This window comes from Ochotona princeps, chromosome 21 (genome assembly GCF_030435755.1).
Source record: "Ochotona princeps isolate mOchPri1 chromosome 21, mOchPri1.hap1, whole genome shotgun sequence".
NCBI lineage: Eukaryota > Metazoa > Chordata > Mammalia > Lagomorpha > Ochotonidae > Ochotona > Ochotona princeps.
The window spans coordinates 31,916,120-31,976,570 of record NC_080852.1 but is presented as its reverse complement, the minus strand read 5'-3'; the positions used below and the strand labels follow the sequence as shown (position 1 = coordinate 31,976,570).

Below are 60,451 nucleotides of genomic sequence, written 5' to 3'. Positions count from 1 at the left end.
ACTCTGATATAGGCATCTTAATGGCTAGGCCAGATGCCTACCCCTAGACTTGACTTGTTGATAACTTCAAACATGGTCTCTACCTGCTGTAATAACTTCCAATTCAAGACAGAATAGAATGGGAGCTGATAGCAAAGGTGTTCGACACCCTCAGGCTCGGTTTACAGAGAGAATCTCTGCTCCTAGTGAACGTTTCCATGCGTCCATACTGCACCAGGAACATAGACCATGGACTTGGGGGAAGGCTGCTGGGCTGAGGGTTGGCATAGCTGTCCTCCAAATACAAGCTGGTTTTTTTTTTTTTAAATTTATTTGAAAGGCAGAGTTATGGAGAGAGAAGGAAACATACACAGAACACACATTCCCCTCTTCCCCAATCCCTTCTTCAAATGGCTGAAAGGCTGACATTGCTGGGGCTTGGGTCAGGCTGAAGCCACGAACCAGGCAGGCACTTCTTCTAGAAGATTTCCCATGATCGTAGCAGAGGGCCAAGCACTTAGCCACCTTCCACTGCTTTCTCCAGCTGCTTAGCAGGGAGACGGATCAGAAGTGGAGGAACCAGGACTTGAACAGGAACTCATAATGGGATGTTGATGTTGCAGACACCGGCTTAATCCACTGCACCACAGTGTCAGCCCAGGGCATTGTGTTCTGAAGAGGTATTTCATTTCTACGTGATCCAGAAGCATCTATGTTCCCTGACAGTTAAATTTACTGTTTGCTTGAAAGGTGGATGGAAATCTCCCATCTACCAATTCACTCCCCAGATGCTCAAATCAGCCAGGGCTAGGCCAGGGCCAAGTCTGGGACGTGGGTCTCACATGTGGGTGACAGAGACCCAACTATTTAGGGCATCATCTGCTGCCACCTATGGTGTCCATTAGCAGGAAGCTGGAACTGGAGGTGCCATCAGCACCCTGATGCCTGTATGCCAGGCGGGAAGTGATGAATAAGCTACTATGGCTGATGCCCACCCTGCTCCGTTGGTTTTAATTCTAACTTAACCAGATAATGTCAGCTGGTTTCCTGAAAACGCTGCCCTTTCTTCATTGCACACATTGCTGCCTGTCTCTCAGAAATCCATGATCCCTTCCTGTGGAGGCTGAACCTTGACCGTGCTACTTTGCTAGCTCTTGAGTCCATCGCAGGACAGGTTTTCCCACCTAGGAAATTTGGTTAGAGAAAAAAGCAAAATACAGATCTTTCACAGGGCTTGTGAAGGGATATTGCACAGGCAGTGATCAGAGTGAAGGTGCGTGGTGTCGGGGGACTTGCTTGTACAGAGCCTCGGAGGTCTTGCAGGGTCCAGTCATGAGGCTCAACAGCAGCTGGGAGACTAAGAGATTTAAAACAGAACTATGCAACACTCTCTGCCCTCCTTTAAAAAGTTAATGTATATTATTATTATCATTTTATGATATAATTCCATAGGCCCTGGGATTTCCCTTACCCCCTCTCCAACTTCCCTCCCCCCTCACTGAGTTCCCCTGCATTATTACTATGGTATAGTTCTTCATAAAGTCATATGCCCATCATTGCGCGCATGGACAGTGGCAGAGTCCAGCATCCTACTCTCAAGATATAGTGAACAGTTTCATTGGGAGTCCTTCTTTGATCTGGAAGTAGAGATGCATACTGCATTGTATCCTCACATCTGGATATGATAGTCTCCGTGACACAGTTACTATCCATCCCCTTAAATGAAAAGCCACAAAAACAAACAGCAAGGAAAAATTGAAACTTACAACGCCATGAAGTTAAATAACATGCTGATGAATGACTAATGTGCCACTGAAGAAATGAAAAGTCAAGAACCTTGATTGAAGGACCTGATGCCACTGTATGTGAATCGCTGAAGAATTTAATGAGAGTTTTGAAGAGATGAAACTAAATTAAAAAAAATCATCAAAATCCATGAGATACAGCTTCCGCCGATCTTTGTTGGTGAGATGTGTCTCCTGTAGGCAACAGATAGATGGGGTTTGTTTTTTAATCCAGTCTACTAATCTGTGATATTTGATTGATGAGTTTAAGCCACTTACATTCAGGGTTAATATGAATGGCTGGTAATTTGGTCCTGTCATTTTGGCAATGGGTTGTTCATTGATTTGGTGTGCTGTTATCTTACTGGGATGTTCTTCACATTTGCCTTTGGTTTTGGTGGGTGCTATTGCTCTGTCAAGAGAACATCTTAAAGTATTATTTGTAGGGCAGGTTTGGAAGAGGCATGTTCTTTTAACTTTTCTTGACTGTGGAAAAATTTATTTCATTTTCAAAAACAAAGGAAAGCTTTGCTGGGTACGTTTTTCTTGGCCGACAATTTTTTGCTTTTGGAATCTGGAATATGTCACTCCATTCTCTTCCTCTTCTTTTTTAAAGATTTGTTTATTTTTATTACAAAGTCAGATATACACAGAGGAGGAGAGACAGAGAGGAAGATCTTCCGTCTGATGATTCACTCCCCAAGTGAGCACAGTGGCTGGTGCTGAGTTGATTCGAAGCCAGGAGCCAGGAATTTCCTCCAGGTCTCCCACATGGGTGCAGGGTCCCAAGGCTTTGGGCTGTCCTTGACTGCTTTTCCAGGCCACAGGCAGGGAGCTGGATGGGAAGTGGGGCTGCTGGGATTAGAACCGGCGCCCATATGGGATCTCAGCATATTCAAGGTGAGGACTTTAGCTGCTAGGCCATGCTGCTGGGCCCTGCTTCCAGCTTTTTGTTTGCTTCCCCATGGTGACAGGAAATATCTTCCAATTCTGAGATTCATCTGCTTCATTCATTCTATTTTGGAGTCTCTCCACTGTACTTTGAATTTGCTCCAATGTATTCTTACTTTCTGACATATCAGCTTTTATTTGATTCATTTCCTGTGTGACATTCTTTCGATTCCTTGAACTCCTGTATTATGTGCTTCTCGTTGATAAGAAGCTTTATAACAAGTGTTTTGAATTCTGTATCCCCCATTGTCTCGATGTATTCCTCTGTTAACTCTGAGCTTGGCAAAGGTGTTTGCTCCTTAGCAGGGGAGTGTCGCTGTCCTCAGTGATGGACTTGGCGCACGGAGCCGATAGTAACACGCATGGACTACTGACTGATGACCAATAGCCAACATTTATTAGGGGCAACTCTACACTGAGGGTCATATAGGGTAAGGGTGGAGGTATTGAGCTCACTAACAAAACCCATCAACTGTTTCTGTGCTTTTGTTTGGAACTCCTTTTGTTTTCTATATTCCACCAAGTGTTCTCATACACAAGCTTTCCACTCTACTGTTCTTATACAAATGATATCCCATCAGGTATACACAAGGTAGCCATTCGATTGTTCTTATGCAAATATTACCTAATCAACTGTAATCCTGTGCTCGATAACCTTCTAGGGTCACAATGTCCTCCTACAAGGGAGTCTTCAGTAACATTCATTATTCCTTTGTCTCTTCCTTTGCCTAACATTATCCACACTGTCCTGACACTCACTGGCGGCTACAGTGGTCGATCCCTTCCAGGCAGGCCCCCCAGCCATGGCTTTCATATGCACTGGTAGGCAGTGGTTGGCACTACCCAGTGCAGTACAGGTCTCCCACATGGGCAGGTGTATTGGTTTGGCCTCAAAAGGTCCTCCGGTTTCCCTCCTCTAAACCACCTGGTCTCAGCCCCTTCATTTACCTGGTTGATGGAAGTCCGTTAGAAGCCTTCCCACACATCTCCAGACATACTTCTGTGAGCAGTCCACAGCCCCCCGTTCCCGCTAGTGTGTAGATCCCCAAGTCTGGGCCTCTGGTGGTGTGCTGTGCCAGCCTGGGGCTCTGCTGCCTACCCAGGGCCCATGCACCCTCATGTGTGAGTTCTCCAATCCTGTCTGATGGTGTGCAGGTATCTGCCCCTCCCCTCCAAATATATCTAAAAGAAATAGAATAGGTGACTGTGCTGGCATACTGGTTTATTCACTTGCCTAGGTACAAGGCAACCTAGGTAGTTGCCTACAGCCAGGGTGACACAACTTTCAGTCTTTTTTCTCCTTCTGTGCCCACATGGGAGGGGAGGGAGGGGGCCACTCTCCCACCATCAGCACCCCTGGATGGGGGACGGTCCTTTGATGACACCCTGGAGACCCTGTCATGAAGCAGAGTGTAGCCATGTTGGTTTCGTTGCTCAAGGGTTGAGAAGATATTTCCAAGGTGTCTGTTGGTTGACAGAATCCACCTTAGTGCATCCACAGACCCAGGAACATGCTGCAAAGGTGGGCCAGAATTGTCCAGACTGTTGAGCTTTCCATCCTCTGACATGTCCCTTGCCCTGTGTGCATCTGGACATGTTGTCCACAGGCGTCAGCAGCTGACGAGGCCCAGTCTCAATGCATTCACTTCAAGGTCGGACCGCACAGCTGTGGCTGGGGTCTGAGTCCAGCAGTCTAGTCGGGGAGTCCCGCCAAACCTCAGCTGGGAGACCTGGGTGCAAGCCTGTGGAGGCCAGTATAGTGCAGGTCTGTCATCTGTACCAGACAGCACACAGACAGGTGAGTGCAGCTTGGTCAGTTGTGCCTCAAGCCTGTATCTCACGTGAACCAAGGGTGCTGCAGCCCAGCCCAGCCTGTCACAGACCCAGTCCTCGTATCAACAGGTGTTGCAGTGTAGTCGGTGTGACTCCCAACAGTCCCTGCCAGGCCCACCACTAGCCCTGGTTTTTGTGTGTGCATGATTCTGCTGCGGCCTAGCATGACCCAGATCTCCCATCCAGCTCTCATGCACACCTAAGGGTGCTGCAGTTTAGTTCAGCCAAACTCTTCACTCAGACTTGGCCATTATGTAAAAGGTGCTGCCACTTTATCCAGCCTATGCTTACCCACCAGTTAGATTTTCCATTGCAAGGCAGCCAGGCTGTCTCCCAGTCCACAGCTAGCACATAGAGGGTAGTGAGAAGGCGGCCGGGCCAAGAGCCAGGTGACGTCAGATGTGCTTACTGGGGTACCTCGAGGGCGATGCTCTCGTGTGGGTGTAGGGAAGGCTTTGGGCTTGGGCTTGTCGTCAGCTGTGCAATCAGTGTTTGAGCAAATGCTGTGCATTCTGTAGGTTGGAAGATGTGTTGTATAAAGTCCCCACTGAGAACCCGCTGCCCTCTGCTGGCTCTGTGTCTGGTAGCCATGCCTACACGAAGTCCTTTCTCCTTCCCTCCCAGGCCATGGAGGCCAGAGTTGCCGGAGCCCTGGACTTGGGGGATTTCAGTTTGTTGTTTTTTTTTTTTTTATATAAGATTTATTCATTTTATTACAGCCAGATATACACAGAGGAGGAGAGACAGAGAGGAAGATCTTCCGTCCCATGATTCACTCCCCAAGTGAGCCGCAACGGCCGGTGCTGCTCCGATCCAAAGCCGGGAACCAGGAACCTCTTCCAGGTCTCCCACGTGGGTGCAGGGTCCCAAAGCATTGGGCCGTCCTCGGTTGCTTTCCCAGGCCACAAGCAGGGAGCTGGATGGGAAGTGGAGCTGCCGGGATTAGAACCGGCTCCCATATGGGATCCCGGGGCGTTCAAGGCGAGGACTTTAGCCGCTAGGCCACGCCGCTGGGCCCCAGTTTGGTGTTTTTAAAGCAGGCTGTGTTTCCCAACTGGACCCTCCACCCTGACCTTGGTGTACCGGCTGACAGTGGGTGTTCTGTGGTCCCAGGTGAGAGCTGGCACCCAGCGCTCCAGGTTGCTTCTGGAATGGGTCCTTGCTGGTGCCGCCCTGTGCCTGCTCCTGCAGTGGCGGCAGGGACCACCAGCTCCACCCACCGTTCATTTACACTTTTTGCAGATAGCTGTGGTTGGACTTTAAACCTGCTGGTCATTCTGGGGTGTGTGTGTGTGTGTGTGTGTGTGTGTGTGTTGGTCCTGGGACCAATACATAGTCTACAAACTTGATTCCCGAAGTGGGTGCATATGCAAGTGCCCAAGGTAAACCTCCCCTGGGAGGTGCCCATATGGGATCCCAGTGCATGCAAGGTGAGGACTTCAGCTGCTAGGCTACCATGTTGGGCCCCATTGTTTTTGTTTGTTTGTTTGTTTTTAAGATTTCTTTTTATTGGAAAGGCAGTTTTTTTAAACACAGAGAAGGAGAGTCAGACGTCTTCCATCTGCTGGTTCACTCCCCAGATGACTACAACCACCAGACTGGGCCGATTGAAGCCAGTAGTTTCTTCCTGGTCTCCCACTGGGCACAGGGTGACAAGGCTTTGGACCATTCTCCACTGCTTTCTCAGGCCACAAGCAGGGAGCTGGATAGGAAGTGGAGCAGCTGGGTCACAAACTGGTGCCCGTATGGGATGCTGGTGTTTGGAGGTGGAGGATTAGCCAGTTGAGCCAATATGATGGGTCCTACCTATTTTCTACTAGTCATTTTTGTCACATAATTGTAATTTGCAAGTAAGAAGTGTAGGACTCTTAACAGTGTATAAGAAGAGCACATTGTTGTCGGCCAGGTTCATGGAAGCAAAGCTGCTTTAGTTGTTTTGCAGAAAGCTTTCCTGTGGGACTGGCAGACTGACGGGTAAGATACCTGCATCCGCCATCAGAGGCCCACGGTCGGGTCTTAGCTCCCACCCCTAACTCCAGCTTCCTGATAATGTGGTCCCTGGGAGATGGCGGTCCACTCCGGGACCTGAGAGGAGCTCCTGGCTCCAGGCTGTGGCCTGGCCCAACTCTGGCCATTCTAGATGTTTGGGAGTGACCAGGGAATGAGGACTCTTTCTTTGCCTGCCTGTTTCTCAGCTAAATAAAAAAATAAAACAGAAAGTCTGTCCCTTAAGAGTGTTAAACCCATATTAAATGTCACATATACAGCATAGCTCCCTCGCCCCTCCCCCCCGCTTTGGCAGGTCAGTTTTCCACAACAGAGAGCTTGTTGCCTTACCTCCAGCACCTTCATGGAGGTGTCCTGAGCTTTAGCAGCTGTCAGAGGAACAGAAGTTGGCTAATGTCTCAGTCTCCAGTTCCATGGATGGCCAGGGCTGCAATCTAGTCAGAGCCGGTTCTCATGCCGCATTCCTGCCGCCTCCACACCGTCAGCTCTAACCCTCAATTGTTTCCACTGACTGTGGCCACAAGGGGGCAGTGTAGTGCCGTGATCGTCAGCAAACCGGGGCTCAGACACTGAAGTCCTGTTTCCATCTCTTGCTTTGTGACTAGGGGAAAGTTGCTGAAAACCTTTGTGTTTCAGTTTCATCATCTGTAAAACGGGATTAACAAAAACATCTACCCAATAGGGCTTTTGTGGGAGAATTAGTAAGAGAATATAGATAAAGCATATGAAAAAGACGAGTGCACTGGGTAGTTTGTGCTAAGTTGCCTAAAAACTTCCAAATGGAAAATTTGAAATTATTCTTGTGTGTGTATTTTGTGTGATGCAGTATAAAATCATGAACTTGGGGACCCAGCACGGAAGTCTAGCGGCTAAAGTCCTTGCCTTGAACGTGCTGGGATCCCATATGGGCGCCGGTTCCAATTTCGGCAGCTCCGCTTCCCATCCAGCTCCCTGCCTGTGGCCTGGGAAAGCAGTCAAGGACGGCCCAAAGCCTTGGGACCCTGCACCCTCGTGGGAGAGCTGGAGGAAGCTCCTGGCCCTTGGCTTCAGATTGGCTGAGCTCAAGCTGTTGTGGGCACTTGGGAGTGAATCATCGGATGGAAGATCTTCCTCTCTGTCTTTCCTCTCAGTATATCTGCCTTTCCAACAAAAATCTATTTTTTTAAAATCATGAACTGGAGGTGACATGGTGTAGGGTATAATACCATTTAATTACAGTACTTTTTTTTTGTATTTCTGTCTTTGCATGTGTTTTATCTTTTTTCTGTCCCTCTGCTCCATGTTGTATATTTTCTTACAACTAGTCTTTGGGTTCCTAATTCTGTCTTCTTCTGAGTGTAATTTTATACAGTTCTGTCACGTGCATGATTTTATTTTTAAGTTTTAAGATGTCTATATGTGTGCTTTTTCTATTTGCCTGGAAACTATATGATTCTCAGTTCAAAATCAGATTTTCTAATCTTGCCCTTTTCTCTCTTTGTTTGTAATAAGCATCACCATTTAAAACTGGGTCCTGTAATCCCAGAGTTTGGAATCGTTTCTAGCCTCTCGTGGACTCTGTTTCCTGTTGCTTCCCATTTCTGTTGTCCAGGTCATTTTGTTTGGGAAGGATGCCTATAAAAAAATGGAGTGATTTCAGCTCTTGGCAAGTGTTACCTCCTTCCAGAGAGGATAGTCCTCGCTCCTTCCTTGGGATTCCTTGGAGACTTTCTGGCACAACTAGATGCCACAAGAATGTTCAAAGGCTGTTTTAGATGTGCGTGGGTATCTCTTTGTGTGATGGTTCGGAAGTTTGCAAGGATGTATCAGATGAGCTCTGACCATTTGAGCCCTTGGCCCAGTGCCCAGGGAGGGTGTTAAGGTTGGTCCACCCATGTGCCCTCCTTAATATCAGAATCCTAAATGCCCTTCTGTTGCAAGAGGAACTTTGCAGAAACAATCAAGTTAGGGATCCTGAGAGCAAGAGCTCATTCTGGATTATTTGGGTGGGTCCATTGTGACCACAGGGGTGCTTGAAGAGGGAATCTGGGGTCAAAGAGAGAAGAAACTGGAAGCAGAGGATAAAAGGGGCTGGGGAAGGAGGCCCCAGGGTGCTGGGGTCCTGGCTTTGAGGACAGAGGAAGAAGCCACAAGCCAAGTGTTGCAGAAAAATAACTAAAAACAAAATCTTCTGCCAGCCCAGGGAACATCTCCATAGGGGAAAAGAGAGGGTAGGTGTTCAGTGCAGCAGCCAAGACTCAGCCAAGATGGCCGCATGCCTTCCCGGAGTCCCGAGGTTGGGTTCTTGCTGTGGCCTCTAACTCCTGCTTCCTCCGAGCGCATGTCCAGGAGGCAGCAGGTGATCACTCATGCAGCCAGAACTGGGCTGATCCGAAGCCAGGAGCCAGGGGCTTCTTCCAGGTCTCCCACATGGTCCAGGGCCCCAAGGCCTTGCGCCATCCTCCACTGCTTTCCCAGGCCATAAACGAGGAACTGGGGACTCAACCTAGTGCCCATATGGGGTGCCAGCACTGCAGACTGATACTTCATCTGCTGTATCATGGCACCAGCCCCCAAGGAGCACATTCTTTTCCATAGTGGATGGCTGGTTAACTCAGGCCAGGGTATTCACATGTTAGTGGATAGAGGCAGAACACTGTGCTTTTCTTAAAATCTGGACTCCCTGTGGTAGCTTGCTGTGTTGCATGCCGGCTTCTTGGTAGAATTTGGGAACCCTGAGTGTGACATATTGAATTGCTTTTGTCTCCTCAGCTTGTATCCACACCCTTCGTCTTTAATGGAGGTATTGTAACACCAGCAGTGTGGCTTCTGCAGAGAGAATTTTAGCACAGAGAGTTGTACAAAGCCCAGTCCCTGAGTTAGGGAACACAGTGTACGTACGTGATCACGCAGGTCACCACCAGCCAGAACACAATTGTGCCTGTCGCCCTAGCAGAGCAGAGGGAGACGGACAAAGATGCTGGGAGCACACAGGGGCTTTGTCTGGCCGGCTGGCAGTTCAGTGTCATGGTCCACTGTTTACCATTGAATGCTGCTGAGTGTGCCCATAATCTCCAAGATCAAGGTCGGAGGTCTCACTAGCCAGATTTACCCAGACGGTGGGGATGGAGGGTGGCGAGGAGCTTGGGCACTTCTTTGCTCCCCTTTGGCCAATGAGCTCATCCTTGCTGTCCATGAATTCCGCAATCTCCTCTGCTGTCAAACAAAAGACCCATTTTTGTATTTATAATGGAAACAATATTGCTATAAAGCTGAAGACCTCTGCTTTATCATTTTAATCTAAAAGCAACTGTTTACAATACTTTGATGCAGTAATCATCTAATTGTGACTGTGACATTTTGTGGAACATGGAAGAATCCGTTGGTGGTGATGGCACCACCGTCTTTGGACTGTTCAAAGCTGCTACCTATTTATAGTTGAAAATGGTGAACTTTATTTTTTTAAAGATTTTATTACAAAGTCAGATATACAGTACAGAGAGGAGGAGAGACAGAGAGGAAGTGGAGCTGCCGGGATTAGAACCGGGTCCCATATGGGATCCCGGCACGTTCAAGGCGAGGACCTTAGCCACCAAGCCACGCTGCCGGGCCCAAAAATGGTGAACTTTATAGTAGCTAATTTATGTATCTGTAAAAATAATCAGTGTGCTCTTAGGGTAAAAGTGTGGGCTGACCCTCCCCCCCCACTGACTCTCCAGAGGATTTGTCTCTTCCCCCCCGCAAGCCCATCCCTATTGAGAGGTTGCATGTTGTCCCCGCCCCTGGATTCCATGCCTGCTCGGCACCAGCCAGGCTCTGAGTACCCCACCACCTCTCTACAGCCGGGGTCATCCGCACCCGGAATCCATGCCTGCCCTGCCTCAGCCCGTAAACTCTCCAGTCACTCCACCAGGGTCCCCTCCCACTCCCCCCCTCCTCCTTTGGTTGCATTCACCTCCAAACCCTAAACTGGACCCTCCTCCTCCTCCCTCCGACACCCTCTCGTACTATTTGCAGAAAGAAAAAAACAACAAAACAAAACAAAACAAAAAGAAAACCTTCATAGCCTCTGTCATTGTTGACCCAATGCACTACTCCAGTCAGATTAACAGCAGCCTGCTACTTGCTGTGGGTGATGGGTGAGTGTAACCTCCACTCAGCAGGTTCCTCTCCATGCAATGGTTCTTGGACTGTACCCTCCATGAAAATCCAAGGTTACGCTAATCCCACCACCTTGGGCTCTGCGCGTTCCAGCCAGGCTGGGAAGTTCAAGCCCCCTACAGAGTCACCACTTGGTCACCTCCCAGAAATCTCGATTCTCAGACCTCTGTCCATGCCAACTAATTTTCCTCTATAACATGGCCAGGACTCGACGCAAACTAGCCACTGATTCAGTTTGCCATGGTCTAGATAATGTCTGTCAGTGCAGTGGCCGACAGTTGAAGATTTCCTATCTTTAAGTCTTTTTCTCCATTCTCATGCTCTGTCAGTCCTGCTCTCCCTCCCAAGTTCTGACACAGTGTAAACCCTCAAACTTCCTAACTCTCTCTTCCTCTAACCAGTCTAACTCCCAAACGTTTTCCCAAGGAAGTCCACCTCTCCTCCTGAGTCTCCTCCCACCCACAACCCCAGGGTTAAAGCCTGACTCTCCCCCCCACCAGTAGCAGTCAGCTCCTCCTGTGTCCCCTCTGTTAAGCTGCTCTCCCCACGGCTGCAGGGTTTTTTCATCTTTCTTGCTTAACCCCCATACCCCCTTAGACAAGAGGGGTAGGGTTGGAGATAAACAGGGCCCACAGAAAAATACTTGGCCTCCTGTGCTCTATAAACAATGTTTGTGCAAAATTAAATATAACTCCTAAGGTATTCTTTACAGTGTTCTGTAAGGAATGTAACAGTTACATCAAAAGTAAGTAAAATCGAATCCACTGTTAAATTGTTCCAGGGTGTGAGGTGCACATGTGTGCTTTTATCTTCTGGCTTTATATTAAGATTAAAAAATAATTACAAGCATGGAAATGTGTTCTTCATGCGAGAGGTTGTAAAGGAAAGAATTTTTAGATAAAAGAAAAAAAAGCATGGCTTGTAAAATATTCTATCCTACAGAGAGATGGTTACATTAGACTGCAAAGGGTCAGCGACATCACAGGTAAAGCTGTGTTTCCATCTAGAGACACTGCCTGTCCTGCCCTAGCCTTCTATTCGGGCCAGCTCTCCTCTCTGTCCAGCCAGGTAATGGGGGTCAACAGGATGTCTCCCCCTGAAGAATCTCATACCTCCTTGTGATGTGTCTTCCAGGAACCCATGTGAAGAGTAATGGTCCTGAACCTCACATTCACCTAGTCAGGCCTTGACACCCATCTAATTATCAACCCCCTCCTGTCAACTTCCATCTGCCTCTCGTCTAAATAATATATATATACATACACACACATATGTAATAACATGTAAATATATACAATAGAATTTAGTAGAAGCGCAGAGTTCTATGGTCCGTAAAACTGAACACCACAGATGGAGTTATGGGGACTTGATAGTGTGACCCTTACATTTTAGGAACATGACAGGAAAAAGTCTAAGATCAAAATCAGTATTTGTTGAAGCCATGTATCTCTCATACATGAAAATGTTTATAAAAAATATCATAAGTCTGAGCACATAGAGTATAGTCTTCCCATCTCAGTCTTAGTTGTAACCAGGCAAGGACACACATGTGTGTTAGTTTTGTTGTGTGTATGCATGTGGTTCTTTCAGGGAGGGGAGTTTGGGTGAGTAATATGCTTTGAATATGCAAACAGGACCCCAACAATAGGAATTTGTCAGTTTGACTCCAGCTATATTCCTGGCCTCTGATATGGCTTGGGAGGTGTGGGGTGCTGAGTGGCGATGGAGTGATGGTTGCTATGATGGCATGGCATTTTGTCAGCAGGACACGAGGCCTGGTGGTGTGGGCTGGTGTGTGGAATGGTTAGCCTCAGCATGTGGTTTGATGGGGATATAGTTGGTGTGTGAAATGAACATTTCTGGTAGTTGGTATTGTGAGCTGTGAGAGATGGGAGGCTGGAGTTCTTGAGTGTGTGTGAGGCTGCAGTGTGGATACGGTGTGCGGAGGGGGATGGTTAGCTTTTGTTTAGATTTTCTTTTGCCCTTTGTTTTGGCCTTTGTTTTTGCCTTTGTTTGGTCTTTGTTTTGTTTTTGTTTCACTCTTTGTTTAAACTTTCTTAGGCTTTTGTTTGGTCTTTCTTTAGCCTTTTGTTAAAACTTTGTGTGGCCTTTTTGTAGTCTTTGTGTAGCTTTTGTTTTAAAGTGGATCTTAGCTGAGGACCCATCAAAAACACCTTGTGTAATGAAAAACCCAGATATATAATCTCTCCCTATATATTCTGCATGCGTTGAAGTAGCCAGAACCCTCCAGGGACCTGGTACAGATGTGGGACCTGTTACAACAACCGCTGATTGAAGGTAAGGGGAGCCTATCAGTTTTTCTGTCACTTCATGTTGTGCGTCATCTTTAAATCTCAAGTGTATATTCTTATGTGGATTCTTTGGTGGTATCTCCCTGGGACAGACTTGCAGTTAAACAGTGGTCAATGTTGGGAGGACAAAAAATTATGGGGAAAACACGAACAAAGGAGGCAGAGAACTCTCTATGGAATGTTCCAGACAGTATTTGGGAATTGCCAGAGCTCCTAGAAAGTCTCTGAATCTTACCTCAGATTTCCTTGGGTTTTAAGCCTTTTGTCCCAGATGTTAGGTCCAAGGTATTAGATGGTTTATTTTTCCTTCTAGTTCTTATCTTGCCGCTTGTTCTGTAACTGGATTTGTATGTGGAGGATCCTAACAGAATAATAAAGCCTGTGCTTTCTTAGATTTCTGTTCCTGGTAGAATATTGGTTTTAAATGGAATGACATTAATGCCTTGGTCTTCTATAAAATCTCTTAGAAATCTGAGTGAGTTTTTGGATCTATGGTTGATAGAGAAGGGGATGAAAAGAGAAGCCAGAGGACTCAAGTAACTTGGCTAGAAGACTAAGGAAGGAGTGGAAGAGGAAAAGATTTTTCATGCTCTGTGAGTGAAGCAGGGAGGCAGAAGACAGACTGCTGCCAGACGTGCAGCTGTGCTTAGGCAGAATGATAGGGAAGTCGTCAGTGAAGAGAACTTTAAAAACTTGTTCAGATTTACAGAAAAGTTGAAAATGGTGCAAACATTTCAGATGCACCCAGATTATCCAAATGTTAGCCTCTCTTTCTGTACACTTACACATATGGCCTACATATTATTCTTTTGGGGGGCCTTTAGAGATTAAATTGCAGACATAATCCAAATCATGAAATTGACATTGGGAAAATAACATTATTTAATCTTGAGGTAATACAGTTGAATCAACCATCGTGGGACCAAGCCAAGGCCATGCATTATCTTTGGTCTTCTCTTTGATCTCCTGTTGTCTGGAGCTATACCTGAGACAACAATTCTCTTTTACAGTCTTGAGAGTTTGGAAGAGTGTAAGTCAGTTACTACCTTATTATCAGTTTCTAGGTCTCTTTAAAAATATTTTACTGCAACACAGTATATATACCAAGAAATGCACATGTGTGTGCAGATAAATGAGTTTGGACCTCTGATCATGCTCATTATCAACAACCCAAATTAAGAACAGAGCGTTAGTGCTGCCCCAAGATGCCCCTCATTTCCAAATTGATGTTTGAATCTGTTGATAGAAACGTCAAATTCAAGGTATTATTTAGGATTTTAAATGAGCCTCTAATGTATTTTTATACAAAATAACAAAAACTTAAAATCCACAACTTTTGTCAAAAAATTCTTCAACATCCAGTAAAAGTGGGGAAGCATGACCCTTTGTGAGTGGTGGTTACCATGCTGTAGGACTAGATACACGTAGATGACCCTTTGTGAGTGGTGGTTACGATGCTGTAGGACTAGATACACGTAGATGACCCTTTGTGAGTGGTGGTTACCATGCTGCAGGACTAGATACACGTAGGTGACCCTTTGTGAGTGGTGGTTACCATGCTGTAGGACTAGATACACGTAGGTGACCCTTTGTGAGTGGTGGTTACCATGCTATAGGGACTAGATACACGTAGATGACCCTTTGTGAGTGGTGGTTACCATGCTGCAGGACTAGATACACGTAGATGACCCTTTGTGAGTGGTGGTTACCATGCTGCAGGACTAGATACACGTAGATGACCCTTTGTGAGTGGTGGTTACCATGCTGTAGGACTAGATACACGTAGATGGAAGTATGTAATTGTGTCCATTGGATTCACATCTACTGCTCTGTGAGTATTTGTCTCATAAATGTGATCACTCTTCTCTAAGCACAACCGTCTGCTGGAAACAGATGCAGTGCAATCAAGCGTGGCCCTGGTAGGTTGCTGATAACCCTTGGTGGGCTGGTGGGCGGCATGCACGAATGGAGGGGACACAGCTGTCTGTGTGGTGATCCCAAGTGCTTCCTGTTTCACTGAACATTCTCCAGTGACATCCTCTTCTCTGAAATGTCAGGATTGCAGTCTTTTGTTTTGTGACTGGGTAGTATTTCACTGTGCATGCAGATCACAGCTTTGTTCGTTTGTTGATGGACACCCAGGCTGATTCCATTTCTTGCTGAGTAGTGCAGTCATGAGCGTGGAAGTCCACCTCTTTCTCTGATAGACGGAGTTCAATCTCCTTGAATATATATCCAGAAATAAAGTGGGTGGGCCAAATAGAGTTTAATTTCTTTTTTTTAAAGATTTATTTATATTTATTGGAAAGGCAGATTTACAGAGAGAAGGAGAGACAAAAAGATCCCCCATCTACTGGCTCATTCCCCAAGTGGCTGCAATGGCCAGAGCTGAGCCGACCCAAAACCAGGAGCCAGGAATTTCTTCTGGGTCTCCCACATGGGTGCATAGTGCCAGGACTTTAAGCCATCCTCGACTGCTTTCGCAGGCCACAGGCAAGGAGCTGGATGGGAAGTGGAGCTGCTAGGACACCAACTGGTGCTCTTATGGGATTCCAGTGCTTGCAAGGGGAGGATTATGCAATTGATCCATCATGCTGTCCTCTCTCCTCCTTTTTAAAATTAAGATATTGTACACATTACAGTTATAGCTAGTACTGCACATACAAGGATAGCCACTGTCCTGAACTTGGGTTTTGCCCAAGTGGTTTGGATAGTTCTGAAATGCTTCTGATCTCGCCGATCCAAGTATAAGGAACCCCTAAAATAAATAAATCTTTAAAAAGTTGGGGTTCTGCACATATGCTCTGTAGTGCTGGGTACTCAGCTCCTGGGAAAAGGCAGCACTGACTGCTATGACTGCCCTGTCTGGGTTGAGGAAGTTAGAGTGTGGTTTTAGAAAGTGTTTTCTCCACTTAAAGGATTAGTGTTCCCACAATGAACCATGCTGGCGTCAGCAAGGGGACCCTCCTCTCCTTCAGCCGAAAGATTAGAATTCAGGAAATGGGAAGCTTGGAAGGCCCCTCCTTGTCACTCTCCTGGTTTGTGGAGTTGATCAGCACATTTTCTTTTTTAAAAATGTATGTGAAAGGCAAAAATTCTAGAATTCCAGAGGGAAAGAGAGATCAGTCTTCCATTTGCTGGTTCACTGTCTGAATGGCCACGATGGCCAGAGCTGGGCCGATCTGGAGCCAGGAGCTTCTAGGTCTCCTGTGTGGGTGCAGGGTTAGGGCACTCAGGCCATTCAACTCTGCTTTTCTAGGCACATTAGCAGGGCTCTGGATCAGAAGTGAAGCAGCAGGGACTGGAACTGGCCAGCCCCCATTTGAGATGATGGTACTGTAGGCTGTGGCTTTACTTGCTAAAGGCCTTTCAGCATGTTAATTTATCTCTTTTGATCTCAGCAGGTCAAATGCCATAGATACCTAAGGTTAATTAATAGTTTTTCTTAAATAAAAAAATTTGAATTCCGCAGTTGATTGCTTAGCCAGAATGGCTGACTTTTATTGCAGTAATAAATATTCAGAAATTCCATTTGCATCCCTCAGCTTCATTCCATCATTTCCTGTCTTCCTTTGCTGCACCTCCACAAACATGCCAGTCTCCAAGCAAAGGGAACCGCTTCTAATCCCAATGGCCAAATCTTTCCTGCATGCAGGGTTTTGCATATTAATCCCCAAATTCCTGGAAGGAGAGACAGAAAAATCTTCTGTCTTCTCATTTATTCCCTAAGTGGCTGCAACAGCCGGAGCTGAACCAATCCAAAGCCAGGAGCCAGGAGATTCTTCCGGATCTCCCACTTGGGTGCAGGGTCCCAAGGCTTTGGGCCGGCTTCCACTCTTTTATTTACTTATTTATTTATTTTTTAATTCATTAATTACATTGTAGTATGTGATACAGTTTCATAGGTACTTGGGTTCTCCCCACCCCTCCCCAAACCCTCCCACCATGGTGGATTCCTCCACCTTGTTGCATAACCACAGTTCAAGTTCAGTTGAGATTCCCCCATTGCAAGCATATACCAAACATAGAGTCCAGCATCTTATTGTCCAGTCAAGTTCAACGGCTTGTTGGGTATACCCTCTCTGGTCTGAAGACAGAGCCAGCAGAGTATCATCCCGATCAATTAAAAGCTCCAATATACCATCAGCAAAAATTTACATCATTATGGAATTGACATAGTAATGAGTAACCAATATGTTAAAAGTAAATGCGAGTTCTTAACCACCTTCTGTGACCACCTCATTGACATTTCAATTTTAGTTTATACACAACATATAACATAACATGTTATACATAACATCATATCATCTTAAATTAAGGCAAGCATGTGGTATTTAACCTTTTGGGATTGGCTCATTTCCCTTAGCATTATGCCATCCTCCACTCTTTTTCCAGGGAGCTGGATGGGAAGTGATGCAGCCAGGACACAAAGTGGTCACGATATGGGTTCCCGGTGCTTGCAAGGGGGACTATTAGCCATCATTCCAGGCCTACTGTGTGTTGGTCTTTGCTGTTTATCAGCATTTATTCTACTACTCTCCTGTCATGGACCTGGCACCCAGGAGGCGCTTAAAACACATTTGTCAACAAAGCAAATTTCAATCAACTCATTTCCAGGAAAGGGGGAGAGAAGGAAAAAGTAAGGCAACGCTTTGGCTCCTTAGGGATCCCGAGAAAGTAAGTCGTGACTGGAAGATAACGTTCGTGTTCCTAGTCCGAGGTCGGCCATGCCCTTGCTAGCTCTCCCACCGGGAGTTCATGACTTAGAGGAATCAAATGCATCTCCATGCTGGGCTGAGGGAGCTTTAACGGAAAGTAACGAAGGACATAACCGCGTGTAAGGGAGGTGCACCTAACTCGCAACTTCCAGCCACTGGGGTGAGGGCGCCCTCGGTGACGTAATCAAGTCGCGCGGTGCCTTCACTTCTGGACGGAAGGCCCGACTCCTGCGAACGTTCCCTGGCGCCTCAGCACACCGGAGCTGCACTGATTTCGCAGAGCACACTGGCCTTGCACTTTATGTGTCTTTGAGATGGTTGGTTTCTTACTGAAGCCACCCTGTTCTCGGTGGTCAGTAGCGCTGTTAATGAGCAAATGTTGAGTGAAATGAGGACTGGAGGGCCCCACCGGCCGTATCTCATTGTTGTTCTGCCCTACACGTAAGTCTGCAGAGCTTATGTTTTTGGAACATTACAAAGAATATTCTTTTTTTTTTTAAGATTTATTACCAAGTCAGATATACAGAGAGGAGGAGAGACAGAGAGGAAGATCTTCCATCCGATGATTCACTCCCCAAGTGAGCCGCAACGGGCCGATGCGCGCCAATCCAAAGCCGGGAACCAGGAACATCCTCTGGGTCTCCCACGCGGGTGCAGGGTCCCAAAGCTTTGGGCCGTCCTCGACTGCTTTCCCAGGCCACAAGCAGGGAGCTGGATGGGAAGTGGAGCATCCGGGATTAGAACCGGCGCCCATATGGGATCCCGGGGCTTTCAAGGCGAGGACTTTAGCCGCTAGGCCATGCCGCCGGGCCCAAGAATATTCTTTTTTATCACTTTAAAGGATTTATCTATTTTATTGGAAAGTCAGATTTACAGAGAGAAGGAGAGAGAGATCTTCAGTCTGCTGGTTCACTCCTCAAGTGGCTGCAGTGGCTGGAGCTGAACTGATCCAAAGCCAGGAGCCAGGAACATCTTCCAGGTCTCCCACATGGGTGCAGAGTCCCAAGGCTTTGGGCTGTCCTCTGCTGCCCCTCCCAGGCCACAAGCAGGGAGCTGGGTAGGAAGTGGAGCAGCTGGGATACAAATCGCCACCCACAGGTGTGTGCAAGCTGAGGACTTTAGCCACTAGGCTAGTATGCCGGGCCCAAGAATATTATCTTAATCATGTATTACACAAGCAGAATCTTTACACTATAAAAAATAAACGTATCTCAAAATGTGAAACAGGGAAAATTAGCCCAAAAACAGATTTCAGTTGTTTTTGTATCTTGTTTGTAATATGAATAGAATTTTACTCCAAAAATTTTAAGAGATTCATTTGATTTGCAATGAAGAATTGCAGAGAGACAGAAGGAGAAATCTTCCATCCACGGGTATACTTCCCGCATGGCTGCAGTGGCTGGAGCTGAGCCAATCCAAAGCCAGGAGCCAGGACCCTCTTCTGGGTCTTCCCTGCGGTGGAGGGTCCCGAGGTCTGCTGCTTTCCCAAGCTTTGGGCAGCAAGCTGGTTGAAAGGTGGAGCCCCGGGACATGAACTGGTACGCATATGGGATGCTAGTGCTTGCAGACAGAGGATTAGCTGGTTGAACTATTGGGCTGGTCCCTCTCCAGATATTTTTAAACAAGGTAGTTTTGTTTGGAATTATGGTTCATCAAGATACATATTGTGTTGGAGAATACCTTCGTTTATAACTTAAAGTCTAGAATGTTGCTTTTGGTCTATTTTAGACTATTCAAAGAGTTATGGGCTTATTAATCAGTTGCACGTTTCCTAGTAGCTGTACATGGGATAGCTTTGGTGCTTTGTTGTTGAAATATAACCCCTTGGTGCTTTTCAGGTACTGGTGCACGGTGCCTGCTAGTGCCTGATGCCCGTTGGGGACTCCAGGAGCTTGGAGCCGCCTGGAAGCCCGCATCCAGTAGCTCTCCCCGGATGCTCCACAAGCATACGTCACGTTTCATTTCATTCATTTGTCCTGCAAGTGTTTGTTGAGAGTCTTTGTGGCAGACACTGAGTTAAAGTTGTGGACATTGAGATAAAATGATGGGCAAAGCATCTGCATTTTAGTAGTCATGAGAAGATGATCAGATATGAAATGCCAGAGTCACACATGGCAGCTTAACCCACTGTGTCAAAACAGCACACCCGGCCCTCTCACTCTCATCTCTGTTTCTTCATTCTGCTTGGGCTCCTTTCTCCTCCTATACAATGGTTTGAACAAAATAGCTTCAGAGGAAATCCAGGCTGAACTTGGACTTGAACCTTTTTGCCTTTTTTTCTCCCAGGGATCCTAACCCTGCCAGCCATTACCTGGGAACACTTCTTTTACATATTTTTATTTAACGTTATTGTTTTGATTAGGAATATCAGCTCAGTGCTTGCCATTGCATCATGTCTGATTGATTCTTTTAAAACTAAGAATGCTTACAGACTCAAGGGAGTCATTTACTGTGTCAAGCAGATGAGCTGAGGAACCTGCTTGTGATTCTTACCAGATTTAACTTGGTGTTCTTACAGAGATTTATAGTTCTGAATAGAAAACTCCCTGGTATAGTTATTACTATAATAACTCATTATCAACTAAGGCAGCCAATCAGAATGATAGCTTTCTCATGTGGTTATTGGTTTTTGTCTGGGATTTTCATAATCTTAAAAGGTATCTTTTTTTCAAGTAACACCAGTGAGTGTAGTGTGGGTGTATTGAGAAAGAATGGGTGAAGGGTTTAATAGTCACATAAATCTTTTTATTGCATGGGAAAATAACATATATATCCCTTGGAAGTTCTCAATTTTATGTCTTATCATGTTGGAGTCCTCCAATTGGTTTACATGTAGAGAAATGCATATCTTTCTGAAACTGTAGGGGAGAATGGCATTACTTTAGTTCATTTATTGGGGTGATTCAGTTAATTATAAAAGATTTTCATTTTTAGAACCAGACTCTGGAATTTTATTCATTATTTTTATAAGTAAACTTGCGGCTAGCACCATGGCATAGTAGGTTGAGCTGTTGCCTGCAATGCCAACTTCCTATATGGGCACCAGTTTGAGTCTTGGCTACTCTACTCTTTTTTTTTTTTTTAAGATTTATTTATTTTTATTGCAAATTCAGATATACAGAGAAGAGGAGAGACAGAGAGGAATATGTTCTGTCTGATGATTCACTCCCCAAGTGACTGCAGTGGCTGGAGCTGAGCCGATCTGAAGCCAGAAGCCAGGAGCTTCTTCCAGGTCTCCCACATAGGTGCAGGGTCCCAAGGCTTTGAGCCATCCTCAACTGATTTCTGAGGCCACAAACAGGGAACTGGATGGGAAATGGGGCTGTCAAAATTAGAATTGGCACTCTTATGGGATCCTGGCACGTTCAAGGCAAGGACTTTAGCTGCTAGACCACCGCACTGAGCCCAGCTACTCTACTTTTGATCCAGCTTCCTGCTAATATGCCTGGAAAGCAGCAGAAGACGACTAAAGTGTTTGTGCATGTACACTCATGTGGGAGACCCAGAAGAAGCTCCAGGCTTTTGGCTTTTTTTTTTTTTTAATTATTTATTATTTAACTTCAGTAATTACATTGTATTATGTGACACAGTTACATAGATACTTGGGTTCTCCCCACCCCTCCCCAAGCCCTCCCACCATGGTGGATTCCTCCACCTTGTTGTATAACTACAGCTCAAGTTCAGTTGAGATTTCCCTATTGCAAGCGTATACCAAACATAGAGTTGACTAACCTAGCTTCGTTTGGGAGGTGAACTGGTGGATGGAAGATCTATCTGTTTTTCCTTGTTTCCCTGTAAGTCTGCTTTTCAAATAAAAATAAGTCTTTTTTTGAAAAGTTCATTTAAAAAATTCAGGCTTGTAGAGCTTAATGAAAGAAATGGAAAGGAAACTAAAGCTTTTTTACTTAATGACAATGAAATAACTGGACATATAGAATTTTTTTCTTTTTAGTATTAAAGTAGCTTCTAAAAATTTGTATTTGTTAGCCCCAAATAATAAAACCTGTTCCTTGTAGGATTCTGAGAATGAAGCTTCATGTATAACACATTTGAATTTATCTGCAATCTAAGCAATACAAACAGTACGTTAACATGTTCTGTTTCACTTTTAGGGAAAAATAGAAGCAAATGATACCAAGACAAGCTCATATCAGAGACTTAATCGGCAAATGTGTGTGGAAGAAAATACAGGTACAAATGAGTCTTTTGGATCTGTATCTAAATAATTGTATAATAGTAACTGGTATTCAGAATGTCACCGCCGAATGTAGAACAGCAAAAAATACCAAGTAATCAGACTTGCAGTAAGAGTTAAATATTATTTCAGTGTGTTTTGGTGTTTCACAGTATGCCGAGTTTTGGGAGTAGGGATGTAAAGATTGTTTCCGTGCATCAGAGATTGTAAGCCAAGCTCCCATTTGTCCATCCTTGACAAACCCGTGTGGTTATGTACAGGGGGGCAGGTATTCTATGAGAAAGAGACTTCCTCCTTCTATATCTTCAAACTCAGGAGTCTTCCCATCTCTTGGTCTTAACTGAATCAAACCACTCCTCTGAGAGCAGAGTTTCTTCTGTTAACCTCCCAAGAGAATGTCCTTTTAAACTCCAAGTAGCTCCAAGTTTGAGAGTGGGGCCAGTGACCTTCCACTGCCACTTTGCACTCCACTGCACCTTCGCTCTCTGCTTAGGAAGTTTATAGGTGTGACATCTCAGTCACCGCTTCTCTTTCCTTGGTGGTTTCCAGGTACCTCCCTTCCTGTCTGCTCCAAGTCCATTCATCAATTTAGATAGACTTCAGTAGATATGTATACGAGCCATTTGCTGTTCCAGTGAATTATCCACTCTGCCTCATCTATCTGTTGTCATGTGCTGGACCTTGTCAGTACTTGGCACTGCTCCATCAAGCAGGCAGTGCAAACATCTAGCATCTCCTTCTCGACCTTCCAACTTGCTTTAAGAGCCCCACTAGGATCAGTCTTCCATTAGGTGCTTTAAGTTGACTTTTCCATTCTTGGACCCATTCATGTATGCATTTATCCATCACCCTTTTCTATCTCATATTGTCTTCTTATTCCTGGTAGATTCTAAAACACATCATCTCAGCTTTTCTGCAAATTCTCTGGCAAATCTAGATCTTGGATGAACCTATCTGTTTTCCTCATGTCTGCACCTGAGCTATAGAGAACTATTGGAGAAGAACTCAGTGGAGCAGATTGATGCCATTCTAGGTTAATAACCAATGGATTGGAGAGGAAGCCTGACATGCTTAGTAAATTAAACACTCTAAAGGTACTAAGCATGTGAAATAAAGAAATACTATACTAAGATGTGCATTTTTTTTGTAAGATCTAAGACTTTCAGGCTCCTTTCTGCCAGAATCTTTTTAAAAACCCACTCTATTCTCAAATCTCCAACTTTCTCATTCTTAGCTGCTAACCTTGCTTCTCATTTCACTGAAAAAAATGAAAGCCAATAAATGGAACTTCATGGGTTTCAATAAATGGAACTTTTTGTCTCCTAACAAAGCCCAGCGGCTAGCATGTGCCGTGAATTCTAATTTTTTTTTTAAGATTTTACTAAGAATGCTAGCTATAGCCTCTCTAATTTTATTTCAGTGTCTTCTTCCATACTGGATTCTTCCCAACAACAATTTTAAGTTCTATAATCTCTCATTGTAATAAACAAACAGCCAACCTCCTCCTACCTCCACATGCTGCCCTCCGGATTCTTCTGGAAACCATGCTTATCTAATTACCATTAATTGTCTTCTCACCCATTCTCCAGTTTCTGGTCTGAGTTTCCTATCATTTTTCTCTCTGAATCTTCAGCCCCTGTTCTGTCTAGGAGCCCTTGGATATGAGTCCTGTTTTAGTCACTTGGTAGGAATCAGTCTTGGTGAAGCATTAATTGCTGCCATAGCACATAGCCAAATGTACTTTTAGAGTCTTCACGTCACGTTACCTCTCAGAGTCATCATGCAAAGGTGCCTCTTTCCTCTTCTGGAACGCTTGTTCTCGTTAGTTGTCACAATAAAACATGTTTCTAGGTTCCCTCTGCTTCTCTGACTGGTCTTTATCTTTTGCCATTTTTTCCTCTTCTGTCTCACCTGTATCTCAAGGCTCAGTCAGAGCCTCTTCTAATCCTACATTCTACCACCAGGGCAACCCTGTCCCCCCGATGGCTTACTCCAACATCTGTACTTGCCAATTCTCTCTGCAGCCATACTCCTTTTAGGAACTTTCCATGTGATATCTCCATCCAGAGGACTTTAGATGCCTTAACTTGAATGCATTTAAAATTGAACTCAAATTCCCGAACTTTTCTTTTCCCTTGGTAAACATTTCCATGAACCCCTTGCTCAGGCTGTGTGCTTTGGATTTATCCTTGTTACCACTGCTCGTGTACAATGTCACCAACTGTTGCTTCTACTCAGGTAGAGGAAACAGCATGTTCAAGGACACATGGTTTGACACAGGTTGATGTATCTGGCCTCCAGCAGTGAGTTGAGGGGTTGGGGGAGCAGAAAAGGTAGACAAGGATCAAATCATGAGGGTCTTCCCATGCCAGAAAAAGTGAGGACTAGATCCGTATCTGTGGAGACCTTCTGGAGCCTTTGAATGTGAGCAATGGGGTACATTTAGCATTGCCACCATGACCTTGTGAGGGACAGACTGGGGAAAAGTGGGCCTGGAGAAAGGATCGCCCAAGGGCTGCCTGTGGAGAGCAGCTGGGCCCTGTTGTCCCTTCAGTCTTTAGGGAATGACAGGATTATTCATCCAGATATGATTGCAATATGAATTATTTGTCCACAAACTAAAGGCATGTATTGTGTAACCTTAAATATCAATAAGCAAGGATTTTGTTCTTGAAGCGTTTGCGAACTGCATTACCTGCATGCTGAGGAAGAGCTGAACCTGTGCCTCTCCTTTGGCTAGCTGGGATCAGGTAGAACCCATCCGAAAGAACCTTTGCACAGCTCTGTGAGATAGTTGTCTGCCAGTGATATGATTTTGAACCATTGTAGCTTGTGTTTGTTGCCCAAAAGTCCAAAGCCACAAGGGCACTTAGGACGGACTTAGAATTTAGAATGGCTTTAGTTTGTGTCCAAAAATGGGCTGATAAATATGGCCCTCTCCCTCCTCCCCGTATTCCCTTGTTTTTGTGTGGTCTGAGCAGGCTCCCATGTCATTGCTAGATGTTGGCTACTCACAGCATACCGTTGAAAAGCCATCTGATTCCAATAACTCTGGATAGAATTCCCTGCTCTCTGTCATCAGTTTGTCACCAAAGAATTTGCTGTTGAACACTCATTGGGCTAATTTGTAAACATAATTATTGTCAGAGAGACAAATGGATGGACAAGGACATATAGCTCAAGATATCCTTAGAAGCAGCAGGTCCTGGTCCTAAGCCTGACATTTTTGCTGCCCTTGACTGATTCACACAGCAGCCATCTTGTAATGTGTGTGACTACACCCAACCAAGTGCAGCTTCTGGAAGAGCAGATCAGTAAGTTGTTAGAAACTATCAAACTCTCCAGAGGAGCTGGTGACTGGGTAATGTGCTTGCTCAGCAGGGAAAGCTGAGAATTTTTCTCACAGCTGAGGGGTTGTGCTGAGCAGCCTTTGGGAGGCTGGGATTAGGGTCACGTTAGATGCAAGCTCTGGTTTACAGGAAACCAGACCCTTCACTCCATCCCCACCCCAGGTGTTATTCCCTAACAGCTCTTCTGCAAGCACAGGTACGCATTCCTCACATACAGGGCCTGGGATGGTTTCTTGTGGTTTCTGATCACCTGCCCCTCCCCATCATTTGCTGATACCATTTTTTTTTTGCCTCCATTTTATTTTCTAAGCATCTGTTTGAGAAGAGGGAGGGAGTGAGAAAGAGAAATTTGAGAGAGAGAGAGAGAGAGAGAAGTGTTCCATCTTCTAATTCATTCCACGGATGACCTCCGTGGTCAGGGCTTGTGGGCAATTCAAAGCCAGGAGCCAGAAGCTTCTTCTGGGTCTCCCAGATGGGCAATAGGGGTCCAAGCCTTGAGCCATCGTTTGCTGCTTTCCCCAGGCCATTGGCAGGCAGCTGGATCAGAAGTGGTTTAAGTGAGACTCCAGCTGGTACTCACATGGAATGTCCGTGCCATGAGTGGCAGTTTTATCTATTGTGCCACAATGCTGATCCCATTATGAAGTTTAAGTAAATTAAATATATAAATGCATAAATACAAGTGCCTGGCTTGTATCTTTTTTTTTTTAAAGATTTTATTTACTTTATTACAAAGTCAGATATACAGAGAGGAGGAGAGACAGAGAGGAAGATCTTCCATGCGATGATTTACTCCCCAAGTGAGCTGCAACAGCTGGTGCTGCGCCGATCCGAAGCCGGGAACCAGGAACCTCTTCCAGGTCTCCCACGCGGGTGCAGGGTCCCAAAGCATTGGGCCATCCTCAACTGCTTTCCCAGGCCACAAGCAGGGAGCTGGATGGGAAGTGGAGCTGCCGGGATTAGAACCGGCGCCCATATGGGATCCTGGGGCATTCAAGGCGAGGACTTTTAGCCGCTAGGCCATGCCGCCGGGCCCCCTGGCTTGTATCTTTTTTTTTAAAAAAAGATTTAATTATTTTTATTGGAAAGTCTGATACACAGAGAGAACAAGAGACAGAGAGGTAGATCTTCCTTCCTTCACTCCCCAAGTGGCCGCAGCAGCCAGAGCTGAGCTGATCTGGTGGGGCAGCTGGGGCATAGAGCAGCATCCATATGGGATCCCGGCGCATGCAAGGCAAGGACTTTAGCTGCTAGACTACTACGCCAGGCTCTGCAGCTTATATCTTATGCCAAGTATATGCTGTTATTAACTAAAGTCTTTGATCTGATTCCATTTTGTCTATCTTTTGAGCAGTCTGTTCACTTCCTATTTAAAAAAAATATTTTTCTCCATGTGTTAATTTCTATCCATAGGTGATTCTGTTTCTGGACTCTTCCTTGATTTCCTGGATCTATTGCTCCTCCCAAGCCAATGCTGTTTGAATCAGTAGAGTTTGTAGTGAGTGAATCTCAACACTCACTTCTCAGTCTTATTCAAATTAGCTTTACTTCCATAGAACCACAGAATTGTAAGTTACATGAAAACCATTGTGATTGGAGTTATGTTAAATTTACAGAATTACTCAAAAACACTCAGTGTATTTATGATACTGAACATTTCTTTTTCAGCCTTCAAAATGATTTTGCAGATTTCTTCATGAAGGTTTTACATATATATAAATCTGTCATCTGATGTATTTCTACCTGTAAGTGTCCTGTGGTTTTATGGTCAGTGAAAATGTCTTTTTTCGTGTCAAATTTTATATGTTGGTTGGATCCTCCTGATTTATAGAAATGGTTTTTGATTTCTGTATGTGGATCTTTGTCCAGAATTCTGTTTGACTCTTTTTTAAATTAGTTCTAATAGTTTGTGGAGGCTCACAATATGTGTGTGTGTGTGTGTGTGCGCGTGTGCACACGTGTGCATGTGTATTGGCTGGGTTTTTAAGTTCGATGTTAAGCAATGGTGATCACATATGATATCTAGTGGACCTTCCCTTCCCACCGTGCTGAGCATTTATTAAGCATGCATAGTACATTAGATTGAATGCTTAGGGTTATACTACCTGAGGACGGCCCAACTCACTTTTGGATCACAAACTAATCTCTCCAGTCCCTCACTTGTGTTTTGTAGGGCTGTTATAGTGTCTCCCAGCACCCAGTTCCTGTCCATCAGAGTCCTAATCACATCTCAGTAGGCGTGGAGTGTGCTATCCTGGGGTGACGGATATCAGGAGAGGAGAGACTAATTCGTGTTCCTGTCCCTCTGTCCCCTGAGCTGTGTGAGTACAGGGACACTCCTTGTCTTGTGCACTTCTGGCACTTTCAGGTGCCCAGTGGAACTTGGAGTGAGTGACCGAGTGTCAGTGTTGTATTTGACTGTATTTTCCTGTACACACTTTATGGGTTTGTTCTTTACTCAGACGGCCTGGTGTGATCTGACACCCTCTTAGTGGGGGTCCTTTGTGGTCACAAATAGATTGTCTCAATAGCTCCTATTTGCAGTTTCTAATCCTTCACATTAGCACCAAGATTTGGATTCCAGAAACATCTGTCCAAAGTAAACATATAGGTTCCCTACTCCTGAGGGCCGTATGGGTGTTGGGTCAGCAGGACTGCTACCTGTAGAAGTGCCTCAGGCACCTGCCGGGCTGAAGGCTGTCTGGATGTGGGCTGCGCCACTGACTCCCGGATGCCTTCAATAAGGATGGTGGTTACCAGGGGTGCTGCCAGTCACTGAGCAAGCTGCCTACGGCTTTCAGTTGGTGTCACAGAGTCATTTTCTCATGTCCATGCAACCTCTTCATAAACATCTTTTACAATAGCTGCCCAATATGCAGTTGCCCTTCCAATGATTAAATATATTTCCATAATAAACCAATTTTAAGAATATTAATGAAAATAAAATTCTTAAGGCTCACATTGTATTTTTTATTTATTTTTATTTTTTAATTTTTAAAAATTTTTATTGGAAAGGCGGATATACAGAGAGGAGGAGAGACAGAGAGGAAGATCTTCCATCCGATGATTCACTCCCCAAGTGAGCTGCAACGGCTGGTGCTGTCCCGATCCGAAGCCAGGAGCCCGGAACCTCCTCCAGGTCTCCCATGCGGGTGCAGGGTCCCAAAGCATTGGGCCGTCCTTGACTGCTTTCCCAGGCCACAAGCAGGGAGCTGGATGGGAAGTGGAGCATCCGGGATTAGAACCGGCACCCATATGGGATCCCGGCACATTCAGGGTGAGGACTTTAGCCACTAGGCCACACCGCCAGGCCCCACATTGTATTTTTTAATAGAAAGGCAAAGATTTCTCTACTTGCCTCCTCTATTTAAATAACATTGATTAATTTTAGGAAAGGGGAAGAATAATGAATGCTTCACTCTATGTGTTCTGGCAATTTCTTTCCCATCTCTGCTTCTGAGGACTATGCAGAAATAAAATTAGGTTTTTTTTTTTCTACTGTTTTTCCCCTGTCCCCATGGGTAAGTCTTTTCCATGTATATTCTCACATTATTACTGAATATATATTTTATTTCTGTCTCTCCTCACAGAACATGAAATTAAAAAATTTTATCCCTTTCAAGGGTATTGACTTTCAGAGAGTAAATATTAAATTATGAAGCAGAGGCGAGATTTAAAAAATACATTCAAGGCTTATAAATATTTTAAGGACTTGAAGTCAATGCTCCATGCTTCAAAATGCCTTAACATTTTACATGTAAGACATTTTCTCTTGTTCTTGCAAACAGTATATGAGAGTTGGAATTCCCAGTTACTGCCTTCTGTGGTCCCTCCCAAGCACTTGAAGGCATGCAGGAGGGCAGGCTGGGCTGCAGTGAGAGGTTGCAGCCCTGCCGTGGAGGAAGTTGGAGGCAATGACAGGGGAGGCCTCAGAAGCTGTGACCTTGTTTACTCAGGCTTCTCCAGATGGTGAACTTGAGGGCAGATTCTGTGTTCTGTGGAGCACACTGTTAGCTTATTGCGGGAGCCTTCTTGCCCACTGCATCCCTTAACAAGGGTGAGAAGGAAGCCACCCCTGGCGGGTAGTTCACTGCAACCACTTTCACCCTTCCCCTACCGTTAGGTATAATGGTGAGGTCACCGCTTGGATATCACCAAGGCCCTGTCTTCCCTGTCTAGACTGGGTGGACTGGGTCCCACCTCACGACTGTGCTTATTCTTGCTTACCTATCTTTTTTGAGCCTTCATTTCCTCATCTATAAAATGAGGATACACGTGATAGTATCTACTCCCTAGGTTTATTGTCAGGGCTACCTGGATGAAGGAGTGATTTAGAAGTGGGCCTGAGTCACAGTGGGCTCTATATCGATGATATTAGTGACTCATTTCAACTGTTATTGGTAACTCATTTCCCATAGATAGATATGATGAAAGACATATTAAAATCTTAATACTTTTTTTGGTCATTGTTCTTTGTATTGTTTATTTCCAAAATGCATGAGCACCTCACATAATAAGCATGTCAAACAACTCGGATCACATGGTTTCTGTGCGCTGTAGATATGACATCCCTTCTGCCAAGAAGGCTGAGTTGTAGCTTTGGTGTCTTCTCTGGAAAGAGGATACAATGGGAGGGAAGTCTTTGCCAGACAGAAAGAGCCCTTCCACCCTAAAGGAGAGGGGCAAGGAGGGAGAGACACAGAAAGCTAGGAGAAGCTGTTCATGTTTTCTCTTTTTTGTGGTTGAGATCTCAAAATCTTGATGGTGGGTGTTGTATGGTATTGTAGGATTTCCTAGGCAGGTTTGAGATGGCTTATGTATGTGTGTGAGTGTGTTATAGTGGCGGTGGGGAGCAGCTTAGGGACTCACTTCAGCAGCAGCAGTAGTGTGAGGCAGGTTGCAGTGCAAGTGTGTCAGGAGGCTGGTCCTCAGGCCCCACCCCGAGGGAATGCATAGCTTTGGATGAGTTGCCATCAAGACCAGAGGCTCCAGCATGGGGCTCTTGCTTCTTCACAGGTAGTACACAGTGTGCATGGGAGCCAGAAGCTTTGTAGAATCTGTGTGGAGGAGCTGAGGGCCTTCCATGAGTGGAGGGATATGCTGTACAGTTGTTGGGTGGAAAAGAAGCAAGGGGCAAAAGTCCTATGGGATAAAAATCTAAGTGCTTGGAATAATCAAGCACCCTTTTGGGGTACCTGAAACAGCTGGGTCCCACTGGAAGCACTCTCTCCTCCACCCCCAGTAAAAGGTCTTATCTTTAGGGAAAGTGCACTTTCCTTGTGGACTTTGGCCTTCATCTCCTGGATAGACCATCACTTGGGCGAGTGGGTATATTTCACTGACCAAAAATAAAAATTGCTATAGGCTGTGTTGTAGAGTTCTCTAAACTTCTTGGGGCCTCAGCCTATTCATCTGAAAGACAGGGAGCAATAGAGACTGCCTGGAAGGGTGATGTTGGAATTCACATGTGATCAACACAGGCTAATGTGGAATGCTCCTAGCAGGAGCATCTACCTGCTCTTCACCTCTCCTGCTTCGAAGGCATACTTCAGTTCTCTCTCTCCTTTGGTTTTAGATTATATGGAAATGTCTGGAGAGTTTAGAAAAGATTGTATTTTGCAGTTTCAAATTTGTTTATATTTCTCTTTATGCTGCCATGCAGTTCATAATTAGGTGATATCTTTTGTGGAAACATGTATAATGTTTATGATAATTGATGGTTAGCCACTAAAGTACATAAAGATGTGGTTAATGCTTGGGTTAAAAGCCATCAGAGGTATGTATAAAATGAGTCTAAAAATTCTGCAGAATATGAATGGTCGTTTAAATGGATTCCCAGTCAAAGAGAAATAGAATTTATTATTAATCAGGTTATACTCATGGAATACTGTGCTGGGTTTTTAATTTATTTGATGTTTTCAAGGCCCTCTGAGTTAAAGATTGTCATTATTATTTCTGTTGGATGAGGAATCTGAGAATTTCAGTTGTATTTCATTGCTTGTAATGGGAGTAACTGTGATTAGACCAAGGTAGCAGTTTGTCTCTTGAGTGAAAGTATTCAGAGTTCAAGTGCCCAGGTCTGGACTAGCAACTCCACTGTCATCAAGGATTCACCCTCTGGTGTTTGTGTTCAGCCGCCTGCTTCACCTGCATGGTGGACCATGCCCTGAGGAGGCTGTTGCACCTGGCAGTACAGCGCTAGACTGTGGCTTGTATGCCTTAGTCATCTCCATTCAGGAACCCCGAAGTAGTTCCAGAATTGGACATCATTATGAACTTGTGGGTCATTTAAAATATGGACTATGTAGTTGGACACAAAGCAAATCTTAATGAATATTAACGAGCTGTTATCACGCAGACTGCTTTCTGTGACTAAATGCAGTGAAATCATGAGTCATGGACTCCTGCCTCTCTCCTTGGTTAGGAGGGTTGAGTAGGAGTGCAAAGCCACGTCAGAGTGCTGGCGTCACTCAGAGGTGGATTCAAGCTCTGTCTACATCATCCTGGCCTTGAACTTAACCATGTTCCATAGACTCTCTCAGATGTCATTTGATGATCATACTGTCACATTACGAAAGTGAGAAAATGTGAAGCAGCCACCCTACAATAAGCCCTTGAGTGTCATTTCTCTTCTCTGCTGTATCTGCTGATGCTGGTGTGCTCTTGTGTGTATGTATCAGTGTTTGTAATATTTTTCTGATCCTAAGTGGGTCTCTGAAACTTAAGGGATAAACAGTCTATGTTTCTTTCTTACCAAATATTAAAAAAAAAAACATGTGCAGAAACAAACAAACTCTTCAGTTAGTTCTTTCCCACAGCTGTTCAGGGAAGTAATCTTTCAGACTTGCCTGGTGTGGGTGTTAATTGGAACCAAGCGCTGGGGTAGACGCTTTCCCCTGCTGATGGACTGCTCTGTGTCTCCCCTGTCTCCCTGCCTCAGTGAGATGAGTCAGAAGACAGCAAAGGAGGGTCCCCGACTCTCCAAGAACCAGAGGTTCTCAGAGCACTTCAGCATCCACTGCTGCCCACCCTTCACCTTCCTCAACTCCAAGCGGGAGATCGTGGACCGGAAGTACAGCATCTGTAAGAGTGGCTGCTTCTACCAGAAGAAGGAGGAAGACTGGATCTGCTGCGCTTGCCAGAAGACCAGGTGAGTCCTGCCAGCTGCTCTTCCCCTGTACCCCCTGGCCGACAGCTCCCTGTGAGGTTCTGATAGTGGAAGGCACCTGAGGGAAAGCTAGAGTGGGGGAGGGAGGAGCAGGGCCTGCCTTCTGGTTTCCAGCTCCTGTCAGCGTACCCTGAGCCGCCATGGAGAACCCTGGCTGCAGCCTCCAGCTTCTTTTGGCCCTCTCAGCACCAGCCGCCGTGCAGCATCCCCTCAGAGGCCCAAGCTCCAGCCAGCTGCATCCCCCGTGGTGGTCAGAGCACCAGCCAAGCCACGGTCCCCTCCGAGGTCCGAGCGTCAGCCACGTCCCCGCCCAGAGGTCCGACCACCGCCAGCCAAGCCTCGCCCCCCTCAGAAGGCCAAGGCCAAGCAGCAGCCGCGCAGCAGCCCCATCAGAGGGCCAGGCGCCAGCCGTGGGGGGTCTCCTGTCAAAGCTTCTAGGTTATGGTAACACCATCGCTTCCCTTTTGTTACCCCAGGCCCTAAGGTTAGTAGCCGCTTCCCGTGTTTACTAATGACGATGGCGTTCCTCCAGCCTTACCAAGCCTGTGTAATCCTCTCCCTACATTAAATCCCCTCTGTTTGAAATACCTAGTGTGGCTTCTGTTTTCCTTCTAGATTTGGTGGTCATGTCTGTTGATGTCTATCAAATTGGACTGGAAGTCATCCTTTTCCCAGTTCAGATTATTTCCCTCAGTTTAAGAAGGAGAGAGAATGGTGATTGTACTGGAATATCTGAATCTGTGTTAGAAAAAAGAGCATCAGTCATCTCATCCTACCATCATCCCAATATATGTCATCTGATATTAAATTCGCTCTCAGTATCACACACACTCATTCAGTCACTCCACAAACCTTACTGCACACCTAGAAAGCTGTATAGGCTGTACTGGGGAGGGTATACTTCTGTGACAGTTATGTAGACATGTCACTTGTGATTCACACAGAATCAGATAATAGCCATCATGTAAATGGTAAATGCTCTATATTGTCACAATCAGTAGGTGCACTGGACTGTGGAGCCCTAAAAAGGGAGATTTGACTCTATTTTAAGAGTTTGGGGCTCCATATAGGAGATCAGGAGAGGATGAGGAGTAGGCAAAAGGAGGGTGATACAGGTAGAGTGAAGTGGGGGGCCAACACATGTCCATCTATCTCCTAGGTAGGTCAGCTATTAAAACAATCAGATTTTATTGTACTTTTAAAAATTTATATAAGAGCAGTTTTGAAAAAGAAAAGTTTTGGGTTTACAGAAAAATTGGGAAGATACAGTGATTTCCTCTGATCTCTTGTCTCCACACATATTTGCCAACTCTTATTCCCTTTAATATGTGAAAATGAATGTATTTCAAAAGTTCATTCTAAGTGTTAATTGTATTTGAGATTCGCATGTCTACTCTGATACCCAGCACTTGAAAATATCATTGCCATACATATATGTCACATGATGCTTACTAACTTCCGGGAAGAAGAGTCAACCAGGAAGTGCTCCTGGAAAATGTTATGCATCAGGACACTGGTGAGACGTGGAGATCCACATTTGCAGCAAGTAATTTCCACCCTCTCTCCCATCACTCCCAAGCAAAAGTGACAGGCAATACAGGACTGCACGCTGAGTAATATGGACCAGAGTTGTCCTTCCAACAGATGGTCCAGATTATCTGTGGTGGGTTGTAAAGAAAGGTGAAAGGTACTAAATTAAAATTTATGGTGTCCGAAGTCAAAAGTGTCAAAAAGATGCAGGATTGGCTGAGTTGGGTTTGTGAAGGAAGTAGCAGTGTAGCCATCACTAAGTCTTTGAAAAGTTCTATGCCAGGTTACCTAGGCATGAAATTTTTCACCATGGAAGGTTACAGTAAAGGGAGCTGGATGAATATAGATGGATAAAAGTGGTTGGAAATTATGCAGAAAAGAGATTAATGATATAATGGGCGTGTAACCTATTTAGGATGGATTTTGAACCATTGCCTACTGTGATGGCTCTTTGAGTAGCTAGAGTTTGAGTTGAATAAGGGCCATAATGATATGATTAGGACCTGTGTCACAGAAGTGAACTGTTGTTTTTCTATCCTGGGTGGACCCCCAGGAATGATGTCTGAGCTATTTTGAGAAGGTGAAGAACCCTTTTGTGTCTGCAGAATTGCAATTCTGGTGGTAAGGAGGTCTTTGACTTAAGAGCCTGCACAGTTTTGCTAAGTAGGTGTCCTGCCTCTTCCTGGACTCTCTTGATACCTCCATGCTTTTCATCAGCTCACTGTCCTGTCCATCTCCCTTACTGAATTGTGCCTAAGTTAGGATGGGAAGGTCCTGTCCCAGTGCCTGACTCAGAGTTTGCTAGTGGTATTGACTGACTAAGGTCTCTGAATACACCCAGCAGTCTGTCACTTTGGGGTGGGCAGAGGCACTGGAATCAGCGTGCTGCCTATGGATTCTTTTTGGCCAGCCCACTTATTCTCTCAAAGCTACATTTTCCCCATCTGCACAAGGAGGACATTATTTACTTAATTCATTAGTTAGCACGCTATTAAGTGCTTGGTACCTCATAAATATTATAGGACTACATAAGTGGGTGTTTGGAGAACTGCTACTAATGGGTGCTTTTTTTTTTTTATCATTTAATCTCAACTACTAACAAATCCTTTCTAATTTAGTTGCCTCTCTTGGTGCCTTTGGAATTCAGCGACTGTTGCATAATTTGGCCGTTAGCATTGCCATGGAGGTGGCCGCCATTTTCTGTTATTGAAGTGCCAGTTAAATAATCAGATCCTTAATGCTATTTAAGATGCCCTGTAACTGCCAGCAGCGATGCCTGCACAGGGTGATTCCTGTGGTGTGTGGGCTTGCATGCTAATTTCAGCAAGTGTGTTTATTCAGCAGGATCTTTAGGGAGTTTGAACACACCCAGGCCGCCCCATGTCTTGAGGCTGTGGAAGCAATCTGAAAAATGTAAATAGGTTCCTTCTCCAAACTCCAAGGGATGTGTTCCATCCCCCTCGGCTACAGCTTGCTCTATGAATTTCAATAAAATACCACTTCATTTATTTTTCCTAGTTTCCTCAATTCAGGTAGAAGGAATTGATGAAGATTCTGGAAAATGCTATTGTTAATATCCAAATACAATTTTATTACTAATATAAAAAAATTCTTACGTTACAAGAAAAACTGTGGCTCCACTACCTTAAGTTTGATTCTAAGAATAAAAGTATGCCACCTTCCTAATGCATGCGTTTAGTTTCTTGTACTTTGTTTTACAAATTAAAAAAGTGATGTTGCTCTGGAACTGTTCAACACAGCCTCACCTTTAAGGTAGTCACATAGAGTTGTGCTAACGAAAGGGGATGTCATAGAACATGCTAGTTGAATACACTTGGAAGCAGTGCTTGTCTAGGGCTACATGTTTGTATAGTGTCTTTATTGCTTATTGTTGATTTCTTTCTTGAACATAGTCTGTTCCCCCTCAGGTGAGGAGCATATCAGTGTGGTCGTAATTTTATGAAGTGAGTGCATGAACTCTGTGCATGTGTGTATCTTCACATCTTTGTGTCTGAGAGAAAAACTTGTTTTTTCCAGGAGTGGGGTGTATTTTTATTTCCTTAGTGTGTTTTTTATGTTTCTGAATTACCTGCAAGAGTTAACCAGAAAAACAGCAGCAATGAAAAATGGGAGAATTAGATTATTTCAGAGGCAGGGAGCTAGAAGCAGAAGAAAAGAGAAAATAAAAAAAAGAGGAAAGAAGAGAAGAGAGGGAAACAGAGAGAGAGAGAAACTGACTCTTACCCTTGGGTTCACGCCTCAGGTACACATAGCAGCCAGGACTGGATCAAGCTGGGAACTCAGCTGGAGTTTTTTACATGGTGACAAAGACCCAACTACTTGATTTGTCACCTGTACAGCCTTCCACGGTGAACATTAGTAGGAATCTGGAATTACTGAATATTGAATTTATTAGTCGAGCTAATAATTGAAGAAAACCAACTAGCAGTTTAACTGGTATGCTAAACCTCTGCCCCAGGAGAAATTTTTAAGAATATGTTTTGTGCTTGCTTTGGCAGCAAATATACCAGAATTGGAAAGAATATGTTTCCTAGGCCTAGTCTGTGAAAAAAAAAATGATTGTGCCAGTTTTGGTCAGAGATTGCCAGAATTGAGTCATTAAAGAGAAGAATTCTAAGACTGAATTTCCTAAGAAAAATTAGCCCAAAAATCATCTGCAAATTCACAGTTACAGCAACTGAACACTCATAGTTTGTGTATGTCACTTATCAGTGTTGTGAATTTTTCTTCTTTTTTTTTCTTTGTAAACTAGATTGAAAAGGAGAAGCAAGCCAACCCCAAAGAAGAAGTGACCAAACAAGTGAATGGATGGCCTCAGCTCCTGGACTCCCTGTTTTGCAACGTATCTGCCCTTGGACAAGTTATCCGGCTTTGGCGATTTCCATCTCCCATAGCCCCCTTGGCATGGGGTCCTGGGGACAGCCAGCCTGGAGGTGAGAAGGGGCTTCTCTGTTAGAATCGGGTCGCTGGGTTCCAGCAGCACCCTCTCAGGCCCAGGGCTCAGTCTTGGTGTTTTAGTTCCACCTGCTTTCATTTTTTCCCTAGGATGTGCACGAATCTCTAGAGTATTGAGGTAAGGATGATTCAGGTGCCAGCCCTGTATTGTACTCCAAACCTAGATTCCCTCCTGTCACTGGCATCCTGTTGCTGAACGTGATTTTTAATACTTAACTGGCTTCCTTATAATCAGTTCTCTGTTTGGGTTCGTTTCCTCCCCTGTGCCATTTGGTTTTCATTTGGCCTCCTCGGTTAGTTCCCTGGACTACTGCGTAGTGTCAGGCACAGTTAGCACTGGAGAGTATCAGGTTCTTTTCTAAGTAAGGTAGTAGGCTTCCATATAATCCAGAGATAAAAATTTCCAGGGATGAAGGGAAACATCTGGCCTCACATGTCAGGTGCAGCCAGGATGCTGTATCCAAAGCTAGGACAAGCAAGGGGAAGCACCTCCCAACCCCCCACTCCACAGGCCCCTGTTTGCAACCTTCTGTGAAAATGTGAGTATCCCCTAGGCGAGAGTGGACAGCCTAAGATATACTGCCTTTAAGTCTCTTTTTAAAGATATATTTATTTCTATTGGAAAGGCAAAGTTATAGAGAAAGATACAGAGAGAAAGATCCTCCATCCACTGGTTCATTCCCCAAGCGGTCGCAATGGCTGAAACTAAGCCACTCCGAAGCCAGAAGCCCAGGATTTCTTCTGGGTCTCCCACATGGATTCAGGGTTTCAAGGTTTTGTGCCATCCTCTACTGCTTTCCCAGACCACATTGGCATCCATTTGAGATCCTGGTGCTTACAAGGTGAGGACTTAGCCATTAAGCTATAGCACCAGGCCCATACCTCCCCTGCCCTTTTTTCTCTTCTCTAAGTTCATTTTTAATATCACCTGGTATATTTCCTTTTCTCCCTGCAAGGTTTCTTGTTTGGTCAAGCAGCCTCAGCTGCCATAACCTATTTATTCAGAGCATCAACTCTATTATTTTCCTAAGCTACAGCTTTCTCAAGTCATATCTTCCGTCACATCCCAAGCATGTGCAAACTGAGGAGCTGCTGCCTTCCTCCCAGCCCCTATACCTAGAATGTATAAAACCCAGGATGGTGACGTGTCTTCATGGCGAGTGTTGATCTACCGTGCAGACTCGGCATTTGAGATATTTTTGGATGGGAGTGCCTGCTTGACCTCAGCAAAGGTAGCATTGAGGCTGGTGAAGTTCTCGTCTGTTGTTGGTGACCCGAGGGAGGCAGGAAGGAGAGAGAGCACTGGGTCTCAGCCTGCTGTTTGGTTACCAGATGCTCCTGGCTTGTGATAAGTTCTCTTGTCCTCTGATGCGCTCAGCTCCTTCAGGAATCACTTCTGCTCTGCCCAGCAGGGTGGGATCAGGAACAGGTAGAACAGGAGATCACAACCTTTCATCCTCTTCAGGGTCCCCTTTCTCCCACCACTCAATCTGCACTGGCCCTTCTCCTTCAAGTTCCTGTCTTCCTTTGTCTGTTATACCAATATATACTTCTTTTTTAAAAAAGATTTGTTTATTTTTATTGGAAAGGCAGATACACAGAGAGGAAGATCTTCCGTCCGATGGTTCACTCCCCAAGCGGCCGCAATGGCTGGAGCTGAGCCAGTCTGAAGCCAGGAGCCCAGAACTTCTTCTGGGTCTCCCACACAGGTGCAGGGTCCCAAAGCTTTGGGCCGTCCTCAACTGCTTTCCAGGCCACAGGCAGGGAGCTGAATGGGAAGTGGGGCTGCAGGGATTAGAACCGGTGGCTGTATGGGATTCCAGTGCATTCAAGGCGGAGGGCTTTAATTGCTACGCTATCATGCAGGGACCTCCAGTATATACTTCTATGGTATCAATATGTTTTTCTACAATTCACAGAAGATCTTTGTTTCTAGACTTGTAGGTCTAGTGACAATCTTTTTCACAGGCTTACTGTTCTGGACTTTATATGCTCCTTACTGCAGTCTCTCTCAGATTTTCCTGTGGTTGGTAAATGAACTTCTGCACACACTGGCTTCATTTTGATGTGTATGGTCTGTAACTCTGTATGATCTATATGTCTGTATGTCAAGCAATGTTCAGGAGCCCTGTCCCAGAATAACCCAGTGTCATGGTCCCATCATGCAGGATAGGTTGAGCCAACATCCTTACCTTGCTTATACCTCCAGCTGTAATTTACTATCATTTGCACTGCCTTAAGTATTCAAGAGTCCCGAGTCAGTCCTTGAACCAGCTTCTCAGGTGACATCTTTCTTCTCATCTGAATTTCTTTTTTCTTGATTTCCTGATCGTTGATTCTAGAGTTTAGAGAATGAGGCTGGGGCATTTGACATCAGATGTGTTCATGAGTGAGTGTGTGTGTGTGTGTGTGTGTGTGAGAGAGAGAGAGTGAAAGAGAGAGAGAGAGAGAGAGAGAGAGAGAGAGGCTGGCAGGGAGGAGATTCTCCCCCTCTGGGGGCTTCTTCTGTTTCCTCTTTGCTCAAAAGCTTGGAGGCAGGAGGCTATGACTTTGATATGGAAAACCTCCTTGTGGCCTTTACCCACGCAGGAGGAGCTTCCAATGGCAGTTCCTTCTCCCTTCTGTGAAACTTAACAGCCTTTTAAAATAGAAAAAAAAACCCACCACAATTTAATGTACATATGTCATCCAACAAGGTGTTATAAAGCTGTTTTTAAAGGCAGATTTATTCTCTGACCATTTTAAACTCCCACGGGCATATAATTGATTAGAAAGAAGTTATATAGTGATGTACTGCTACGGATTGTGATAGCCAACTTGTTTAGAATAGGACATTTTTTCCACAGAGGAGAACTATGTGTGCGCGTGTGTGCGTTGTCTAAATACACTTTATTTTACCTTAAAATCTGAGTCCCTTATTTAAAGACATTAGAAGGTCATCCAGACTTGGTTCTCTACCTATCCTTTTTAGGATCTCACCTTGCATGGAATCCTGGAATAGTAGGTACTGTTACAAGACATTTAGAAGATAAAAATAATAATGCCTGCCTTTAAACTGATGATACCTTAGGAAAGGCACTCCGAGGATTTGGTTTACATGGATGCAGAGAGGTTGTGAGGCAGAATGAGAAGTTCTGTCCCTGCATCTGTCATTTCCAGTCTCTGTTGTTCCATACGTAATCGGTGATCTTTGACTCACCATTTATGTGGCAAAAGGGTTCTATTAAAGGGCCTTTAAGACACTTTCCAGTTCTTAAATTCTGTGGTTTAAATGGTTTATGTTGTTTTTAGCTTAATATACGTATAACATAAATATAAATGTAGGACATAAGGACACTCGGGTACACATGGGTTTTGTGCCTTTGGTGGGGGTATGTACAGAGAAATTGAGTTGCTGTATTTCCTGAGATCCAAAGTTGTTTGTAGATGACTCTGCAAAGGATCATTTTCTGATGAGCAGTGTTCTTATCTGTTTATTTTTTGTCTCCTGTATTTCACAGTGTTTGTGTTATAGACCTGATTTCACTTCTACCACTGCTATACCGCCAGTCTGTTAAAAATGAACTCTGAGTAGAACTTCTCGAATTGCCGTTTTGTTTATTTACCTCGTTTTCTCTTAGTCCTGTTAGGCCCCTCTTCCTCTTTTTAATCTCAAGGAAATATTCCTAATGGGACTCCCCGATGCCAGAGATAGAAACAAGGATATGCATCCCCCAAGCTTGGCGAGGGCATGGTTGTACAGGTCTCAGAGCTGACTCTACCTTTATTTTATACCTACTCTTGGGACCAATTATGTGACCAGGGAGCATGAGTTTCTAGACAGCTAATCAGTTTCATACACTTAGTGACTCATTTAGCCAAAGCACAGTATCTGTCCATTTGTGAAGAAGATATGGAGACCAGCTAGGGATGCACACATAAAACCGTTTATAGAATAACTGTGAGTGAGACTTTTGCGTGTGGAATTATAGTTTGACAGATTTTTTTTTAATTCTCCTTAGCACTTTGAAGATATCATTCCTTTGCTTTCTGTCTTCTGTTGTTACCGCTGAGAAATCTGCTGTCAGTCTACTTGTCCTTCTGTTGTAAGTAAATTCTGTCTTTCTTTTGTTGTTCTGACAACTTTTCTTTGTCTTTGTTTTTCTGAAGTTTCATTGTGATCCAACTAAGTGTGACTTTATTTTTTTATTTGTTCTGCTCAGGACTCGAGTTTCTTCAATCTGAAGATATGTATCTTTCTTCAGGGACACACAAAAAAGATTGTTGTACAACTATCAGTATGGAAAAAATTAAAAAAATCATCTTGGCAGGATGTGGGAAGAATTCTCACAAGCTACCAATGAGAATTTGTGAACCATTACAACATAATCAGGGTGCAATATGGGAATAGTAATGCAGGGTATTGTATCTTTTGTGCTCATGCGATTATAATGTTAGTTACCTTTCTTAGAAAAAAAACTTACATTTGTGGAAAAATGAGATACACCCAAATTTGTTTAATGAATCATTGTTTGCCATTGAGGAAAAAAAAAAAAGAGTCAGATAAATTGAAGTTAACTAAAATGTCCACTAACTGTTCACCACAAATGAATGAATCAATTGTGACATATTCATGAATAAAATACTTAAGAAGAGTCAACACACATGAGTCAGATGTACCTATAACAAGTAAGTAAATTTGGAGAAGCAAATGAGGAATATTGAAGGCAAACAGTAGAGGTAAATGCACTATGATGCTTTTTAAAACCAGCAATAGCATATTGCATATTGCTCAATAAATAAAAACCATACTTCACATTTTTCTATGATCAAAAATGACAACAAAATTAAAAAATATACCCACAAAATGTATCCTTTTAGAAAAGAGTTTAAGGGATTTCTTGTTTAAAGAAATAACATAAATTAAAATCTGTCTAGAAATGGTTAATGTTGATCAAATAAATTTGTTTAGAAAGATAAGTAGGCAAAGAAGAGCCTAGCATGTGCTCAAGGTAACAAATCTTAACAAACAAAGTGTTTGTTAAGAGTCTATTTTAGATCTATGCTTTTGATTTTTGCCTTCTGATGACTACTGACATGGGGGAAATGTAAACAATTGAAGTACATCTCTGCCTTCAAAATCTTCCTCTCAGTAATAGGTAGTGAAATTCGAAGGAAGACAATAGAATGTTGTAGAATGTGGAGGTATGTAACGTAGGGTGCAGGGAAACACAGTATGGGACAGAACATGTCAGCAGCAGTCTTGTGCTGGGAGTCTGTGCACAGGCAGATGCCCAAAGCCCCAACAAGGCCATGGCTTTGTGTCTTTGAGTGAGCTCAGTCAGACCTAGCCAAGCTTAAGAGGCAAGTAAGAATGTGGAGGCAGTGTCAGAAGAAATCCTGTTCAAAGTGTGGGGCTTGGGTAGAGGGATTGGCAGAGAGTAGGGAAGAAAGGTAGACTGGTGAAATCTGGCACACTATGTCCCCCACTATCCCTGAAGAGGAATCCATCCAAGTGATCTCCCAAGGCAGCTGAAGGAGAAGGCCAGGGTTGCCTGGCTTCCTCACTCAGGCATACCATGGCTCTGTCAGTTAACCAGTTAAGAAGGCAGGAACTTTAACTCTACAGAACCTTCCGGAAGGAATGTTTCTCTTGTGTAAACTCAGGTGCTAACTGATCAACAGAACGAGAACCTCTCTTATGAATAGTTTCCAACGATGAGCTGAGGGCATTGCATGCCTAGGAATAACAGGACGGGGCAGGGTGGGGGTGGGGTGGGAATACAGGACAGACCACTGTTAAGTGAAAACAAATAACTAACCCATCTCTCTTCAGCCCCATTAAAGAAGCTAATATCCCTTGAGGCTGTTTTAAATTTTTGGCAAATCCAGATCCCTAGACTTCCAGCTTGTAGAACCCTATTCTTCCATTTTGTTCAGAAGTCACACTTACCACGGAATGCTTGGGGGAGAGCAGAGCATAACCTGCAGTAATATGTGCCAAAAGTTGGATATTGGACCAGTGATGTTACTAACTAGAAAATGCCTGAACTCTCTGTGTTTGTTGTGGAAATAAAAACTTATGGGGATGGATCAAACACATCTGGAAGTTACTTGAAACTGGTCAGTAGCTAAATGGAATGTGACTTAGATATTCTAGCCAATACGTGTTGTACTCCAAGGATATTTTTGTCTTTCCAGGGGTGTTTCTGATGACCCACCCGTGAGATGTAGAAACTATACCAAGAGCCAGAAGATATTCTTTGTGAACCTAGAGAGTAGAAGTGATCAACCCTGCTAACTAGCATGACTCTGCTTATTCTTAATGTTCTATTCTCTTACGCCCTGACATTTTTATTGGTTTTGGGGAAATTGAAATGTGTCCTAGAACTGACCTACAGATGATGAACACAAGGATTTCCTGTAGAAAGTCCTGCTTCATAGCATTTGTTGGTTTCCATGATATATATGTTTCCAGTGTGCTAATTTCAAGCTGCAAATGTGATGTCCCTGAATGCAGGATTGGGAAGAGATAATTTACAGTTGATTCTTGTGTATCAGCATATGCTAGCCAGCATCAGGGCATATAAAATGAATTCAACTTGGGTAGCTCAAATGGAAAATTAAGCAAGATTTTTTTTTTTTTTACCCAACTCAGACTCTGAGTCATTCTTATCGGTTTCTTTTTATATTTATTTATTATTTTTAATTCATTAATTACATTGTATTATGTGACACAGTTTCATAGGTACTTGGATTCTCCCCACCCCTCCCCAAACCCTCCCACCATGGTGGATTCCTCTACCTTGTTGCATAACCACAGTTCAAGTTCAGTTGAGATTCCCGCAAGATTTTTTTTGCGTGTGTGAGAAACTTTGAGAAATGTTATTTGTAAATACAAGTGTTATTTGTAAAATGCTACATTTTTATGATTATTTTATTAAGCAGATAGATTACCTGTATATCTCACCAGATGTTCTAAATGCTTAGGTTTCCTTAGTGTTCGCCTAGGTAGAGACTAGGGCTCCTTTCCCCTTAGATATGGGTTCTAAATTAGTGCTGCCCAGAGGCTCAGTGAGACCTACACACTGTGAAGCCAACTTTAGGATTTCTGGGCTGAGGATCAAGAAAAAATAGCTAGGGAGCCTTCGGTCTGTTGGAGAGGTGACACTGAAATTTAGGTTTATGCTTTGGCATGATAATATATAAACTTTTCTGATCGCTAATATTAATGTAATGAAGACAGTTGACTTTTTTTCTCGCTACCTCTCAAATAGTTTTTCTAAAAAGCTGACAAAAAATGGAAATACACTTTCTTATCAATGCAAGGCAAGGAAACTTATTAGGATAGAAGAGAACTGGAAATGTCCATAGAATTTTATGTGTTTTAAAAATAATATTTATTTATTTTAGGGAGGGAGAGAGAAAGAGAGGGAATGAAAGAGAACTCCCAACTTCTGGTTCATTCCCCAGATGCCTTCAAGGGCTGGGCCAGGCAGGTGGGAACCGGGAACTGAACCCAAGTCGTCCATGTGGATGGCAAGAACCCAATTTCCTTGAGCCATCTGCTGCTGACTCCCAGGGTCTGCATCAGCAGGAGGCTGAAGGCTGGAGCCCGAGCTGGGACTCCAAGCAAGGCACTCTGATGTGGGCATCTTAATCATTAGGCTAAAACCTACTCCCTTTATGGACATTTTGTTAAGAAAGGCTTGCATCTGTTCTACGGTGATTTGTGTCATATATTTTTGCTGTCATCTTGCTAACTCCTAGTCAGACTGTTTTAGCCCTATTTTTAGCCCTATACTGTTTTCTCTAAAAGTATTCAACGATAAAAAAGAACCAGTGCTCTTGGAGAGAACAGATGATTTAATATCTGAGGGTGGGGGCAGGGCAGGGCAATCATTAGAATTTGAATTCTAGATGCTGAAAGAAAACAAAGTTGCATGAGAACACAAGGGAGTCATGAATCCATACTAATATGAAAGAGATATGACAGACTTGTCCAAAACCACACTGTCTCTAGGAAGTGATAGACTTAGAAAGTCCATATATATATATATTGATTCCTCTAAATTACGTGAGCTCTGTTCTTGAGTGTTATGTCACCAACATTTCGAAAATTCAGGTGATTATTCTTTCTATAAAGACCTCAGAGGGGGTATTGCAGGATGCCTTTCACAACTCCAAAGGTTTCTGTAAAATGTGGTTTATTTGCTGGAAAAGAAAGCCAGAACATTGGAGCAAATCAGGATTTCTGGTGACGCTGGGGATGGCTTATCTGAGAGTTGATTCTCTTCTCCCAGCAGCAAAGGACCAACTTTCCTGCATGATTGCAGAGGTACTCACAGTGTATGTTGTCCCGAAGCTGTGCTGACTTTATCACCCACCAGCACACTTTTCAAATAATACCATTTTTTTTTTTGCTGGCCACTTATCTGTTAGTGATTCACTCTCTGCAGGCGCTCTGTATCCTTATTCTGTACTGTTTTGTGATTGTGATTGTGGGAACCTCAATGGGTAAAGCAGAACCCGCTTTTCCACCCCAGCAGTAGGGCTTGCTATAACTCACCACAATGGGAGACTCTACAGAAGTCAGAAACTTCAGTGGATGGTGCTGAACAAAACCTAAAGCGTGGGCAAGACCAGACAGAATGCACATAGGCAAAGGGAAAGTATCTGAGATAGTTAAAAGAGGAGAGAAATAAGGGGTAGAATGTGCCACAGAACATACCTTTAAAGCACGAATCCCCTCTTTAGGAGATTTTAAAGTAAAGGAGGAATAGAAAGCAAGAGAAGAAATGGGACGTGAATGATAAAGTGAAAGTCTGGCCTTTGATAAAGGTTTGAGGAAAAGCATGTTCATACCCAAACCTCACAAAGTACAAGGATCAAATGAAAAAGCAGGTCAGTAGAACACCAGTCAACAGTCAGTGTCTGAAAGAACTAAGTGGATAAGACAGGTGAAATGGCTGGCATTCTGCCCGAATGGTTCTTACAGCAAAATCTGCTCTTTGCAAGATCCTTATCTTAGAGACATACTGTAGTTTACACAACAATGGGGGAAAAGTTATTCACAAGATGTTTATCGTCAACAAAGGATCACATACACCAAGCATGTGCAACTAGCGGTGAAATAATTTTCCCCAAAGGAGGTGGCAATGGTAGTCTGATGTGGGCGAGCAGTGACCACTGTGGGTCTACCCAGTGGATGGCGTGATGGAGGTACTGAGTGGGAACCAGTGGGGGTTAAGGGAAGGATTAAAGAAGGAGGAATTTTGTACAGTATAAAGGGATTTCAGAAATTTGTGGAAAATGTAATTAAAAATCATGTTCATTTTGGTATACACAGATGTTAAAATCCATGCATAATTTTTTTATAGCACACATTTTCCATGAATTAAAAGAAATGTTTATTTGGCGTGGGGGTTGGGCAGAAGCTGAGCACATTTCCATTCACTCTGCAAATGCCCAGAGCAGCTGCAGTTAGGCCAGGCTGGAGTTAGGGGAGCCTGGAACTCAGTGCACATGTCTCTCCCGTGGATGGCAGAACCCAGGGATTTGAGCCATCACCACTGCCTTAACAGGAAGCTGTGACCAGGGGCCAGAGCCAAGACTTGAACCCATGCACCCTGATACGAGCTGTAGGATGTTCACTACGAGGCTCAATGCCTATCCTTGCCATGAACTTACTTAAGCAAATGTTTAAATGTTGATTACTTTTTAACAGATTCCATTTGTTTTGTAGATATCATTCTAATGATACAATGACATTCCTTTCTTTCTTCTCTCCCTCTGTCACCCTCTTCTTCCTTTCTGTTTTTTAAAGTTTTTTTTTTTTTTTTTTTTTTTTGTGGAAAAAAAAAGATTTATGTGTTTTTATTTGCAGGGCAGATTTGTAGAGAGAAGGAGAGACACAGAGAAAGATTTTCCATCTGCTGGTTCACCCCCCAAATGGCTGCAATGCCTGGAGCTAAACCAATCTGAAGCCAGGAGCCTGTAGTTTCTTCTGGGTCTCCCACATGGGTGCAGGGTCCCAAGGACTTGGGCAATCCTCCACTGCTTTCCCAGACCACAAACAAGGAGCTGGATGGGAAGTGGAACAGACATGTCCATGTGGGATGCTTGTGTCACAGGTGGAGGCTTAGCCTACTATGCCATGGTGCCATCTTTGTTTGAAGATTTATTTTTCTTTGAAGGGCAGAGCTAAAGAGAGAAGGAGGAGGAGAGAGAGGGAGACAGAAAGAGGAGGAGGAGGAGAGGAGAGGAAACGAGAGAGAGAGATCCAGATCTTCCATCTGCTCCTTCACCTCTACCCAAATGGCTACAGTGGCTGTAGCTGAGCTGATCCAAAGCCAGCAGTGTCTGTGGGGTCTCCCAAGTGGGTAAGGAGGCCTAAGCCTGGGACCCTCCACCACTGCTTTCCCAAGCCATAAACAGTGAGCTGGATCAGAGGTGGAACAGCCAGGACTCCAACTGGTGCCCATATGGGATGGCAGCATCTAAGGCAGAGGCTTAGCCTGATATACACCCTGCCAGCCCTGAAAAGGGCAACTTTAATGGCAATCCTTGGATAATGCTAGTTTGTCCACATCACTGTGAACACGTAGAAAAATCTTTAAGGTATTTTGAGAAGTTCAAATTCCTCCCTTCACAGGTTGGACTTTTACGTCATGTGAATGTAATTTCCGTAGTCATTGAAAAACCAGTCTGTAATCAAAATAACACTCCACATACAGTTTGGATCTGCTGGTCACTCTTCAGCTTCTTTTGATTTGCTTCCTTAGACTTAAAGGATTTTATTTTGTAAATGTTGACAGCACCCCACTCTTCACCCTTGAACTGTTTTCAGTCCAACCATGCTTTCCTTCTTGGGCCAAGGCAGTGGCTGCTTTCTGGTGCTGAGGGTCTGGGTCACCTGCTAGGAGTTTTGCTCTTCTAACTAAATTCTCATCCTTAAATGTCTCCATCTCAAGATGCAAGCACATGGCAGCTGTCATTTTTTTCTCATCATGTGGTCATTCTGACTATATTCACTTGTATACCATAAAACATTTTGCTGGAATTATTCATCAGCATGAAGGAATCCCATGATTTCTCATAAGAGCAGGTGAAATTCTAGAATCAGAAGTGTCCCCATGCACAGACATTGTCTAAGACAGGAAAGGTTATAAAATGACTCCTTGAAGTCCCAGACCTGTAGAGCAAGCATAGATATTAGAAGAAGGCCGTTGTTCCTTCCTGTCTTGGTGTTCCTGTGACTGGAATAAGGACAAGCTGATGCTCTTCTTGTGATTAGGGACATTATAGATGTTGACTGAGGAATCTAGACATTCATGCTGATCCACAAAAATAAAGCAAGTAAAAGTCACTATGTTTATGCATATTTTTGTATAATTAGAATAAAAGCAAGATCTTTCTCATCTTTTTTAATGTTTTTCATCATCTCTTAATGTATTCTAGTCCACTGTCAGACTTGAATAAAAATTTCTTTTTTAAAGATTTATTTATGTACTTGAAATACAGAGTTAGATATAGACAGAGACAGAGTGAGGACTTCCTTCCCCTTGTTCATTCTCCAAATGGCTGCAACAGCTGGATCTGGGCTGGTCCAAAGCCAGGAGCTTCTTCTCGCTCTTCCCATGTGGGTTCGTTCAGGGGCTCAGGGAGCTGGGTCATCTTCCACTGCTTTCTCAGGTGCATCAGCAAGGAGCTGGATGTGAAGTGGAGTAGACAGGACTCGAACCTGTGCCCACATGGGATGCCAGTGCCACAAGAAGTAGCTTTACCTGCCATGACACACCAGCAGCCCCTTGAATAGATTTCTTGACTTGAATTTTATTAATGAATCGTGTCAAAATAATGATCAGAATTTCACATGAAGGAGTAATACATAATGTTTGAAAAGCCAATGAGGACTTTGTTGTTACTGTATAATTTCCAAAATATGTAAATGAAGAAAGTGAGATCCAGAGAAACTGGATGGCTGTGGGATTGTAAAGTCAAGAGCAAGTTCTGATTTATATTCAGAGCAATTTCTGTTCATTTGCAAAGGGGAGTGGTAAACCTCAAAAGTGCGATCCTTTAAGATAAGAATAAACCCAACCCTTTTTATGTGACTACATAATTGGGTTTCCGCTCAAGAAGTTCTGGGAAGAGTCACCTGCAGTTCCAAAAGGGATGGGTGTCTGCGTCAGTTATCTCTTCTTTCTCCTGTGTATCATAAGAAAGAGATACACAAGGAAAATTATCATTTTAGAAAAATCAGGCATCAAAATATTAGAACTGTCAGAAACAAACTCAGAAGCTGCTTGGGGGATGTGAGACGGAAGGTGTTCCCTTGGCTGTGGATGTCAAAGACGAACTTCTGTAGAGAAAGGCACACTTTGGGCGGTAATAAACATCTCTTGTGCACATTGTGTCCTGAAGGATCTGGGAGAACTAGAGTAGAGACTGTAAGGGTGTGGGAGAAGGAAGGTAGTGAAAATGCTTGGCAAATAGTCTTAGAGATGTCCTTCCCCCACTCCCGTAAAGCCCACTGAGCAAACGCAGAAATGCTCATTCCTGGTAAGAAGACAGGAAAATCCAACTAAATTTATGCCAAGAGAAACAAAAAGTAGCTAATCTGGTATCATTGGAAGAGTATAAAAGTCAACCAAACTTACTAAACAAAAAAGAGAAACTTGCAATACAATAGGTGGCCCTATTAACATTCTATCCTGAGTTTAAAAAACTCTGAAAAGCTGCTTACCAAGTAGGAATGCAATGACCCAATGGAGAATATAACATGAGGGAAATTTGCAACAAGAAACAAAATAAAATGAAGAGCAGTAACTCAGGCTGTAGTTACCCTGTACCACCCTCTTTGATGCTCACATATCTTCTAGTTAGTAAATTATCAAAAAATGTGTAAGAGTTCTGACCAGAGGCACAACTCCCTTAGGTATCCACAAGGAAGCAAGGACAAGTTATAAATACACCAAATCCACATCCTTCCCAAAAAGCTTTGAAGAAATAAATCCAGAAAGGAGGTAGAACCACCACCTACCAAGCTAAAAGCTGGAGGACACATATCCTTAGTAATAGTGACAGAACAAAAGCCATTTGTATGCAGTTAACCAATGGAATAAGGATGTTCAGATTAGAGAACAAAGTAACTAGTAGGATTGAAACTTGTGAAACAGAGCCTCAGCTAGCTTGAAAATAAGGGATCGGTGCTGTGATGTAGTGGGAAGAGCTGGGTTTGAGTCCAAGCTGTTTCACTTCCTGACCAGCTCCCTGCTAATGCATCTGGAAAAGCAACAGAGGATGGCCCAAGTGCTTGGGCCCCTGCCACCATGTGGGAGACCTGGAAGTAGCTTCTGGCATCTGACTTTGGACACTCCCAACTCCAGCTAGTATTGTGGCCATTTGGAGAAGTGAACCAGAGATGGAAGATTTTGTTTGTTTCTCTCTCATACCCTACTTCTTCTAAAGGCAAAGCTTCATGTACAAAATAACAAATTCGAATTACCTAAATCAATAAAAGTGATGACAAACTCACAGCCATATTGTGGAAAATTACTCATTGTTGTACATATGATACATTGTTAATGAAGAACAATACAAGTCTGTTTGTCACACACACATAGACACACATTTCTTATTGGTAAAAAAGTTACCAAAATGCCAATGATGATTATGTCAGAAAAGTAGAATGATTGGTGTTTTCTTGTTTTCTGTATTTACTGAATTTTTTTCAATGTGGAATTACTTAAACATTAAAAAAGCTAAAATCACTCAGATGAAGGAGACCACAGGTTGAAGGCTGAATGTGATATTCCTTACTACGTGTCAGATCAGAAGCGTATTACAAGCACTTATCAAATTGAAGAAAAACACCAAGATAAATGACATTGCACTTGCCAGCTGGAATTCATTGCCAGTTGGCAGCTTGTTGGATTACGAAGAGAATGTGTTCAGTCAACAATATTTATCAAACTTACGCCAAGACTTCTCTGGAGCAGCAGTTGAGAAGAAGTACTGTGGTAGACTGAGAAAGGGGCTCATTAAAAGCAAAGGAACCTCGGGGCTGGCATTGTGGCATAGCAGGTTAAGTTTCTTCCTGCAATGCCAGCCCCATATGGATACTGGTTAGAGTCCTAGGAGCTTCACTCTCAATTCAGCTCCCTGCTTATGCACCTGGGAAGGCAGCAGAGGATGGCCAAAGTGCTTGGGCCCCTGTGGTAGACCTGGAAGCAGTTTCTGAAGGCTGGCTTCAGCCTTGCCCACCGTAGCCATTGCAGCCAGTTGAGGAATGAGACAGGATTCTTTCTGTGATCTCCTCTCTCCATAACTCTGCCTTTCGAATAGATTATATTTAAATATATAAAAGAACCTAAAAGCACATATCCTGAAGTATAAATTCTGGTAATTTATTCTCATTCATAAACAGATTTGTTCTGAGACTGGACAGTTTTAGCCACAGTAAGTGCTGTGTTTCACTGTGGACAATATCTGCACTTACTAGCATATTAGAAGTTCTAGAGAGTCTGCTCTTACTGTTTTAAGATTTATTTTATTTGAAAGGGGTAAGGAAAGATTTTCCATCTGCTGGTTCACTGCTCAAATGACCTCAACAATCAAGGCTGGACCTGACTGAACCAGGAGCCTGGGACTCCAGGGCTCCCACGTGGGTGGCAGAGGTCTAAGCACATAGGCCATCTTTTTTAAATATATATTTATTTTTTATTAATTACATTGCATTATGTGACACAGTTTCATGGGCTCTGGGATTCCCCCAACCCCTCCCCTTACCCTCCCCCCATGGTGGATTCCTCTACCTTGTTGCTGTATTACATTTCAAATTCAGTCAAGATTCTTTCACTGCAAGTGTATATCAAGCATAGAGTCCAGCATCTCATTGTCCAGATAAATTCAACGGTTTCTTGGGGAGACCATCTCTGGTCTGAGGGCAGAGCTGGCAGAATATCATCCTGATCACGTTAAAGCCACAACATAACATCAGCAACAGTTTACAACATTATGGAATTAATAGACAACACATGGGCCATCTGCTGCTGCTTTACCAGGTGCAGTAGCAGGAAGCTGGTTCAGAAGGGAAGCAGCCATCTGTGGCCACACCACCCTGAACGCGCCCAATCTTGTCCGAAGTGGAGCAGCCAAGGCTTGAATGGCCACTCAGATGTACAATGCCAGTAGCGTAAACAGCAGTTTAGCCTGCTGTGTCATAAATCCAGTGCTCAGATTTTACCTTTCTAAGCAAACAGGTTTCTATAGTATTTCACAAATTGATTTGACTGAAGAATCCTTTTTCACAAAGAACTCTTAGTATCTAAGAGGAACGCATGTTGGGATATGTTGTCTCATTTCTTCCTAAGAGCTGACTAGAAAAGATACAAAGCGTTGCTGAAAAAAAAAGTAGTGATCACTATTTGCCTAATGTCCAACTTTTTAAATGTGGTAAACACTTCTTTTTAGTGTCTAAGGTAATTCTATAAAAACAAATTGTAAATTCTCCAGGAAGCACAGGTCATTTTTCAGCTATTTTTTTTTCAAGATATTAACGTGATTTTGAAGACCGTGAAACTATGTTGACCCTGACTTATGAGTATAATCTTTTAGATAAATGTATTCTTACAAACAAAAAACCTTTTAGGAAGGAACAATGAGGAAATATGTAAGAATCCCCAAATACAATTAGATTTATTTCCAGCTTGTAAAAAAAAAAAAATCACAGAAGCATCCTATTTTATAGATGAAGAGTTTTGCGAGAAACTACTCAAAGCCATAGACTTCATCTGGAATGTTCAGACCAGGAAAACCAGGAGGGAAACACTGTATTGTGCTTCTGGTCTTTGGGACATGTGATGTTTCCACAGCCAAGGGAGGATATTCAATCTCCTGTGTGTACCACTTACGTCATTCTTTCCAGGGGTAGCCAGAGGAGTAGCTATCCAGGGTACTGAAATCTTAGCTGGCTAGCTGTAATCTACCCCCATGCTTGTGTGACAGTCTCTGCAGATTATATGCCAACATTATGCTACTGAACTATTTCCCATCAGTGGCAGAGAATTCCCTAGGTGGTGCCAAAATCCGGCAGTTTTAGAACCAACAAGCCGAGTGGTTGATCTCAGCACCATTGGTTTCACCTGTGCGGTGATGCGTGCTTAGCTCCTCTGGGACTCAGTGTCCTCATCTGTATGATAAGAAATAGCGTCTGCTGAAAAGGATGGTTTAAAGATCTAGAAGTAATGAAAGTGAAATACTTAGTGCAGGTACTGAGATTTAGTAGTTGTGCAACCAGTGGTAAGAATGATTAATTATACATTCATGTACTTAGAACCAAGTGCTTACAAAGCGCCTGCTCTGTGGAAGGGTTTTTGAGAGTGGAGATGGCCTGAGATGTGCCTTTTGACATCCAGGCAGTTGCATTTTAAAAAAAGATTTATTTATTTTTGTTGGAAAGTCAGATATACAGAGAGGAGGAGAGACAGGAAGATCTTCCATCCGATGATTCACTCCCCAAGTGACTGCAACAGCTGGTACTACGCCAGTCTAAAGCCAGGAGTCAGGAACTTCTTTCCAGGTCTCCCAAGCAGGTGCAGAATCCCAAGGCTTTGGGCCATCCTCCACTGCTTTCCCAGGCCACAAGCAGGGAGCTGGATGGGCAGCGGGGCCACCAGGATACAAACTAGCACTCACATGGGATCCCGGTGTGTGCAAGGTGAGGACCCCAGCCACTAGGCTACCATGTCAGGCCAAGGCAGTTTTATTTTTAGTTGGGAAATGTAATTGAACTGTTTCACACAGACTACTGAGGTCCAAATTGTCTATTTCTTAGTGATGGATTTAAGTCAATTTTCATTCAATTCGGAAAGTCATTCATTCTTTTTTTTTTTTAAAGATCTTATTATTATTATTGGAAAGCCGGATATACAGAGAGGAGGAGAGACAGAGAGGAAGATCTTCCATGCGATGTTTCTCTCCCCAAGTGAGCCGCAACGGGCCGGTGCTGCGCCAATCCGATGCCGGGAACCAGGAACCTCTTCCGGGTCTCCCATGTGGGTGCAGGGTCCCAAAGCTTTGGGCCGTCCTCGACTGCTTTCCCAGGCCACAAGCAGGGAGCTGGATGGGAAGTGGAGCTGCCGGGATTAGAACCGGCAACCATATGGGATCCCAGGGCTTTCAAGGCGAGGACTTTTAGCCGCTAGGCCACGCCGCCGGGCCCGAAAGTCATTCATTCTTAACAGAAATCTCACCTTGAAGACTGGGGTTACCTATATACTATATATACTGCTGAATAAAATCAGCCAGAAGATAGTCATCGAGTAGCTACTTTTGAGTTTATAACCATTTATAGGCTTTGCAGTTATAGAAATACCTGGAGATAGCATATTGCTGGGTGAAGGTAGAGAATGACTCAGAGTAATTTTGAAATTGTACTATACAATACAATTTTGTATTGTACTATACAATACAAGAAGCCAGTTTCTATTTGGGAGTCAGGTTATGAATCTATATTTTTCCTTCAATATGTTTGCTCTCTATTTCCAGAATTGCTATGGGGAACGTAATCAAAGGTGACAGTAAATGTGAAATGTGTTAGGAGTGTAGTTGATCTTTGAATACATTTCAAGATTTAAAAGATCTTTATATGCTAATTTAAAAATCCATGATCACAGATCTCCACCTTCTTGTGCTGTTTAAAGTCAGGATGAATTGATAATTAATTCCTGAAAGCAGACGAAGGCTGTGAGGAGGACTCCCTTCACATCATTGGCTGGATAACAGCTGGTGCCAAATAGGTTTTTAGTTTTCATGTTTATGTTTAAGGGAAATACAATGTCTGAGTCAGGATTCTCCAGAGAATAGAAATGGCAGTACAAAATATACTGTGTGTAAGATTTTTTTTTAAGATTATTTTATTACAAAGTCAGATATACAGAGAGGAGGAGAGACAGAGAGGAAGATCTTCCGTCCGATAATTCACTCCTCAAGCGAGCGCAATGGCCGTTGCTGTGCCGATCCGAAGCTGGGAACCAGGAACCTCTTCCGGGTCTCCCACGTGGGCGCGGGGTCCCAAGGCCTTGGGCCGTCCTTGACTACTTTCCCAGGCCACAAGCAGGGAGCTGGATGGGAAGTGGGGCTGCCGGGATTAGAACCGGCGCCCATATGGGATCCGGGTATGTGCAAGGCGAGGACTTTAGCTGCTAGGCCACGCTGCTGGGCCCAAATTTATTAAAGGAATATGTTCACATGATCGTGAACTTTGAGAAGTCTGAAGAGCTGCAGTTGACAAGCTGTGACCCCGGAGAGCCATGGTATGGTTCCCACCTAAGTCTGCAGGCCCAGGGACCAGAAGGCCTCCTTTCTAGTCTAGGAGCTGGCAAGCTTGAAGTCCTCAACAAATTACTATTTTCATACAAGTCCAAAGGCAGCAAATGTCCCAGCTCAGGACAGGCAGGTGGGAGGTTGTTCCTCTTCTTTTTAGGATCTACAGCTTTTTTATTCTATTTAAGACACTTCAGCTTCTATAGGAGGTCCACCCACATAAGAGGGGAGGGCAAAATCTGCTCCACTCGATGAACACACACAGAAGTTAGTCTCATCCAGTCTGACCACACAGAAATATCCAGCACGCCATGGAACCAAATGTCTGACCCACTTAAACTGGCACATAGAATTAGCTGTTACATCAAGGGAGATTTGTTTCTGCTTGGGCTGACTGATTTTTCAGAAGAGAGAATGTGATGGTTTTCTAGTGTCTGTAGACTGGGATGGAAGTGGTTTAGTGGCCAAGACAAATGTTGACTCATGAACAATGATGAGGATTTAAAAATAGCCTTTCTCAGTTCCAAATAAACAAGGAATTTCATTTTCCAAAGCATTTGCTATCTGGAAGAAACAGCCATCAGAGGGAGCTCTAGTTACAGTTGAAGAACACTTAACCGCTCTTCAGATAACGTCAGTTAAGAACTCCAAGTTTCCATAGTTTAGTAGAGACAGAGAATATATATGTATTTAAAAACAGAAAAAAAATCCCTAAATATCCCTTTATATCATGGTTTTATGTATCTGACCTGAGCCCAGACTTCTGGAACATACAAACCAATGGAAACAGATAAAGCTGGAAGAATGGCCTGTGTTTCAGCCACTCCACAGAACATTGGTGCACCCTCAATGCAGGTGCCTCCTCTCTCCCAAGCCCATTCTTCTCTTGTGTGCTGAAGAGGATGGAATTTTGTGTCTATCACATTGATGTCTGAAGACATTTCCTAGGGAACTGGAGAATTCTGAGGAATTACAGGTTTTGTTTTTAAAATAAAGTGTTTTCAAGAGACAACCATCTTTAAAATAGTTCTCAAGAATCATTCTTGGGATTGTTATATTCTCAGAAAGTGATGCTCTTTAAAGGACCATCCTTTTTTTTTTTTTTTTTTAAAAGATTTATTTATTTCCATTGGAAAGGCAGATGTACAGAGAGGAGGAGAGACAGAGAGGAAGATCTTCCATCCGATGATTCACTCCCCAAGTGACTGCAACAGCTGGTACTACGCCAGTCTAAAGCCAGGAGTCAGGAACTTCTTTCCAGGTCTCCCATGCAGGTGCAGGGCCCGAATGCTCTGGGCCATCCTCAGTTGCTTTCCCAGGCCACAAGCAGGGAGCTGGATGGGAAGCGGAGCTGCCGGGATTAGAACCAGCGCCATATGGGATCCCGGGGCATTCAAAGCGAGGACCTTAACTGCTACACTATCACGCCGGACCCTAAAGAACCATCTTTTAGAAATGATTTGTTTTTGGGCCCGGTAGTGTGGCCTAGTGGCTAAAAGTCCTCGCCTTGAACGCGCTGGGATCCCATATATGGTGCCAGTTCTAATCCCGGCAGCTCCACTTCCCATCCAGCCCCCTGCTTGTGGCCTGGGAAAGCAGTCGAGGACGGCCCAAAGCTTTGGGACCCTGCACCCGTGTGGGAGACCTGGAAGAGGTTCCTGGTTCCTGGCATCGGATCGGCGCAGCACCGGCCCGTTGCAGCTCACTTGGGGAGTGAAACATCGCATGGAAGATCTTCCTCTCTGTCTCTCCTCCTCTCTGTGTATCTGGCTTTCCAATAATAATAAGTCTTTAAAAAAATGATTTGTTTATTTATTTGGAAGGCAGAGTTAAAGAGAGAGAGGAGGAGAGATTCAGAAAGAGATCTTCCGTCTGCTGGCTCACTCCCCAGATGGCCACACTGGCCGGGATCACGCCAGACCAAAGCCAGGAGCCTGGAATTTCTTCAGGATTTTCCATATTTGGTCCATCTTCTGCTGTTTTCCAATGTGCATTATCAGGGAGCTGTATCAGAAGCTGAGCAGCTTGGGCTCAAGCCGGTGCCCATGTGGGATGCTGGCACTGCAGATTGTGGCTTTACCCACTATGCCATAGCCAAGCCCTGAAAGGACTATTCCCAAAACGTGCTCAGTTGTGTGATTGATACACTGAAATTAGACTTGTGCCCTGAGGTTTCAGAGCTATGTTGGCATTTGTGTTGGCAATTATGTTGGTACCCAGTGATCCCTGTCTTGAAATGACAGCGTTGAACTTTTCATGAGTCTTGAAGTCTTCTGGCTGACGTTAGTTGGTGCTGTCAAAATGACAACAGTTGACTTAAAATTACCATTGTGCTTGTATTATAAAGATCAAATTTTCTCTTCAGTGGGAATAAAGTGAGATTGAAAGTGCTGTCTTGGACTAACGCTTTAGAGTCAGGTCATTTTGCAAAGTGCAATTCTGATTTGATATAATGAAAATTAATGCAGAAGAGGAATGTCTTTGCTACTTTCATTTCTTGGGCTCATGAATAGAAAACGGAGCAATAATACCCAACCAATATGCCCATGCAAATATGAGTGGCTTGACAAGAAAGGGCCTGGATATACCACTTGCATAGAGGAGTTTGGCATGCTTGGGAAAGAGAAAAGAGGTAGGAGAATGGAGTCCTTACTTAGCACACAAGTTTGAGTCAAAAGACCTGGAGCACAGCAGGCAGAGATATCCTCATGAAAATCAAGACATGAGTGCAGATCCTGCAACGCTGAATTACTCAGTAGCATTGGTTGTGAAGGCTTGAATACATCTTCGTTGTCTTGGGCCACACAATTCCATTGATTGGTCCTTTGCAATAATGAGTCATTGTTAAACAAAAAGGTAAAAACAAAAAACAGCAACAGCAAAAACCCAAAAAAACTTAACAGTGACTCAGCTGTGCTCAGAAATAAAATAGGCTATCAAGGCATCAAACCCAAACCATATTTGTATATCTTTCTATCATTAAGTCATCATCAGTGTTTAAGCTTGAACCGTAACAGGTCTGCCCATTACATTATACTTGTTCATTTGAATCAAAGCAGTCATGGAGTTTTGCTTCTGAATTATTATCCTGGAAATGCATCCTAAAGGCTCGGGGCTGGGCTGTGTATCAGGTGTATAAACTCACCCCTGGCCTCTTGGGGTTCACTGACAGTCTCCTTTGTGTGACCTCTGCGAGTCACTGCTCCCTGGTGTTGGTCCTCTTCCTGCTCCCCTGAAGTCCTAACACCTGCCAGATAGGCGGAAAGGTGGGGTCAGCAGGAAGGTTATGCCAGGTGGCACATCCATTCACAGATCACTGAGAATCGATAGTGCCACGCCGACTCTGCACTCTGGTGGTTCGCGCCAAAGAACACGATCGCTAGATGAGGGCCAGATAGATGAAGCTCTGCGGAGCTCCTTGTGTGGACTGGCTTTGACTCAACAGTCTTGGCTCTCAGAAAGATGTTCAGAAGACGATATGCCGAGAAGGGTTAAGCCAGTATTGGACATGGAGGAAGAGCTTGGCGCCCTCATTCTCATAATTGAAAAGCAGAGGACAAGAGTGGGGAGTCATAGTTTACTGAGATTTCCCATGGGAGTGAAGATTTCATTTTTAGAAGCAGAGGGGTTCAGCCTTCGTTTCACTGCCTTGTTCCCCACTCCTAGCCTCTGAGAGAACTTCTCGTTAAAGCTTTTCCACACTGTACAAAATGGAGCCTGTTGTGCCACTATTAGAGTTCTTGATCTGCTGGCCTTCAGGTCTGAGGGCTACCTGGACCTATCTTGGGTGGAACATGTAGGATGTCAACGTTGTTGTGGTTCACTGAGCCAGAAATGAGTTCGTTCCCAGCTCAGTGCATGCTCAGTCCTGTCCCATAGCCTTTGTCTCTCTAGACAAAATATGCCCATTTAACTCTAGAGGGCGGACTGGGCTGTGAGATCTACCCTGTTCCTGCGCTGCGTGTCTGGGACCTGCCCCTCTGTCTCTGCTCCTGGTCAAGTCAAACAGACCAGCAGGACGGGCAGTTCTTTGGGTTCACCTCCTGATCTCCTAGTGACTGCTCCTTCCCACCTTGTTGCTGGTGGAGTTCCAGGTGCCTATGGAGTTCAGACCACAGCTCACTGAATGCTGCTGGGGAATCGGTCACTGCAGCACCACGCCGTTGTGTCTGCTGCTTTCCTGTGTCTGTCTCCACGTACCCCATCTGCTGTTGTTCTGTCCTCTCCTATTTCCTGGAATGTGCCCTCTCTGTTTCACACTGGCTAATGTTTCTCCATCTGTTTTTACATATCCTTACTCTATTCTGGCATCATGATTCTCCAAAATTATTTTTCTGCTTATTTACTTTCACTTTATTTGAGTGAAGTGAGAGAAACAGGCATCTTTCGATTGCTGGTTCAGTCCTCAAATACCTGCTACCTATAGCAGGGATGGGCAAGCCAAAAGTCAGGAGACAGAAACTCAATCCAGGACTCCTGTTTGGATGGCAGGATTCCCAAGGGCTTGAGCCGTCTCTGCTGTCTCCCTGTGTGCACTGTAGCAGGAAGTTAGATTAGAAGTTGAGTAGCTGGAACTTGAACAAGGACTTCTATGTGCGATGCAGACATCCCAAGTGGTGCCTTAACAACTGCGCTGACACCCATTCCAAGGATTTTTTGTTCACAGCAGTAGAAGGAAAATTAACTGCTCTGACAATACAGTAATAGAAGCTTAAGAATTGCCCTGACCGCTTCGGGAGTAGGTTTAGGGTGTCCAGGACAAGAATTGCTGAGACAGAGAACATCTTGGCTAGCAGGAGGCTGGCGTGTGTTAGGCCAGGGAAAAAGACATCTCCCAGGTAGCTCTCCGTGGTGGTGGTAATGGGGGAAATTGAGGGAAAAGTGAAAAATGTCAGTGTGTTTTTGGTATTTCCTTTTACCTGTTTTGAAAGCATGCTTCATTTTCCCCAGCTAACCACTAAAAGTTTGCCACGCCCAATATTGTGATGCTTTCATTTTGGCAAATGAAGGAAAAGAGGCTATTCCAAAGCAAAGAAGGCGGGAAGGCTGGGCACAGGCAAAATCACTGGAATTTGATGCAGCAGGTTCTTGTGATAGGAGGAAGCCGAAAGGAGGGCACCTCCTTCCTCTGACTCTAGACCCACCACAATCGCAGAAGCTTCAGTAACATGGTACAGACCTGTTATATGCCAGGTTAAT

At 44.1% G+C, this 60,451-nt stretch overlaps 1 protein-coding gene across 4 annotated transcripts; it reads left to right on the top strand.

Annotated features, from left to right (window-relative positions):
* The first annotated feature begins 21,805 nt into the window (after positions 1-21,805).
* MOBP (myelin associated oligodendrocyte basic protein) lies at positions 21,806-41,289 on the top strand. 4 transcript variants are annotated; one of them, XR_004996705.2, is made up of 6 exons: positions 21,833-21,915; positions 26,938-27,014; positions 32,210-32,419; positions 36,741-36,921; positions 40,945-41,028; positions 41,146-41,289. XR_004996705.2 is itself a non-coding variant. In XM_058678781.1 (4 exons), the coding sequence occupies exons 2-4, from the start codon at positions 27,001-27,003 to the stop codon at positions 32,883-32,885; spliced, it is 558 nt and encodes a 185-aa protein (XP_058534764.1). In that variant the 5' UTR covers positions 21,823-21,915; positions 26,938-27,000; the 3' UTR covers positions 32,886-33,003. The 4 variants fall into 4 exon arrangements, 3 of the variants coding, with proteins under 3 accessions (XP_058534765.1, XP_058534764.1, XP_036353394.1); XM_058678781.1 differs by lacking the exons at positions 36,741-36,921; positions 40,945-41,028; positions 41,146-41,289 and adding an exon at positions 32,552-33,003 and having other exon boundaries at positions 21,823-21,915; XM_036497501.2 differs by lacking the exons at positions 36,741-36,921; positions 40,945-41,028; positions 41,146-41,289 and adding an exon at positions 32,624-33,003 and having other exon boundaries at positions 21,837-21,915.
* Positions 41,290-60,451: the final 19,162 nt, after the last annotated feature.

Coding starts and splice junctions, on each gene's coding strand:
- MOBP (XM_058678781.1), top strand. Junction 32,420..32,551: donor TGCGCTTGCCAGAAGACCAG/GTGAGTCCTGCC, acceptor TCTGGTTTCCAG/CTCCTGTCAGCGTACCCTGA.